The 72,089-nt window shown below is 38.8% G+C and overlaps 1 long non-coding RNA gene across 1 annotated transcript; it reads left to right on the plus strand.

Annotated features, from left to right (window-relative positions):
• The first annotated feature begins 21,810 nt into the window (after window positions 1-21,810).
• Window positions 21,811-23,322, plus strand: LOC116421469. Its single transcript, XR_004231830.1, has 2 exons — window positions 21,811-22,097; window positions 23,137-23,322. It is a non-coding gene; the product is annotated as an uncharacterized LOC116421469 (long non-coding RNA).
• Window positions 23,323-72,089: the final 48,767 nt, after the last annotated feature.

Below are 72,089 nucleotides of genomic sequence, written 5' to 3' on the forward strand. Positions count from 1 at the left end.
ATCACCCAGCCATGAGTTGAAAGGTACTTGGCAAAAGAATTATATAAGCCCATCAATACTAAAAGCGGCAGGGCCAAGAGACTCCTCCTCTTCCTCCTACACACAGAAGAAGGCTTTTAAATTTTGAGATTCCACAATATTAGCAGTCATAAGCAGGGGAAATACAAATCCATTCTCTTTCTGATTAACTTTTTAAAAAATAGATTTTAAATGAATGTATTTTATCATGACATTGCTCAGATTTCCTTCTGCAATTCCTTTTCCTCACACATATCCATGCTTTATGATAAATTATTTAAATTAAATTTATTTCAATTAATAGAAATCTATTTTTTCCCTTTCCTCCTTCTCCCTCATTTAAAAAGAAGAAGACATATTCTTGTAACAAACATGCATAATCAAGCAAAGAAGTATGCTTTTGGCCATATCCAAATATATGTATATGTATGTATGTATATATATATACATACATACATGTATATGCATATATATAATATATATGGGTGTTATATACATCTATATTTATATCTAAATATCTATACCCTGAATTTACCACCTTTCTGTTAGGAAGTGGTTAGCATGCTTCACCTTAAGATCTCTGATATCATGGCTGGTCATTGCCTTGATCAAATTTCTTAAGTAAAACAAAATTAAAAGAAAAAAGAGAAAGAGGAGAAGAAGAACGTGAAAATTCAATAGAAACAATCAATACACTAAAAATATCACGCCCATGGAACTTCTCCTCAATTTGAGCCATCCAAAACAGAATGGACTCTCATAACAAACAAGCTACATCATTGGAACTCTTCAAGTAAAACCTAGATGACTACTTAGACATATGCTCAAAATGATTTTAGATATAATTCTGTTACATATATAACATAGGCATAGACTAGAAAAGACTATCTAGTTATTAAAAGGATTGCTGGGAATTATTTTTTATCATTCTAGCATGGAGCAGTGATATTTTTAACACCTTTTGTCCATATCAATGTAATTGTGTTCATATACATTTAGGTAAATGTTGTCTATCCCAAGGGAATATAAATTCTTTTTTTTATATTAAAAATGTTAAAATATATGCTAAATTCAATATATGCATAGATATTTATATAATTATCTTGCTGCACAAGAAAATATCAGATCAAAAAGAAAAAAATAAGAAAGAAAATAAAATGCAAGGAAACAACAAAAAGAGTGAAAATGCTATGTTGTAATCCACTCTCAGTACCCAGCAGTCCTCTCTTGGGGTGCAGATGGCTCTCTTCATCACAAAATCATTGGAACTGGACTGAATCATCTCATTGTTGGAAAGAGCCACATCCATCAGAGTTGATCATTGTATAATCTTGTTGTTGCTATGTACAATGATCTCCTGGTTCTGCTCATTTTACTTAGCTTCATGTAATTCTTTCAAGGCTTCTCTAAAATCATCCTGCTGATTGTTTCTTATGGAATAATAATATGCCCTAACATTCATATATCACATAACTTATTCAGCCCTTCTCCAATTGATGAACATCCACTCAATTTCCAATTTCTTGCCACTACAAAGAGGGCTGCCACAAACGTTTTTGCACACCTGGGTCCCTTTCCCTTCCTTAGGTCTCTTTGGGATATGAACCCAGTAGAAACACTGCTGGGTCAAAGGGTATGCACAATTTTTTAACTTTTTGATCATAGTTCCAAATTGCTCTTCAGAATGGTTGGAATCATTCAAAATTCCACTAACAATGTATTAGTGTCCCAGTTGGGAATATAAATTCTTTGGAGGCAGAGACTCTTCACTTTTTAAAAAATTTCCCTTAATATATATAGTATATATCCCTACATATGGTAATAGCACATAGAAGAATAATTTATATCTGATTAATCGATGGGTAGATAAATGGATTCATTGTCCTGAGTATCATATTTTAAGAAGAAAGTTGATAAGCTGGCATCTAGGTATTGCAGGGGACAGAATACCAGATATAAAGTCAGAAAGACTCTTGGGCAAATCACTTAACATGTTTACCTCAGTTTCCTATCTGTAACATGAGCTAGAGAAGAAAATGGCAAACCACTCTGGCATCTTTGTCACGAAAAGCCCAAATGGGGTCATGGAGAATTGGACACAGCTGAAATAACTGAATAACAACAAACGATAAATTGGAGAATATCAAAGGAGGGCAAGTAAGGTGTCCAAGGGGATTAAAGTCATATTATATGTGGATTAATTGAAGGAGTTGGGGATGGTTAGCCTAGAGAAGGGAAGATTCATGGGGGATTTTATAATTAACTTCTGAAATTGTAGGTATTTGAACAATACATTGGAAAGAAGTATTATTAGATTTAGCTTTGGTAGAAAGCAGATTTTAGATGTCATGTGAGGAGAAATTTTCCATCAATAAAATCTATCTTAAGATGGTTTGCATTGTCCTGAAAGACAGCGAGTTCCCTACTCATTAAAGGTCTATGAACAAGATGACATTTTGTACAAGCGTTTTCTCTTCAGACATAAGTTGGACTAAAACACATATAAGATCTCATCCATCTCTGAAACTGATTTTGTAACTCTGATCATCTTTATTTACTTTTGGACATAGCTAGCCTACTCATCTGTAACATCCTCAAAGGCCTGGTCCATCTTGCTGACTTGTTTTTGTCTCTCACAGTATATAGCAAAATATCTTGTATATCATAGATGCTCAAACAATTTGTTCCTTTAATTTAATTCTTATTTTCCCCAGTTACATGGAAAATAATTCAAACATGCTTTTTTTTTTCAGATTTTAAGTTATAAATTCTCTCTCTTCTTCCTTTGCCTCATTGAGAAGGCATTTTGTAAGAAGTGATTTTTGTGAGAAGTAATTTGTTGTACATGTACGTGTAGTCATACAAAACCACATTTCCATGTAAGTCAAGTTAAATTTTTTTTAAAAATGAAATTGTTATTGAATCTATTCCAGATGATAGAGACTGAGAAATAGATAAACTTTCCTCCAGGTGTGCTATATCTCACTACCCATTTTCATGTATATTTGATATTGTCTAACTTGGGCAGACACCAAAAAAATTATTTCCAAACTGCTATTTTATGAAGGATGGGTAGTGAAAGATTATCCCATTAGATTGTTGTCAAGTGAGATTTTTTAAAGCAATTAACAAATGTTATGTGATTAGTAAATGCTTGCTCCCTTTCCTTAGAGTCATAGGTTCATCATAAGTCATAGATGTATAGGGCATCTAGTACAATTCCCCCTCTCATTTTACAGATCAAGAAACTGAGTCCTGTGGAAGTTAAATGATTTACTCACAATCATGCAGGCAAAATTTGAATTGAGATCCTCCAATTCCATTCTATTGGAAAAATCTGAGAGAGACCAGAATTAGGAAGATCTGAGTTCAAATCTGCCCCCAGACACCCTAATTACCTTCAAAAACTCAAAATAAAACAAACAAAAAAGAATGGCACCATACATAGAACACCAGTCCTGCAGAGAAGAGTACTCAAGTTCAAATCAAACCTCAGATGCTTAATAACTATTTGATTGTGGGCAAGTAACTCAGATTGCTTCCAAAAAATGTAATTGAGAAATATTTAAGAAAATAAATTTTAAAGGTAATAATAATAATAAAAAAAGAATCCAACTTCTTCATTTGACATGAGACTAAGTAATATAGTAAACAAGAAGTGGACTGGGAGTTGAAAAGACTAGAATTCAAATCCTATTTAATACGCTTATTTTAGGCAAATTAGTTAATGTCTCTGAAACCTCAGTTTCCTCCTGTGTCAAATGAGGAAGATTATGGTACTTACTTCACTGGATTGTTATGAGCTGATATTGGTAAAGTTGGTAAATTATTATTGTTGGAACACTCTAGAAATGTCAGCTACTATTATGATAATTTTCAGATAATAAAGAAATGTTATCCATAAATGAAAAAAATGCACAATCTATAATGTATAATCTATAAATGAAAAATAACACTTTATAGGAGAAATAATAATGGATTTAGAGTTAAATAACCAGGGACAAGATCCAACCCTCTGTCTTTTAGTAACCCTGTGATCTTGGCCAAGTAACTTAATTATTCTGGGCCTCAGTTTGCTGGTGAGTTTGGATTAAACTGATTCCCAATGTCCCTTTCATCTCAAAACCTATGATTCTTTGATAAACCAAGCCTTAGGTAAGTTTACCACCATGCCCAAGGTCACCTATGTAGTAAGTGACAAAATCATGATTCAAAGTCAAGTTGAACAGTCTTTTCCCCCAATCTTGGAGAAGCAATATGAGATAGTAGGCAGAGGTCTGGGACTAGGAATCAAGAACTGCCCACAATACTTGGTTCTGTGACCCTAGAAAAAGTTCCCATCAGCTCTGAGAGGCCCACATGACTTTTTGAAATTCTAAGTCATAGAGCAAGAGTCCATTTGCAATGGTGAATACACACTGGGATGGCCATCCACCGACTTGTGAAATCCCAAGTCCAAGCCAGGGAGACAGGAAATAGCAAAAACCTGGAAGGGGCAGAAATAGACCCAGGCAGCGAATCCGTAATGTCATTGGTATGTAGGAAATTCCCTTATGGGGAAATTCCCTTTCCCAAAGCAGATTGGTACACTCTGTTAATGAAACCAAGGGGGAATTAATCTCAAATGCTGACAACATCAAGACAGCGACGCTTTCATTTCTGTTCCAATATGAGGAACTAGGTTCCTTTAACCCTTATTTTTCTCTCTATTTTTCCTTCCTCATTTCCTGGAAGAAGGAAATCAAGCAGCTGACTATGAAGGGTTAAATGCTGCCATGGGAGAAGGGGAATATTTTCTCCTCCTCCCTTTTTATTGTTTTAATTGGCTATCCTGGTGAGCGAGCTGAAGTCTCTTTGATACACATCAAACGTCCGCTCCTGAAGTATGGGGTATGTCAGTCTGTCGAACAAGGGTCAACCAGATTGTCAATAAGGTCACCCGTCCATCCTTTTAGATGCAGGGATCCAATCCAGGTGGAGGGTGGCCAGGAAACGAGATGACTGACCCACCCCCACCGGCCCGCACGAGCACGGCACGTGGTGCAAGGCCAGCAGGCTTCTGCTGCCTCTGTTTGTTTGGAGGCCACAGGGGCCGATTTCAAATTCAGTAACAGGGTAGGCAAACAGCACAGAGGGAAAACAGACTTCAAGGCAAACATGCAGAGTGAGCATTGCCTGGGAGGTGGGAGATCAGGTTCCAGGTATCTCTTTCCCCATACCTCACAACTAAAAAGGCTAAGAGCTAAAAAAGACTCTTCATAACTCTTAAATCCTCTGGACTCTGCTTTGCTATGCTGGAAAATGTAGAGTTTGGCTTAGGTGAATTTGCAAGTAAATTCTAGCTTTGAAATCCTGTGAATGTGGGTCTCAGGTTCTTCCCTCATTAAAAAAAAAGATGATAGGTCTAGATAATCTCTAAGATTTCACTTGGGTCTGTACTTATGGACTGTGTGACACTACCTTTCTGGGCCTCAGTTTCCTGATCTGTAATATCTGAGATACCTTTTGGCTCTGAGTCCAAAGAGTTTACGATTGATTGTCTGATTGTGACTCTAGATCCCTCTCCATCCCAATGTTCTAGGATTTTTGTGCTATGGTCTGTGTGGTCCTTCTCACTTTTGACATGCTACACACTAGCATTCTTTGTTCTAAGAACCCTCCTAATTCCTACATTTTGTGTTTTAAGAACCTTCTTTAGGCAGTTAGATGGCAACATAGTGGATAGGAATCTAGCTCTGGGATCAGGAAGACCAGAGGTCAAATTCATCTCAAAAACTTGGTGATTGTGTAACTCTGGGCAAGTCAGCTTTAATCAGCCTCAGTTTCTTTAACTATAAAATAGGAATAATAATAATAATAACAATAATAGTACCTCCATTTTGGGGTTGCTGTAATGATCAAATGAAACATTTGAAAAGCACTTTGCAAATCATGCAGTGCTATTTAATGTTGGTTACTATTACTACTTCCCAACTTAGATATCTTCTATTGTTAAGTTCCCTTCCAGGTCTGTCCTTCCAAGTCCCTTCCCATTCTAGAATGGGACTTCTTAATTTTTTTTTTCCACTCACAACTCCTTTTCACCCAAGGAATGTTTACATGATCTAAGATGTGTAGGTATATAAAATAGATATGCAAATAAAGCATTTATTAATAAATCATAATTTCATAACCTCCACATTCAGATACAAGTCTGAGTCACAGACCACAGTTTAAGAAGTTGAGTTCTAGAGTAACTCCCATTAAGAAAAGTATGAATTCTACATTCAAATATTGCACATTCTAATGTTTAAGAAACTGGGTTCTAGAGTACCTGCCATTAATGAAACTATGAACTCTACATTCAATGTCCTAATGCATGCTCTAATGTTTCTCCTTATATTCTATGTTCTAAGATCCTTCTAGCTCTGACATTCCTTGTTCTAATGTCTCTCCTAGTTCTGATATTGCATGTTCAAAGACCCTTCCCAGCTCTGATCTTCCTTGTTCTAAGCCCACTCCTAGATTTGTAATTCTATGTTTCTATGAGTTTGAAGCAAAATGAGAAGAAAAGCTAGATCCACAAGTCAGGGCCAGTAGAATACCAATTAGCAATCATCCATAGGTGCTCAGACTAGGAGCTAAGACTGTGTCAGGTACCATCTTGACTTGGAGGTACATGTTCACAGGTGGTAGATGAGAATCCCACAGAAGTTACTCTGCAGAAGATTATCTTTACTCTGCTTAATTCTGGACAGTGGGACAAGAAGAAGGGGGTGGAAATGGCCAAATGGTAAATGGCAAAATCCAGCTTAATTCCAAAAAAACTTAATAATAAGAGCTTTCTATTAAGTGAAATGAGTTATCTAGTTGGTTCCCTCTCACTGGAGATCTTTAAGGAAAAGTTGGACTCCTACTAGTCAGATATATTATAGAGAGGATGCCATTTGGACATGGATTATCTACAAAATTTCTTCCAACTCTAAGATGCTATGATTCTGTAATATTAGTTGAGAAATATTATTTGATCCCAGAAGGCAGAATTAAGAGCAAAGAGTGGAAAGTGAAGAGAAGCTAATCTCATCTTAACCATTGGAAATAGAATAGGAAGAATTAAGATTCCCTTCACTGGATACCCTCAAGCAAAAGATGCATGAGAAGGGTAGAAAAGGGAAAGAGAATAGGTATTTATATATAGGTGTTCCAGGCACTTTACAAATACTATCTCATTGATCCTGAGGACAACACTGAGAGATTGAGGCTGTTGACTTGCCCAGGATCATCTAGCAAGTAGATGTCTGAGTACATATTCAAACTTTGATTTTTGTTTCTAGGCCAAGTGCTCTATCCGCCATGCCACCTGGCTTCCCAGGCAATGCATAAACCAGATACACTGCTACAGAGTAGATCCTTTCTCAGGTACATATGGGCCAGAAAGATCTCCAATGGCTCCATCAACCCTAATATTCTTGGCTTCTGTGAGAATCCAGAGTTTATGGAAGAGCTATTTGCAATGAAAGCAGCTACAGGGGCAATCATTTCTTTTCTGGTCCTGGGGAAAATGTCCCATAAGGGAAGTGAAGCCAAGGAACATATCTATCCCCAAATAGGAAGGATTCTGTAAAGTTGACTTCTAAGCAGGTCCGTTCAGGTAGAGGATAAGCTCCAGGGAGGGAAGGGGGATAGATAGTGTTTCTATTTTTATTTATCTTTATTCCTGGAGTAGTGCCTGGCACACAGTAGATGCTTACTAAGTGCTTGTTGGCCTTGATCTTGACCTTTATCTTGGATTGGACTCCAAAGTCTAAATTATCTAACAACCTCTTAAGATATTCCAGAAGAGAGAGGAATGGTTGAGAGATGAGTGTGTTTCTATATTTTTCTTCAGTGGATTTTTTTTTTGTTTGCATTTAGCTGATTGTATTTTTTAATCAACTACTTTCCTTTTCTAAGCTGTTGACTCTCTCTTGCATACTTCTAATTTCTTTTCATTTTTCTTCTACCTCTCTTATTTGCCTTCTAAAGTCTTTTATGAGCATTTCCAAGAAGCTTTTTTGGTCTTGAGACCAATTCATATCCTTTTTTGAGATTTCCTCTATGAGTTTGATTCTTTTTGTACAGCAAAATAACGGTTTGGTCATGTATACTTATTGTGTATCTAATTTATATTTTATTATATTTAACATCTACTGGTCATCCTGCCATCTGGGGTAGGGGGTGGGGGGTAAGAGGGGAAAAATTGGAACAAGAGGTTTGGCAATTGTCAATGCTGTAAAGTTACCCATACATATAACCTGTAAATAAAAGGCTATTAAATAAAAAAATAAAATATATATATAAAAAAGAGAGATTCCCCCTGTGGACATTTTGTTCTCTTCTGAATTGATGTTTTGGTTTTCCCTGTGACCATACTAGCTTTCTATGGTCAAGGTTCTTTTCTGTTTCTTGCTCATTTTCTTTCTTTTTCTTTTTTCTTTTTTTTACTTTTATAATTTTGGTTTTATTTTTCTCTTTTATAAAATGAGAAAGTGAATAGATTAATCATCTCATTAGAATATCAAGTTTTTCACCTGAAAAATGGGGATCACAAAGGCAACATGGTATTAGAAAGCCAGCTTCAGAATCTAAAAAACATAAATTCAAATCTTGCTCCTACTGACTTTATCGTTCAGTCATTTTATAAATTTATAAAGATTATAACTTTGGCACATTTCTCACTAACACTGCTTATCTGCAAGTTCTGCTCTTGGGGTAAAGAGGGCACTGTCCCAAGCATCCTGTGCAGCTCTGAGCCTTGGTTTTGAGCACAGGGACCCTTTGTATTTGGAGGGGGTAGCTTTGCCTGCTCTTTACAGGAAATAGTTTGGTTTCCCAGAGTTTGCCTTCTAGCTGGAACTGGAGGCTATCCTACTGATCTGCTCCTCTACTGAGCCAGGCCAGAGGGTCTTAGTTGCTCATTTGCTGTGATCAAGACCCTATTAATCCATCTTTCCCAGACTCCATTTGAGCTGAGCTGAACACCCTTTTCACCCCAGTAAGACTGACCTTTCTTGAAGTTTTCCAGTCTGTTTTGAACTGGAGAGCCTCTGTTCAGAGGCTTGATTCCATGTGTTTTTTGAGGAAATGGGGAGAGCTCAAGTAGTTTCCTGGCTTTACTCTGCCCCCAGAACTCCTGTTTCTATAATTGAAGGCTAGATTGCCTAGACTGAATAGAATTCTCCCTGAACTGGATTTGAGGTGGACTAGGATGTAGAGTGCTTCAGTTCAAGAAAGAAAGAGCTTTTCCATGAAGAAACAGACAAGCACCTTTTACTCTGCCCATCTGGGTAGCAGATGTGTGTTCTCTGGCCCAGTGCAGGATGGAAGTGCATCAAGGAAGCTGGACAAAAGTGTGGATGACTCAGCATAACTCATCCCCACTACTGGAAAATAACAGTTCAAAGTAAATGTCCCCCTGGTGATTCAGACAATCATAGACCTGCAGCTGGAAAGCATCCAGAGCCCACTGGACCCAACCCACTCATTTTATAGATGAGGAACCTCAGCTCTAAAGAGGCAAAGGAAGTTGCACATAAGTGCAAGTGGGAGAGAAGCATCATCTCTGAGTTCATGGGAAGTTAAAGAGGGGTGTGTTTTTAAGGTTCTCTTCTGCTGAAAATGCCTCTAAGGATTATCAGTATAGACTTTAGATCAGTGGTTCTCAAATTTTTGTTGTCAGTATCTTTATCCTATTAAAATTATTGAGGATCTCTCCAAAGCATTTTTGTTTATCTGGGTTATATTTATAGACATTTACCATATTGGAAATGAAAACTATTTTTGAATTTGTAGCCCCTCTAAAAGGGTTTCAGAGAACCCCAGGAATCTCAAGACTATACTTTGAGAACCACTGCTTTCTTTAGATGAATAAATGGAAAAACATAGCTTCCATTATGTGCTAGTCACTGATAAGAGGGATGGCCAAAGACTAATTTAAAAAAACAAAACAAAACAACTTAGAAAACCTGCTGCTGTGTCTCATTTTTCTGTACACTTTTCTCCCCCAAGTTCTCCATTGCTGTTCTCCCAAACCAGGAGGTAATTTTTTTTCAATAATTCAATCCCTAGGAATGGCCTTAGTGGAAAGAGAATCCCTTCTAGAATCAGAGAACCTAGGCTCCAATATTGCTTCTGATGACTTGCTGTAGATTTATATCACCAAATCTGATGATTTATTATTTGTAAACTTGACTAGTCCTATTTTCCTCACAGGACAAATGAGGGGGTTGGAACAGGTGATCCCAAGATCATCTCAGCTTGAAATCTTGAATGCTTAATTGTTTTACCTTAACACTTCAAATATTGGTTTGTTCTATAAATAGAACAAAAACTCCCTGAAGGAAAGGACTCTCTTAAAATTTTATCTCCCCCTGTCCCAGCATTCAGTCCAGTATCCTGTCCCAGCATTCAGTCCAGTATCTGACACATAATAGATGCTTAATAAATACTTATTGTATTGAATCAAAGTTGCAATGAAACTACAATCACCAACACAGAAGGACAACTGGACCATGCCAAGGACACACTGAAGGGGAAATCCCAAGTAGAATCCATATAATCTTACAAATATTAAAGCATTATTTTTCAAGATCTTAGGGAAGAGGTTTAGGACAGAGAAATATATACTCAGCTATTTTGTGGAAGTGATTCTATGAAGAATCCAAAGAGAAAAGGAAATACTTTTATTTGTATAGAAATTAAAGTTTTCCAAAAAAACACGGGCGATAAACAAGATGAGTATTATTGTCAACATGTTTTTGGAGGGGGCAGGGGAAGTGAGTGACCTATGATTGGTGCAGGGACCTTCTAAGGAGGAACCTCTTTCCATCAGGGAAGATCAGCCTTGGTTCTGTAATTTTCAATTTGAGAGATGTTAGTGTGCAGTGAGAGTGTGCAGTGAGATGTTTAGGGATTCATAGTCCTTATATTATGGTTGGCGAGGTGGCACTGTGGATTGAATGCTGAATCTGGAGTCAGGATCTTCCTGACTCCAAATCTGGCCTCAGGCGTTCACTAGCTATGTGATCCTGGGCAAGCTGGTCCAACCTGTTTGCCTCAGTTTCCTCAGTTATAAAAATTAACTGGAGAAGAAAATGGCAGGCCACTTTGGTGTCTTTGCAAAGAAAACCTCAAACAGGGTCAAGAAAAGTCAGAAATGATTGAACAATAAACTCAGTAAGAGCAAGATTTGAACTTATGTTTTCTAGATTCTGAAACTGGCTTTCTAATACCATATTGCCTTTGTGATTCTCATTTTTCAGGTGAAAAACTTGATGTTCTAATATAAAAATGAATAAAAGGATAAAAAGAAACCTTAGAGATGATTAATTTATTTTCTTTCTCATTTTAAAAAAGAGAAAAATAAAACCAAAATTTTGGATGACATCAATCAATAAATTACTAAAAATTTATTAAGTGCCTATTCTAGGTCAAACAATGTGCTCAGTGCTGGCAGATAGCTTTAGGTTTTAGAACAGAGAATATTAGAGCTGGGAGGGACATTAAAAGAGAGAATGTCACAGCTGGGAGGGATCTTAACAGAGCCAAGAGAGACCTTAGAACAGGAAATATCAAGGCCTGGGAAGGCTTTAGAACAGGGAGGAATGAGAGTCAGAGTTGGGGGAGTTATTAGAACATGAAATATCAGCTCTGACTTGATAAAGAGCAAATCTGGCCACCCAAACACTCTGAATCCAGTACTCTTTTCAATATATTGAGACCTATATTAGAATTAGAAAGCTGGTAGGGACATTAGGAAGCGTCTGGACCCATTTCACAGATGAAGAAATTAAGGTTGAAAAAAAGATTAAATTATTTTCCCACAGTCCTATGGACTTTGAGTGAAAGATCTAAGGTCATTTGAGTCTAATTCTTATGTTCTCTCCACTTTCTCTCTTACTATATGACAGGATAGCCCAGTGAACAGAATGCTGAGCCTGTAGTCAGGAAGACCTGACTTCAAATTTGAGCCTCAGCCATTTAAAGGCCGGGTGATTTTGGCCAAGTTTTTTGGCCTCAGTTTTCTTGTCTGTAAAATTGGGACAATAATATCATCTCCTTCCCAAAGTTATTATGAAGGTCAAATGAAATAATGATTGTAAAGTGCTTAGCACAGCTCCTGGAACATAGTAAGCACTTGATAAATGTTAGCTGTTATTCAAGACAGGGTTTAAACTCATGCCTTCAGATTATAACTTTGGCACATTTTTCACTAACACTGCTTATCTGCAAGGCAAAGTCCAACAGATACTTCTGTTCACAGATGTTATTTTGCTGATTTTATCAGCTCCCAGAATATTACAAAGCCTTCTCAATAACATGTTTGATTATTCCAGGGAGATTAGACTAAAAATCTAAAGGGAAAAGCTAATGAATACAAAATGCATATTGGTTACAGACCTAATACTTTTCCCACATAACGTGCTGCTCTGGGTTCAAATACTAACTGCTATTCTAAATTAAATACTTACCTCTCTGGGTCTCAATTTATTTTTCTATAAAATGAGAAGTTCATAGAGATGAACTTTAGGGTCTCTTTCAGTGTTGACTTTTATGATTCTATTCTTCTTGCTGGCTTAATTTCTTGTTTACTGCTCTCCTCGACATTCATAAGTCATTAGAGGTAGGAGGAACCTTGGAATATGAAAGCACAGTACACATCAGATCTGGGAAGGGTTTAGAACAGAAAATATCAGAGCTGGGAGGGACATTCAAACAGGGAATATCAGAGCTGGGAGGGAGCTTAACTGAGAGAATATCAGAGTCAAGAGAGACTTTAGAACAGGAAATATCAGGGCCTGGGAAGGCTTTAGAACAGGGAGGAATGAGAGTCAGAGCTGGGGGAGATATTAGAACATGAAAGATCAGATGCAGGAGGAACCTTAGAAAAGACAATGTCAGAGCTGGGAGATCTTTAGAACAGGGAATGCCAGAGCTGGGAAAGGCCTTAGAATAGATAATATTAGAACTGGGGAAGATCTTAGAACATGGAATATGAGAGCCAGGAGGGATCTGAGAACAGAGAGTGATAGATCTGGGAGAGATCTTAACTGAGAGCCTATCAGAGCCAAGAGAGACCTGAGAACAGGAAATATCAGGGCCTGGGAAGGCTTTAGAACAGGGAATGCCAGAGCAGGGAAAGGCCTTAGAACAGATAATATGAGACCTGGGGAAGATCTTGGAACATGGAATATCAGAGCCAGAAGGGATCTTAGAACAGAGAGTGGCAGAGCTGAGAGGAGTCTTAGGAAAGGGAAAGTCAGAGCTGGGAGAAATGGAAGAGCTTGATGGGGTCTTAAATCATAGAATTATGGAACCTGAAACTTCTTTACAAATCATTTATTTTCTTGATTCAAAAGCAATGCAAGAAACACTTACTATGCTTATTTTCTGTAGGCACCATGTTAAGCTGCTAGGAAGGCAAATGCAAATAAAAAGATAGTCCTTGACTTTAAGGAGCTTCCAATCTAGTGAGAGATGGCAACACACAAAAGACAGTTGAAAAGAACCGAGACATGACAGATAAGCTTGGTGAGATGCAGTGAGAAGGTTAGCTTGAACTGCCTCCTTAAATAGAAGTTTGGGGCGACCTACACTCTCAGAGGGAGGGATCACTGAGGCACAGCATACTTATGGATTATGAATTCCAGGGCTCCAGCCATCTATCAGGATAAAGCTTTTTTGGGGCCATAATGGAGAACGCCACATTCCAACCTGGTGAGAAATAATCCCCAACCTTTCCTAATATAAAAATCCCTTTTTAAACACTAAGATATTATGAAAATCCCATACAGATACTTGTGTCTGAGACATGGTGAGAATCTCACTCCATGATCAGGCCATTATCCACTATGTCCTGTTGCCTGTAGGTTATATTTAATAATAATAGGTTAACATTTATATAGAGGTTACTCTTTGCCAGGTACTTCACAATTATTATCTTATTTAACTCTTGGTACAACTGTGGAAGGTGCTGGATAGTCTCTCCATTTTACAGATGAGAAAATTGAGATTAAAAGCCTTGTTCAAAGTTACACAGTAAGAAGTACCTGAAGCTGGATTTGAACTTAGGCCCACTGCTCTATCTGCTGACCATTTAGTTGGATTATAGAAAGTTTGCTTCTTTATTAATGTTAATGACTCAATGAGATGAACTCCTTGCAATAAATCACACTATGACTCGTTCCTCAGTAGACCACACTGTCCACACATCAAGAACTACTGATCCAGCCTCCAACCCATTTCTTCATAGAGGAAGAAACTGAGGATTTTACCCAGAACATTGAGGAAGAAAATCATTCTCCTGTGTCACCCTCATTCTCCAAAATGCAGGAAAGCAGCTCAAGCATCCTGGGTTCCCATAAATTTCCAGGTGACAGATTCTTACAGGAAGTTGGAAGCTAAACTCTCCTTGAACTTCCATCTATTTTGAGTTTGTACCACCTCGGGTCACTAGTCCCCTAAGATTACTCCTTCCTGTGTGGAACAAAACTTGCTCTCAGTCCTTGTCCAGAAGTCCCCTCCCTCAGATTTCGAGGGGTGTTCCAGGAATAGGCTGCAAGCTTCTTTTCTCTATATCTTATTCCTTGAGGTTATAGATATAGGAAAAATCAGATTTTAGTTGGGTACTATCATGGGGATTGGCTAGGGGAGGAGGAACAAGGATTTTTCTCAATCCTAAGAGAAATCCTGGCTAACCCACTGACCAGAAGATCTGAGGAAGTAAAAGGTTCTCTCTTGTCATTCTGATTTCATAGATAGAGGTTGATTCCAAGAGGCTCACACAGAGCCCCAACTTCTGACTTCAACCATGCTCTAGACCTACCCCGCTAGCCACCTCCCATCCTTGTGGGGGATGCCCTTCCTTGTGCCCCCAAATCCATTCACATCCACAGATTATTTTGATTTATTTTATTACTTATTTTCCTTCCTTTAAGAAACGTTTCCTATGTGTCTTGGACTGTGTTAGACCCTGGTGTTACAAAAAGACTTCTAAATCTGAAGGAACTTAGATTCCCTTGAGAAGAAATAACATGTATAAAACTAAGTAAATATAAAATAAAAGCAATGTAATTTTTGGAACAGGGGAGGAACTGTATTAATTGGGGAAATCAAGAAAAATCTCTTAGCAATCAATTTATTGATCAACCAATAAGCATTAAGTGTTTACAATGTGTCAAGCTGGGCACTGGGGTTTCAAAAAATAAAATCAAAATACTTTTTGCCTTTAAGGAGCCTTCATCTGACCACACTGACATTATATTGCTATATGCAAAACACATATAAAACTGATTCCAGGTTACAAGGCACTTATATCTTGCTTAGTGACTTTGTATGCAGTAGGTGCTCACTAAATGCTCCACAGACAAAATTGACATAATTTACTTTTGTTGGAATTCACCACTTTAAGAAGAAATAAACAATTTCTGCCCTCGATGTACTTAGCTCTCTCAGTGGTCATGGTCAAAGGTATGGAATTAGCTGGTCAAATCAAGGTAGTCAGGAGAAATAAAAAGGATGAGGGAGTATTAGTGTCCTTCCACCAGCACTTTACTCTGAGATTACCTCCTACTTACACTATAGCATAAATAAAGTTGTTTATCTATTGTCTCTTTTTTCCTTGATGTATGGACCATATTTTTGCCTTACTTTGTATCTTCAGCCTTCAGTAAAATGTCTGGTACATAGTAAGAGCTTAACAAATGCCTGTTGACTGACTGACTAGCAACTGGCAGGAAATCAAGGAAGGCTTCATGGGGGTGGTACAGAGTGAGCCAAGCAAGATATGGGGTACATTCCAGGCATGGGAGACAGAAGCAGGAGGCAGAATATAAAGTTCAGGGAACTTCTTTCACGGACTCTGAAGAAGACTCTTTGGTCAAGCTGAATTGTACTTTCTAGTGGTATTCAGGGAAGATTAATCTTTCTGGTGTCAAGGTTCATCAACCCTTTTCAGAACTGTCCATCCATCTGTTAGCTAACTCTAACCCATGGCTCCAAGAAGTGCAGTGTCCACACGTAAGTAAAATCATCTTGGCAGACAGGCCAAACCAGGTTCAGGCTAACCAACAGGCCTGAAACCCATTGGTGAGTTAGGGGAGCATCTGCCCTAAGCACTTGAAGACTTCCTCTGGCCAAATAGGCAGAGGAGAATGGTTTGTTCCAATGGCCATGAAGGAGGCTGAAACAAGTTCTATGGAGTGCTTTGAGCTTGGTCAGCCATCAAAGATGTCAAGGTCATCCGCTGTATCCTAGGCCATTGTCAGTTGTCTTGACATTTGTCCTGCCATTGGGCTTTGATGACCCTGGAGGAGAGAATAAGGCTGATGACTCTGCATAATTCCACCTCATTTAAATCCAATTCACATGCAAGTCAAGATCTCCTCTGGGATGTTAATACTTCTCTTCCAAAAGGAAAGGTGAACACCAATTGGGATTCATGAGGTTGTTTCTTCTCAGGCTCAGACCCATTGATTCAGAAGTTGGTAAATTTGGTGACATTCAGATTATCTCTGGGGTTACGGAATGAACTATCCTGTAAGATTTAATTTTAAATAATGTCCTTTAGAATCTACATTTATCCTGAAATAGCAAATAAGACAGAAAGCAAAGTTAGGGGAAAGATAAAGATTACAAGGAGAAATAACCCTTACTGGGTCCAGTGTTATACAACCTACTAAGAGAAGATGTCCCTAAAATGATTCAGAAATGTTGTTTGGACAAAATCTATATTTAAAAGACTAGAGAAAAAGGCTATTGAAGTTTTGAAACAATATTTGGACAATGGACAATTTTGAAGGAAAACTAATCATTAAGATCCTCTGGGTTTCTATTGGATCAAGTATTGCGACTGGAGTCAGGGAGATGTAGGTTAGAAGCCTGACTGCCACTTGTTAGGTGTTTGATATAGGGATGAGTCATTTCTGAATCTTGATTTACTCATCTGTAAAATGGGGGAAATAATCAAATCTGCCTCACAGTGTGGTTGTGAGGATCTAAGGAAGTAATTTAGAATTTTTATGTGTTTTTTATTTTTATTTATTTATTTTAAAACATTTTATTTTCTTTAGTTACAGGTAAAAAGAACTTTTTGGGGGGATTATATATGTGCTTTTTTTTTTTTTTTTACATATGTCCTTATGAATAATGTTGGGAGAGAAAAATCAGAACAAAAGGGGAAAACCACAAGGGAAAAAAATACATAAAATGAGGGGGAAACAAGTGTACATAGCATGTGTCAATTTATATTCAGTCTCCATAATTCTCTCTCTGGATGTGGATGGCATTTTCCATCCAATATTTATTGGGATTACTTTGGATCACTGAACTGCTGAGAAGAAGCAAATTTGTTATAGTTGATCACTGCACAATCTTGCTGTTACTGTGTAAAATGTTTTTTTCTGGTTCTGCTTGTTTTGCTCAGCATCAGTTCATGTAGAGAAGTTTTTAGGATTTACAAAGTTCCGGCTAAAATCCAAGCACTAAACAATAGCTTTGTATGGGAAGTTCTTTGGAAACTTTGAAACTCAGAAGATGATCAATAGCTGCATTTAAGTAACTGGGATTTCATTGGTATAGGGAATAACTATACCAATCTTTCTCTATCAATACAAACTGACAACTGCCCCAAAATGTATTCAATGGGGTTGTTTTGATATCCAAAAGGGATAAAAGATATGAGAGACAGCTAGAGTGCTTGGTGATGATTCATGAGTGTTAACCTTGTTGCTGGGACAGCTGGGCAAAATGCTGACTCTGAAGTCAGAAGCGCCCGAGTCCCAATCACCTCAGGCACTCTATATTTGGGTGACTATGGGCAAGTCACTTCATGTCTATTTACCTCAGTTTCTTCATCTGTAAAATGAGCTGAAGAAGGAAATGACAAAATACTCCAGTATCTCTGCTAAGAAGATGGGTGACCTCAAATGGGGTCACCAAGAGTAAGACTTGACTGAAAACAGATAGACAACAATGAAACAAATGGTTTCTGTCCATTATTGTGAGCCTCAGCTCCTTATCCTGTGATTGGTACATGTCTAAAAGGTTCCAACCACCTTAGATCCAGTCCTTAAAATCCCACCATGGAGGTCTCCAACAGGAGTCTGGACACCTACTTGTCAGCCACATTATAGTAGGCATTCCTTCCCTAACAAGATTGAACTAGATGGTCTTTGATGCTTAAATTCTGTGCTTTGTAACTTCAGGGTACCCTCCATCCTGCCCCCTCTGTTTTGGAACAGCTTTCATTATTAGGAAGATACTCCAGACACCAAACCTGTATTGACTTTTTTGTAGCTCACTCTTAGCCCCTTTGCATCTATCCTCTGGGTTTTATAGAACAAACTCTTCCACATGTAGCCCTTTGAATGTCTGAACCCAACTCTCACATCCTTTCTGGGACTTTTTGTCTCCATGCTAACCAGGCCAAATTTCTTCTAACCCATCCTCTGATGGCATGAACTTGAGGACCTTCACCTTAAATCAGACTCTGCTAGTATCATCCAGCTTCTCAGCATCCTTCTTAAATTGACTCCAGACCCAGAATTCTCCCACTGAATTATATTTACTTCATTCTCCAGATCCCTGCACCACCAACACACTGGTTAAGTATTTGTTGGTTGACTCACTGAATTTCAAGCAGTAAGGTTGGATAGAAAGAATATTTTTTTCTTGGGAAGGAGAGTCCCTCCAATCTGCCTGCCAGGATCATCTTTGGAGCACATGGTTTAGGAGAGAATATTTCAAAGAACCATAGCTTCAGAACTAGAGGGGGACTTCCAAAATCATTTAGTTCTACCCCTTCAATTTTTAGGTGAGAAAACCAAGACCTAGGGAAGATAAATGGCTTATCCACAGACATAAAACCAGCAAATTGTAATCAGGATTTGAATCCAGATCCTCTGATTCCAAATCTGCCATTCTAGGGCTTCTCCGATGGCTGAAGTCACTGTAAAATAAACAAATGAATGAATAAGGAAGCAAGTGAATGAATGATAAATGAATGAATGAACAAATAAAATAAATCTAAGCAAACTATGGGAGAGAGTTGATCCCTCACAGAGAGGAATGCTAGGAAATGACCACTTAGTTCTGAGAACAGTGTGAAAGCAAAGAGAAGTAAATTATTGAGTGTTCAGGGGAGAGAGGTTGCCAAAGACCTCTTCCCACCCAGACCACCCACCAGATCTGCTGCCCCAAGTTAAGGACCCCAGCTCCCAGGAGAGAGCATTAACTCTGGGATTCGGGTCTGTCCTTTCAAATGACCCAAATGTCAGCAGACTTCCTGTACATGGCCTTTAAAAACTTCCCAAGCAGCTCTGGGCTGTGAAACCCTTGCTTTCTTTCCCTCCCTTCAATGACCATCCCCTTTGCCTCACCACCAGCCCCTCCCCCTCAGCCTGCTCCCCTGCATCTCTGACCCTGGCAACATCCTGTTCTACCCCAGAAATCAACTCCCACTCCAAATTCCAGGTCTGATAGAAATCTAAAACAAATGCTTCCCCGGGCCCAGCTCCCATCTTGGGGACACCTTATCTCCCTTTTTTCCAGGATGGCTGCAGTTCAAGGAATCCATACAGTCTCTCACACGCCTTTCTAATTTTAAGCCTGCTCTCTGCTCCCCTTTTTTTTCTTCCTTTTTCTTGGGCCTGAGAACAGCTGGTAAAAGGGAGTGTGCCTGTCACAGAGTAGGCAATCGGGAACCTTCATTGAGGGCGTCCTTGTGAATTCAGGGGCAGCTGTAGTTCTAGAGCATCCCTACTCCAGTGGGCTAAGAGATAGGGGAGCACTTAGAAGTACTCAGGGAGAAAACGACACATTTTGGAGTCAAAATGTCCCAAGTTCCAATCCTATTTTAGAAATTCTTAGTTATGTGGTCCTGGATAAGCCACATGACTCTTCTAACCCTCAGTTTCCAAGATCAGATCTCAATCCACTATGCTATCCTATCTCTTCCTTCATCTTCTACTCTTCTTCCACCTTCTGCTTTTTTTTCTTCTTGTTCTCTTCTCCTCCCTCTCCTTCTCCCCTTCACTTTCTCCTTTTCTTTCTCTCTGCTCCTCTTCTTCCTTCTCTTTTTCTTTTTCTTTCTTCACCTCCTCATTTTCATTTTTCCTCTTCTTTCTTCCTCTTCTCTCTTTTTTACCTTCTCTTTGTTTTTTCTTCTGCTCATCTTTCTCCTTCTCCTTTGCTTTTCCTCTTATCCTCCTTTCCTTTTCTCTTTTTTCTCTTCTTCCCTCTTTTTCTTCTTGCCTTTTTCTTCTCCTCCTTCTTCATCTTTTCATCTTCTTTCTATCTCCTCCTTCTGCTTCTTCTTCTCCCCTCCCTTTCTTCTTCCTCTTTCACATCTTCTTTCTTTTTTCTTCCCCTCCTCCTTCTCTTCCTCCTCTTTTTTTCTCTTCCTCTTGTTTCTTCTTCTCCTACTCTTTCTCCTTCCTCTCTTCCTCTTTGTTTTCCTTTCCTCCCTCTTCTTTTCTTCCTTTTTCTTTCCTCTTCTTCCTTTTCTCCTCCTTTTCCTTTTCCTCTTTCATCATCCCTCCTTTTTCTTCTTCTTTACCTCTTCTTCCTGCTCCTTGTCTTCCTCCTCTTCTCCTTTTCCTACTTTTCCTTCTCCTCTGTTTCTTTCTCCTTTTCTTTTTTTTCCTCTTCATAATTCATAATTGATTTATCTTCATATTTTGCATTTTTAAACAGATATGAATTACAAAGTACGTTTCCTCTTATAATTCTGTGAAATGAGTAATGTAAGCAATATTATCCCTCTTCTACACCCAAAAAGCCTTACAGTCTCATAAGTCATCAAGCCCAGATCTCTGCTGACTCAAAGACCATAGAACAGCAGGGCTGGGGGGACCCTTACAGATCATCTAGTCTGGGGCTTCTTCACCCCTTTTATCCTAGGTGTTTTGGGTGGATGATGGAGCACTTGTAAGTTTTTAAATCTATACAATAAAGCATGGAAAATTTCAAAATAAATCAATCTTATTGAATTACATAAACACATAAGTTTATGGGTCCCAGAAGAAGAATCCCTGGCTTTAGCTGACAATTTCCATTTTACAGATAAAGAAACTGAAGCAAGTTCAGAGTGATCAATAATGTGACTGAGGGCTTGGAGACTCCAGTAATGACCAGAACTAGAATTTTAACTTCTCTGATTTCCTGGCAGATGTCATTTCTAAAACAACTTTAAAAGAGCGTATCTACCCTTAACAACCCTAGAAAATCTGAAAAAAAAAATTATCCACGTATGAACTTCTTCAACATTGAAAGGGGGTCTTTTTTATCTACCTTAAATCTGTTGTCTCCCCTTATTAAAACAAGCTCTTTGAGGGTAGGAATTGTCATTTTTGCTTGTATTTGGATCCCTAGTGCTTCACATTGGGCCTGGAACAAAGTAAAACACTTAGTAAATGACCTTTCTATCTGTCTTGTCTATCTGTCCTGTCTATTTATCTATGTATCTGTCTTGTCTATCTATCTATCCTCTCTCCCTCCTTCCTTTCTCTCCTATGTATATATTTATATTGTCTATCTATCCTGTCAATCTGTCAGTGTATCTATCTATCTATTTATAGATAGATAGTCAGAGCTGGAGAAGTCTTAGAACAGGGAGTGTCAGAGTTGGAAGGGGACTTAGAACAGGGGATGTCAGAGCTGGAGAAGTCTTAGAACAGGGAGTGTCAACATTGGAAGGGGACTTAGAACAAGGGAAGTCAGGGTTGGCTGAGACCCTTGACAAAATCCAATTCCTTTGCTTTAGAGATAAGGAAACAGTTTTTAAAGAATAGAATGGACTTTCCTGAAACCCAGTGAGTCATTATTTTCCAGAATCCCTTTTTTGTCATCATCTCTCTGAGCACTTCAGGTCGAGCTGTGGTGGTGAGGAACTCTGAAAAGTGTGACTCTATTTCAATGCCTTTCTCTGTGTTTTGTCCTGAGCAATGTTCTCGTCTCACTGCTCCCTTTCTCCTTCTCTGCCCATCATTCTGCTTTGCCAGGGATGGTGTTTCTTCTCACTCAAGCATGGTGAGCCATAGGATTTGACTTAAAGGGGGACTGTGGTGAGTTTGTTAGGATAAGCACAAATTCTGGGCTGATTTGGGTTGTGGGGTGTGTGTGTGTGTGTGTGTGTGTGTGTGTGGTGTATATGTGTAGGCATTCAGGTTAGCAACCTGATCTCAATACCTTTGTGCCCTTGATATTTGTGGAGTAATTTTGGCTCTTTGTGACCTTGTTTGGTGTTTTCTTGTCAAGGATAACAGTTTATTTTACAGATAAGGAAACTGAGGCACACAGGAAGAAATAACTTGCCCAGGTGAGGTGTTCTTGACAAGGATACTGGAATGATTTGCCATTTCCTTTTCCAGTTTATTTTACAATGAGGAAACTGAAGCATACAGGGTGAAATAACTTGCCCAGGTGGGGTGTTCTTGGCAAACACACTGGACTGATTTGCCATTTCCTTTTCTGGTTTATTTTACAGATGAGGAAACTGAGGCACATAGGGAGAAGTAGCTTGCCAAGGGTCACACAGCTAGTAAGTGTCTGAAGCCAGACTTGAACTCAGGAGAATGTGCACCTAGATGTCCTTGTGATAAGATTTCAAAGGCTTGGCATTGGAAAGGCCTGAATTTAAATTTTCTCTCCAAGGCCCACTAGCAGTGTGATTGTGGGTAAAGTGCTCTCTGAGCCAAGGTTCCTTCAATTGCTAAAGTAGGGTTCAAATTATCAGCAGAGCTCCCCAGGGTGCTGAGAGCACTAAGCAAGATGCTTTGCAAATTTGAGCATCTCAGAGAAATGTCTGCTGTTAGTTGTGTTGGCGGTTGTTGGGGCCGTCCATGGGCAGACAGGCAGATTCTGCTTCCAGATTCAGTTGGTTATTTTTTAGTGCTGCGGAAATGCAGAAACATTAATCTCCTTGGGACCACTGACTCCAAGGTCTATTAAAGGCAAACAAATGCTCCCTTCACCAGATCTTCTTTCCAAAAGTCTATTATTTTATGAAGCATGTGAATGTGTCTGTGTGTGTATGGGTGTGTTGCTTACACACCCACACTCATTCATCTCATCCCTCTGAACAATGGCATCTGTCTCTTGCAGTCTGACTCCTGCTCTGCCTCCAGCTTCCCGTCTCCAATCCATCCTCTCAACTCAACAGTCAAGACGATCTTCCTAATATACATCGGAGCTCTGCTCAACAACCTTCAATGGTTCCCTATTGCCTTTTGGATAAAATCCTACTTTTTCTATTCAACAATTAAATCCCTGCATGATGTGGTTCCTGTACTTTTCCAGAATTATGTAATATTACACTTCTCTATGCACTTACTATTGCAGCCAAATTGGCTTATTAGCTCTTTCTTAAATCAGTTTTCCATGTCACTGCTCAGGCTATTATCCTCCTCGTCTGGCATGGATTTCACCCCCACCTCTTAGACTCCCAAGACTCCTTCAAGATCTGGTTCAGGTGCCAGCTTCAATAGTGTCTCCCATTAGTATTCACTCCCACCTCAAACTAGATTGCACTCATTCAATTACTTAAATTTTGTCTCTCTTTGGTGGTCCTGGAGTAGAATGTGATCTTCATGAAGGCAGGCACTCACTCGTTTTTGTCTTGTATTTTCAGTGCCTGAAACAATGCTTGGAAAGACTTTGGTACTAGGAGTATAGATTTAGGGCAAGAAAGTAGCCTTAGAAGACATTAATTCCAATACTTTTTCTTTCTTTCCCTCTTTCTTTCTTTCTGCCTCTTCCTCTCTCTCTTCCTCTTCCTTCCTTCCTTCCTTTCTTTCTCTTTCTTTCTTTCTTTCTTTCTTCCTTCCTTCCTTCCTTCCTTCCTTCCTTCCTTCCTTTCTTTCTTTCTTTCTTTCTTTCTTTCTTTCTTTCTTTCTTTCTTTCTTTCTTTCTTTCTTTCTTTCTTCCTTCCTTTCTTTTGCAATTGGGATTAAATGACTTGCCCACAGTGTGGCATCTGTTTTATCTAAAGTTGGATTTGAACTCAGGCTCTGACTCCAAACTGGAGCTCTATCCATTTTACTTTCTAGTTGCCATAGACCTTTTTTTTTTTTTTTAAACAGATGAGGAAACTGAGGCTAGAAAGGTTATTGGCTTGCTTAGTGTCAATATAGTGTGTCTAATGTCAGATTTCAACCAATGTCAGTTCTAAAGAGTTATCTTGCATTTTTTCCCTGTTCCTCTTCCTCCTCCTTTTTCTTCTCTTCTTCCTCCTCCTTTTCTTTTTATTCATTTTCTTCCTCCTTTTCTGCCTCCTCTTCCTGCTTTTATTCTTCTTTCTCCTCTTTCTTCTCCTCTTCTTTTTATTCCTTCTTTTCCTCCTCCTGCTTTTTTCTGCCTCCTCTTCTTCCTCTTTTTCTTCTTTCTCCTCCTCCTCCTTCTTTCTTCTACTCTTCCTTCTCCTTCTTTTCTTTTTATTCTTCCTTCTCCTTCATTCCTGCTTCCTATTCTTCTTCTTTTCTCTCCTCCTTCTCCTTCTTCTCTTCCTCCTTTTCCTCCTTCTATTCTTCTTCTTGTCCCTCTTCCCTCTTCTTTCTTCTCTTACACCTGCTCTTTTTCTTTTTATTCCTCCTTCCCCTCCTCTTCCTCCTTTTTTTCTGTCTTCTTTTCCCTCCTCCTTCTCTTTTTTCTCTTCTTCCTCTTCTTTTTCTTTTTCTTCTTCCTTTTCTTCCTCCTCTTTTTCGGCCTACTTCTTTTTCTTTTCTTCTTCTTCCTCCTTCTCTTCTTCTTTCCCCTCCTTAGATTTATAATTTCACTAGTACAGGAAAACTATACTGTCAAGTGTTAATTAGTACCTTGTCACTGCCTGGCAACCCTGAGATATATAGGGACTCATCCAGAGTCACACAGCCAATAGATATCTAACTTGAACCCAGTAATTCCGACTCAGAGATCTGGGATCACAGTATATTGCACTTACTAAATGCTTTTTTGAATCGGATTGAAAGTAAAGGCTAAAACTAGTTTTGAAAAAGTTTTCCCTAATGTGTTTGGGAAAGGGATAATGCTTCCTTATCCTCTACCTCTCCATTGAAGGATGAGATTGTTTTTTTTTTTTTCCTTTCACATACTGCTTTCTATATAGTATAGTTAAGATAGACAGGCCATCTTACAATCCAGAGACAAGATCAGTTTCTTAATTGCCAGCAATCTGAAAGTCTTCCTTATCACTGTTTATATTAACAGCTTTCATTAATAGCCCACTGGATAATAGAAAAAAAATTATTTTCCCATCACATTTCTTTCTTTTTTTTTTAATTTTAATGCTCTGAATTAATTGCATGTGAATAGATGATCATTGTACTTGAAGGGGATAGGAGGAGAAACAATTCAACAAGAAAATGGTTTAAAAACTTGGGCTCTGGATCTTCTCCAGAGCTGGCCACTGAGGCTCATGGGAAGTTTCCAAACCTCCTTGTGCACGTGCAGAAAGCTAGGATGGGGTGCCAAACCCCTGGTTTCCCAGCAGGGTTGTCCTGGCAGGCAGCCTGCCCAGGAAGGGTAGATTCCCCTCCCTCCAAAGCACTTGGGAATCCCATTAGCTTCCCCTAACAGGCTGGCAGTCTCAGGGCAGGTGGGTGGGCAGCCGAGCTCTTCTGAGCTATCCTGAGACTGGGTCATATGCCATGGAAAAACAATGCACATCCTGGCATTTGTCTATAACACCACAGGCTACATTATCAGCACCGTTCATGTGGCCAGTCCGCTGCCCCTCCCTTTATTGTCCACTTCCCTGGACACTCGGGGAACAATAAGGACCATCACACAATAGGTCTCTAGAGCTGAATTTTCCCTCCCCTGTGAGCCACTAGCAAAGAGAGCTAGAAGGTTAATTGAGTCCACAAGAGTCCCCAAAGGCTTGAATGTATTTGAAAACCAGGTCACGTCCACCTGAATCTTCAATAGCTTGCAAAAGATCACCAAGTGTTAGACCTTGCTAAGCCTGGGGGCTTCAGAATTAGTCACTGGGTGGGTGGGTGGGGAGGCTGGAAGTCTGATGTCCTCACGGCCATAAAGAATGTTCTGGATATACGGCCTAAGTACCAAACTGGGCATCTTTGCCCATCTACACCAACGGACAATGAGAAAACATACAACTGAAGGTTGGTGACTGGCAGGGAGGGGCAGGGCCGGGTTCTGGCTCTCTCTGATGGCTTTCTAATCACTTTTGGAAAAATGTCCTTTGTTACTTTGTTCCCTCCTGGGGAATGTGCCTGTGGAGCAGATCCAAGGAACTGAATAGCCTTTGTGTACGTGAAATCCAAGGGGAATGCACAATAGCCTCCCAGAGCTCCCACCAGCAACTATGAATAATCCTCGGTCCCATTTCACAGACTCACAGATTTGAAGAGCTGCGAGGGTCCTTTGAAGGCATCCAGGCCAACTTGTCTACACATAAACATTCCCCTACAACATCCCAGACAAGTGATCTGTCATCCAGTTTTTTCTTGAAGACTTCCAGAGTCCAAAAGCTCATTACCCCTTAAGACAGCCCACAATGCTTTTTCACAGATCCCAAGAAGCATCCTTTGGGGCTTAGACATACCATTTTATAGCAGATAAAGGCAGCAAAGTCAGAGAGGTCACGATTTGTCCAAGCTCATACAGGCAGCAATTGGTTGATACAGAATTTGTTGACAGGATTTGATGCCCAGTTTGTTTGTTTGTTTGTTTTCTGTTACACTCTACTGCCTCAAGCCAAAGATTGAGATCTAGGAGGGGTCTTAGAGACCACTCACTCAAGCTTCTCATTTGACAGATGAGGAAACTGACATCAAACGGGATGGACTGGCTCCTTCAAGATTATAAGACAATAAGCAAAAAGGCCAGAGTGGATTTGAATCGGGTCCTCTCACTCCAAAGTCAGTATTGCCATTAAGTCACATCTTTTCCTCTTGCAAATCATAGGAGCAAAGCTTTTAAGCTGGAAAGGACCTTAGAGAGTTTATAGACTCTCCTCATTATATACCTCTCCCCACCCCATTTTACAGATTAGGAACCTGAGGCTCAGAAAGTGGAAAAATGATTTCCCAAAGGCATAGTCTAGGAGGTGGCAAGTCCAGGATTAGAACTCAAATCTTCTGGCCTCCATTGTGTGATCTTTACATTTTAAACATCAAAATAAAAAATGTTCTTACAGCCATTTCTTTTAAGACCACAATTAATCCAAGAATTGTGCATTCTTTTGTGCATCCACTAGTCATATAGAGATCAGAAAATATAAAATACAACTGTGTCTACATGAGTGGAATGATGGAAAAATAGATAAGGTAGATAAAGAAATGAATAGAATTTATAGAGATGGGTGAATGAATAGATGAATGGAAGAGTGGAACAATAGATGGATGGATAAATAGATTATCAGAAATAGATTACAAATTAATATTATTAGCTACCTACTATGTGCACTAAGCTAGATGATAGATAGATAGATTAGTTAGATATATGGATAGAATTTGTAGAGACAAATAAATAGATGAATGGAAGAGTAGGGTGATAGATAGATAGGTGGATGAATAGATAATCAAAAATAGATTACAAATGAAGAAATATTTATTAACCACCTACTATGTGCCAGTCACTAAGATAGATGATTGATACATAGACAGATAGATGAGATAGATAAATAAATGAATAGAATTTATAGAGATGGATTAATGGATAGATAGATGGATGAAAGAGTAGGAAAGTAGATGGATAGATAGACGAATGGACGAATAGGTAATCAGAAATAGATTTCAAATTAAGAAATATTTCTTAGCTACCTACTATGTGCCAGGCATTAAGATAGATGATAGATAGACAGATAGATTAGACAGATAGATGGATAGATAGAATTTATAGAGATGGATAAATGGATAGATGGGAGGAAGAGTGGGATGATGGATAGATAGATGGATGGATGAACAGATAATCAAAAATAGATTACAAATCGATAAATATTTATTAATTACTTATGTGTCAGCCACTAAGATAGATGATTGATAAATAGATATGAATAGATAAATGAATGGATGGATAGATAATCAGAGATAGTGAATCAATAAATATTAAGTACCTATTATGTTCCAGGCACTATGATAGATGGATAGGTAGGTAGGTAGATAGAGTTTTATTGAAGCTAAGCACTGAGATTCCACATATAAGCAAGTAAGAGAGCTCCTGTCCTTAAAGAGCTTAAATTATAATGGCGAAAGATAATCCATAAAGCAGAATTGGAAAGGAGATGGGGAGGGTTACCAGCAATGGAGCAAGACAGCTGGCAATGAGGTGGAAGAGCCCCAAAGAGTGGGTCAACCCAGGAATGAAGTGAATATAGCGGGATTCCTTAAGAAGGGTTGATGCTGGTAACTAGAAAATACCTATAATTCTTGCTACTAGGGAGTCTGAGGCTGCTGAATCTCTTGACCTGGGAAGTTCTAACCTACAGTGGGCTAACCCCATATGTCATTCACAGGAATGTGGTAAGTCTCTAGGATTGGAGAAGGCAATGAATTGAGCAAGAACTGATAAATCAGCCCAAGACAGACAATAAAGCAGGTGAAAGCTCCCATGCTAATCATTGTGGGATTAGACTTGTGAGTCTTTTAGCTTTTAGCTTAGATGTGAGAGGGAGACCCAGATTTAAAAAAAAATAGAAATAGTGCTTGAAACTAGAGAGTCACAAGTCAAGAAAGTCAGAACTTGTTACCCTGTAATCATGATCCAAGTGTCAGTCACTGGTCAGTTCCCATTTCTCCCCAAAAGTCAGTTTAACAAATATTTGTTAAGTGCCTACTGTGTGTAAGTATGAAATGGCCCAGCATTTAAAGACACCATAAGAATGAATACAGGTCTGCATAGGATTGGATGCTGATGCATGTGTGACCTAGAATCCCTCTCATTTCATCTTCCCTGTATAATTATGAATTCTTGATGGGAAGGAGAAAACAATTAAAAGTTTCTAAATTGCTACTGTGATGATGTTTCCAGCAGGGCTTCCATGAGAAAAGCTTCAGGCATGAAAAGTAAAACCAAAAACTTGGGCCTCCCTAATTCCCAATTACGTCTTATTAGCATCCATTTCTTTATCTTCGAGATCCAGAGTTCTTGGAGAAAGGCTGATGGTCTCCTGGACCTCCTGTTTCATGAACTTGGAGAGGAAAGGCAAAAAAGAGACAGAGTTCAGATTCTTAGAGATCACTGGAGTGGCCAGATTCTGACACTATTAAGAAGGACGGTGGTTAAAAACAAACAAACAAACGAACAAACAACAACAACAAAAACATGGCTTCAAGATGCTGGATTTGTCCATTTCTAAAACTGGTTTGTGATCTCATATGGAGTCTAAAGACTTTGAGAATAATAGTTTTAGGGAGGAAGTATATCAGGGCAAGATGGTAGAAAAGCTTGAAACTCTACACTCCAAAATTGTTTTTTGGCCAAGTTTAGGCTTAAAAACAAGAAAAACATTCTAACAATTTAAGATATTCCAGAATGGAATGGACTTCCCCATAGAGCAGTGAGCCTCTCATCAGTAGATCTTTTCTAGAGCAGCCTAGATTGGTGTTGAGGGAATTTTTTTCAGGTTTGGGTTAAACACTGAGATCTTTTTCAACTCTAAAATTTTATGATTTTCATTGGTTTGGAAAGTTAAGGTATAGATTCAATCAATTATTAAGCACCTACTGTATTCCAGCATTGTTCTAGATGTTGGGGATGCAAAAATAAAAGTGAGATAGTCCTTGACCTTGATGTTACAAAATAGTGAGAGGAGATGGTGTACCCATCTGAAGGTATTAGCAGCTGGGAGGATCAGCAAATTTGAGCTATATGCTAAGAAAAACTTCTTAACAGAAAAAGGATAGATTGTTTATGAAAGTAGTGAGTTCTGCTTCATTGGAGGAAAGGGAAACTTTGTCCTTCAAATATTAGATGATTACTTTGAGAGTATCTTACAAAGAAGTTTTGAATGCAGCAAGGGGCTTTTGAGATTTGTTTCAACAGAAAAGTCCTGGTCTGAATTTCATAACTAAAAGAAATTCAGCAGCAATTGTCGTCAGAGGCCTAAGTTTCAGGACACATACTTAGGTGCCAGAATGGGAAAATCAAAAAGGTGACTAAAAAGAGAAATCAGAGTTGTTTTCCCTGGAAGCCCAGAAAATACAATGAATTTAAAAATCAAAGGACCCAGATTTGAATTCAAGTGTGCTTTGTACTAGCTGTGTGATCTTGGAGAAATCACTAACAATTCTGGGATTTATTTTCCTCATCCATAGGATAAGGGAGGTCTAAGTTTTTTTTTTTTTAATTCTAAATCAATGATCCTAGGAAATAGATGGGTGAATTTCCTCTGGGGAAAAAAAAAAAGAATAAACCTACTATCTCAGATACTTCTTAACTATGTGATCCAAGGCAGGTCACTTAGCCACTGTCTCAGTTTCCTCCTCTGTAAAATGGAGATAATATTATCTATGTCACTGAGTTAATTGTGAGGAACAAATGAGATAATGCATGTGACGTGTTTTGTAAATCTTAAAGTTTTATGTAAATATTATTATTATTAATTATTCTCACAATTATCTAGTTGAGCCTATAGGGATAGGGGATAGACACATGTCTCCTGCAAACAATTTTAAAAAGCTGTCTGTATCTCTAAGAAGTTACTCACACAGCCAACTCATGTCAGAAGCAAGATTTGAATTCAGATCTTTGGATGCTGAAGCTCTGCTACCTCTTACCTACCCTGGCTCCCTGCCACCCTCTGTTTTAAGTTCTGCAGTTGAGAGGAACTCCACATCCAAGCCACATTTAGGAGATGCTAATTCAGAAAAGGTTCCCCTGACAACCAAAAGCAAACCTTCCTTTCTGCAACATTTCCTCTTTCTGCCCTTTGAAGTCAGGTTCTCTCTCTCTCTTCCCCCTGGCTGCAAAACTCCAGTATTTCTGTGATCTCTGGGCCTTGGAGGTAACTAGAGGGAGAAGTGGTATCCCTGCTCTGGGAAGGCGTGGGCCTGTCAATCAGGGCTTTTCATTACTCAGAGCTTCTAATTAGTTAGCATCCTATCCTTGCCAAGCTGACTAAATCTTCACTGAAGCACCTGGGAGGGGTAGGAGTGGGCTGGGGCTCCCCAATTAACCACCTTTGCATGTGAGAGCTTCCCGGAGACAAAAGGAGGGTGAGAACAGAGACAGCATGGGACACTTTCCCATCAAAGATGTTTGGAAAACGTGTGATGGACAAGCCCAGCTCTCTATGAAAGGCTAAAAGCCCGGGTGGTTAAGGGGAAAACTTAGAAGCTAACCTCTGAGTTGGGGAAATGGAGGGAGCTGGGTAGGGAGGGATGAGAAATAGAATTAAAATAACTCAGTCTGGAGAACTGTGTTTAATGCTAAGAGATGCATTTTAGGAAGGATATTGGTAAATTGGAGAAAACTGGAAGGTGAAGGATCAGGGTGGGAGAGGGCCTTAGATTTTGCCATCTAAGAATTGGTTGATGGAATTGGGGATGATTCATTTCCAAAAGAGAATACTAAGGGGGGATTGAGAGGAATATTCAAGTATTTGAGTAGCTGTCCAATGAAGAGGAGTTGGTGATGTTCTGTTTGGCTCCCAATGCTTAGAAGTAAGTAGGAGGATGGTGGGTGGGGAGGTGGAATAGCAAAAAGGGAAATGGAGGCTTAATGTCAATCAAATCTTCCTCACAAATGAGGGATCCCCCATTGTGGAGTGGGCTGCCTCTGAAGGTAGTGAAGGGCTGCCTCCTCCATCCCCCCCTCCTACCATCACTGGAGGCCTTCAGAGAGAGGCTGCATGACCATTTGTCCTACAGTGGGCATTTCTTGAATGGGTCTATGTTGGGCTATATAGCTCTGGAACCTTTAACTTTCTGGGGTTTTAAGTAAAACAAAGTTAAGGAAGAAGAGAAAAGTCACCCTGTGAAGGAACTGAAAGGGGTCAATGATATAAATGCAAAGGCTGAAGTGATCTTCCCTGTACACGTTTCTGGGTTCCATTGTCCCTTTCACTTTTAAGTCACATGAAGGTTTCAAATCCCCATGAGAAAACAAAGCTTTCAGGACTAGAACACCAGCCCTGAAGTCAGGAGGACACGAATTCAAATCTGACCTCAGACACTTAACACCTCCTAGCTGTGTTACTCTGGGCAAGTCACTTAATCCCAATTGCCTCAGAAAAAGAAAAAAAAAAGCCTTCAGGATGAATATTTCTTTCTTTGTATCCCCAGCATGTAGCATACAGCAAGCACTTTATAAGTGAATATTGATTAATTGACATCTCTTGAAAAACAATGAACAAATGGCTTGGTGCAGGGCCTGAGGTTAGGTTTCTAAGCTTAGTTCTGCCATTGACCCATCAGACAATCATTTCATCTTGGTTTTCTATGGCTCAGCCAGTGGATAGAGTGAGAGGCTAGAACTCCAGGAGACCTAAGTTCAATTTTTACCTCAGACACTTTCTAGATTTGTGATTTGGGGCAGGTCATGTAAGCTTTGTTACAATTGCTTCATCTGTAAAAATGAGTATAATAATAGCACCTAAGTTCTCAGGCTATTGTAAGGATCAAATGGATTATTAATTTCAAAGTGCTTAGCACAGTGCCAGCACATAGTAGGTGCTATAGAAGTGTTAACTATTATTATTAATTATTTTTTTATTATTCCTGATCCCCCAGTTGTTAGTGACCATCTCCCACTACTTTGTATATTTCCTTCAGCTCATCACTAAAAAAGACCTGTGGAAAGTTCAGTCGATGAAAGGCTAGTCTCACTGAAATCTGTATGTGTCTAATGGTGATCAGTAAGCAGAGAAGAAATCCCTGAGATAATGATGGGCTGACTGGAGGAAGGAGATGGGGTCAGAGACAGGACACAATGGAGAAGACAGAAGGACAAAGGGAGAAGGAACCTTGGATCACAGAACACAAGGAGTGCAGATACTAAAATTTCAGGGATACAAGGAGGTTTAGAACAGACAATTTAAGAGCTAGAAAGGGCCTTAGAAAAGGGAATATCAGGTCTGGGAAGATCCTTAGAACAGTCAATGTCAGAGCTGGGAGTAGTCTTAAGACAGGGAGTGTCAGAACTGGGAGGGGTGTTTAGAACTAAGGATGTCAGAGCTGGAAGGGGTTTCAGAACAGGGAATATCAGAGCTGAAAGGGACCTTAGAACAGAGACTGTCAGAGCTAGGAGGGACCTTAGAATAGGGATTGTCAGAGCCAGAAGAAATCCTTGCATAATGTCAGAGCTAAGAGAACACTCTAAATCTGAGTCAGTCAGAATGGAGAGGTCCTTAGGGATCACCCAGTCCACATCCTTTCAGCCCTCCCTGCTCTCCTCAGTTTTACAACCCAGTCCTGTGTCCATCAAAAGAATGTGTGCTAAATAGCAAAGGAGTGGACCGACTATTCAAACCACAGCTGAAATGGCTCCAGCTCAATCCTAAGCAGACCAGTTGTAGCCAAGAGCCCCAGTCTGGCTAGCCTTTCCTGCAGTTTTCCTTCTCGTGCCCAGACAAACAACCATCCTGAGTTTGTGGTGGGTGGGTGAATCACCAGAAAGTGTTGCCTTTGCCTCCAAGAAAAACACGCCTCTCCCCCCCTTCTGGATGACTGTTCTGTTTTCAGGTAAGGCGGGTCTCTGAGCCTCCCTCACGAATAGTCTCTCTTTGGTTGTTGGAATAAAGGCAGAACCATTCTAAGGGAAGATTAAGGAAATTTCTCTTATTTTTAAGGAAAGCCCAATAGCTCTGCTGCTGGATATACTGGCTGCATGACCCAAGCAAGACTCTTCCCTTTGTGGACCTCAATTTTCTGCTCTGTGAAATGAGATTGTTGGACTAGATGGCCTCGAAGGCTGTTTCCAGCTCAAATCCCATGATCCTGTGATTGTTGGGACTAATGTTTCCTCAGTGTTTAAACTGGAAAGGAATAAGAGGCCAGCTAGTCCAACCTCTTCATTTTATTGATAAGGAAATTGAAGCCCAGAAAGGGAGGATGGATTGGTTCTTTCATCCATCAAATATTTAGGAAAAGTTCACTGTATTCCAGATCTTTTGCAAGGTCCTGGTCATCCAAAGAAAAAGTAGCAAGCAGGCGCCAGCCTCAGGAAACTTATAATCAATGAGGGAAGAAAGGGAGAATGTATTAAAAATAACTGCGGAAGATACAAAGGAGAGGTTCAAGCAGTGTTATATGGGAAGGAAGGAAGGGAAAAGGGAGGGAAGAAAGTAGGGGAGGAAGGAAAGAAAAGAGTAGGGGAGGAAGGGAAGGAAGAAAGCAAAAAGGATGAAGAAAGGAAAGGAAAGAAGGAGGGAAGGGAAGATGCAAGGAGAGGGAGGAAGGAAACAGAAATGAGGGATGGAAGAAGAAAAGAATAGAAGTGAGGGGGGAAGAAAGAAGGAAGGGAAAAAAGAAGGAAGATAAGAAGAAAGGAAGGAAATAAGAAAGAAAAGAATGAAGGAAGGAAAGAAGAAAGGAAGGAAAGAAAGAAGGAGGGAATTGAGGAAGGAGAGAAGGAAGGAAGGAAGAAGGGAAGGAGGGGAAAAGGAAAGAAGGATGTAAATGAAGGAGAGGAGAAAAGGTAGCATGGAAGCAAGGGAGGAAGGAAGGACAAAGGAAGAAGAAAGGGAAGGAAGGAAGGAATGAGGGAAAGGATGGAAGGGGAGACAGGAAGGGAACAGACATGAAGGAAGGAAGAAGGAAAAAGTAGAAGGAAGGATAAGCGGGAGGGAGGAAGAAAGAGGAAAAAAGGAAGAAAAGAAGGATGGAAAGAAGAAAAGAAGGAAGGAAGAAAGAAGGGAAGGAGAAGAAAAGTTAAGAAGAATGGAAATGAGGGAGAGAAAGAGAAAAGGTAGTATGCAAGTGAAGGAGGAAAGAAGGAAACAGGAAGAAGAAAAGGAAGGAAGGAAGGAAGGAGTGAGGGAAAAGGATGGAAGGGGAGACAGGAAGGAAACAGAAATGAAGGAAGGAAGAAGGAAAGAATAAAAGGAAGGATAGAAGTGAGGGAGGGAAGAAAGAAGGAAGGAAAGAAGGAGGGAGGGAAGGAGGGAACTCTTGAAAAGTCACTTAAACTCTCTGAGCCTCAGTTTCCCTACCTATAAAAATGAAGGCTCTGGATCTGGTGACCTTGAAGGTCCCTTCTGGTTCTAAGTCTATGATCCTATTAGAAATCCTTTTTTACCTGGGAAGGTCATGGTGATCACAGTGGTTCCTGAGTTGAAAGCCTAAAGGAAAGGCAATTAGATCAACAAAGAGAGAAACAGGAAGGATATACTCTCATCTTCTCATTGTTTCCTCTTTGGCATTCACGGCTCTGCCTGTGTTATCCCGTGCCTTCTCATCTTGTATGACCCTTGTCTGCATCTTCCCATATTTCTGCCACAAAGTCCATGCAAACTTTGGGGATCTTTCTCTAGATCTCTTCACATTCTGTTGGTAGCAGAGTCGTTCATGAACTACCCATCCATGATTATCTGTTCACTTCCTCTTCCTCTCATGTACATACACACATGGAATATAGCTGTTGTTTCTATGCCTTTTTTTTTGGGGGGGGTCTCTTTTGTGCTGCTTTGTTTATGCATCCATAATAGAGTACATAAACACAATAAAGTATCTACATATTAGAGTTTACATGCATATATGTATTACTTATATATGTATACACACATGAGTGTGTACATGCATATACACTTTGGGGTGTTTAAAAACTGTGTAATTTCCCAAAAGAAATCCAGTCCATTTTATTTCTCTTATTTAATTAGAGAACCAGTTTATATCCATTTGCAGCACCCATTCAACATCCATGTCGTGGTGGACCAGTTCAATGGGTCATCCTTCCAATCACTTTTCTTAACAAGAACCCTCATTTATTCTTTTTTTTTTTCCTCTTTGAATTGTTAAGTTGAATCCTAGGGTGGTACAGAGATTCATTTTAGAAGCTCCAAGGTAGTCAGGACTCAGTGCAGTGAAAACTATTATACATAAATGGAAGCATCAAGAGAACTGGAGCATCTTTAGTCTCTTCTGTTTGCATTCTGACATCTTAAATGACTATGACAAATATCCTTGGCAAACAGTAAATGCTTAAGATTTTTTTTGCTTGTTCTTATCATTGATTTCTTTGCTAAGAATACATCTGTATATTTTCTGACTTCCTTGATATTAATAATCTGAAGATCATTGAACAAAATTACCTCTGGAATTATCTCCATCAAGGAATCTTGCCTCATTTTTACATAGCCATAGAAACCACTTTGTTGGAGAAAAACCTGTAAGATACCATTTTTCTCTAAGGAATCAAATACTTTAAGAAAAATAGCAAACCATAAATGCGGTGGGATTTGTACCCTCTTCACCTTTCAGTCAATTCTGTGAAAGTCTAACTGTGGAATATATATATATATATATATATATATATATATATATATATAGTGAGTGTGTGTGTGTATGGAAACCTGACTGTTCCTTTCTCACAACTTTCTCATGTAAATCCTTGATTTGTGTGTAAAAGATTCTCATAATTCCATAACAGGGATGAGAAAATATAAACAGAGATTAGTCGTTATTGAAACCTTCCTGCTTTTCTTTTCCTAGGAGTATTACCATTTACAATTCCTTCCCTCCTCAATTATTCAGTATCTTTCCCCCTTTCTAACATCTTTAAAATTCATTCCTCAGAGCTATTAAAATTTTGTTTCTTCCTGAATGCACTTCCTTTGTCTATATTTGGTTTGGTCTAGTTTGAGATAAACTAGCTAGAATTTCTATTAAGGTTTTAAAGCATTTTACATGTATTCATACATCTAATTTTCACAAGAATCCTTTGGAGAAGGGCTATTATGTGTTTAAAAATGAGGAAACAGTCTGAGCAAAGTTAAGTGATTTGCTCAAGATCATAGAGCTAGTATGTTTCAGAGGCAGAATCTGAACTCAGATCTTCCCCAGATGAAACCTTCCATATGAGTTATTTCCTTGAGAGAATGAATTGATTTACTTTTCTATGTGTATCCTCAATAGGAGGAGAAGGAAGAGGAGGAGAAGAGGAGGAAGAGGAGGAGAGAAGGAGGAGGAATGGGAAGAGAAAGAATAGGAGAGAAGAAAAGAAAGATGAAAATATATAAAAAATCAAATAAATAAAAATCACTGTTATGATAGAATTCAAACACCAATAATACCAGGAAGTATGTTAGAATCTGAATGTAACTGCTATACAGTCATTGGAAATTTGTTTTTTAAAAAAGGCATAGAAACAACAACTATATTCTCTGTGTGTGTGTGTAATTTGTTTGTTTTCCTTCTTGTAGATTCATCTTTCAATGCTCTTGAAAAGATCTGGTCATTTTCATGTAAAACTTTTTTTTTTCCTTCTCCAGTGTTTCCCACAATTTTAGAAGCCAGAGCTACTCATGATATTCTACCACCCTTCTCTCTAAGGTTTTGGAAATGAGTTTACATTTTAAATTTCCATTGATTTTGGCAGTCATTTCTCTTCCCTTGGCAAGTGGATCAAGAACTTGGAAACAGTTTCTGGGTTCTTACATTCTCCTCACTGGTGATACCTTGATATTAGCTAAACTTTCAGAAATAATGATGGTCTGTGTTGATTTTTTTGTTCCTCTATCCAGTTTCCATTTGCGGGGAATGTATACATACCATATCTAAACAGGTCATGTTGGAACTCTTCCAACAATTGCTTTATCTCTTCAGCTTGAACTTTTCTTCTAATAGGTGTTGATTTTGAGCTTTGCTTCAACAAGCTGAAGGTGTAACAACCAACAGTTGATTTGGAAATGATTCTCACAACAATAGCCAATCATTTCCTATTGGTTAAGATAGTCAATGTAATAATTCATGGTATCATATTCGGTGCTCCTCATGGCTAGTGCCATCTGATGTTCCTCTTGAAGAATACTAATTATTTCTTGGCTTGGGATTTCTAAATATTGTACAAGCCTTTGGATTCTTTCCATTTCTTAATCCTGAGCCATATTCTCCTACATATTTTTCATTGCCTTCTCTGCCTGCTATTCCATTAGAGTAATCAACTGTTAAAGTATGTATTGATATAATTTGGATCATATCCTTGAGTTCTTCAGATAACTCCCCCCACACACACCCCTTGTTCTCTGGACCAGATGTTGGAACGTAAGTCGCAAATAGCTTCAGGGTGGTCTTTCCATTTTTACTCCTCACAAGTACTTCAAGGTGAGAGTCAATGAATTCACATAAGCAAATACTAAAACTCAGTGCTATTAGGGGAAGAGATATAGGGAGAAATCAACATCATGTAAAAAACATGATATTTTCATATAGATTTTTAAAAATTACTGACTTTTATTTTATTTTAATTTAAAACTATGTTCAAAATTAATTTTAAAAAATTTAATTTAGTTAAAATTTTAACATTTTAAAAAAATGCTGAGTTCTTCAACTACACACATATAAACATACAAAATGTGTCTGCAGTGTTTCAACACCATCTCTCTCCTTAAGGATACACCATTCTCTTTGGGAAATAATTCAAAATCATCACAAATCACTATAAACTTTCTACAAAGTTATTTCAAGAGGAAGAGAATGCTAAAAACTGAAGTGGAAAGGTGGGAAGAGAGAATCTTTGGAGAGTTTCATGTAGGAGATGGCTCCTAAGATATGCTTTGAGGAAGTTATGGATTCTTTGAGACAGAGATGAAAATGGAGTGCATCCCAGACATGGAGGACCTGCCTTCTAAAGCATGGATGTAAGGAATGGTATATCAGTCTGTAGCCTACCCAGAAGACCTAGTGAACTTGAATGGAGAATGTGTGAAGATGACTTAAGAATGGAAGGCTAGGTGGGAGACACATCATGAAAGCCTTTGAATTCCAGGTTAAGGATTTTTCATCTCCCCTTCCCTTGCCCTGAAACAGAAAGGAGCAATTAATGATTGTGGAGGAAAGGGTTGATGTGGTCAGAGATCTATTTTCAGAATATTAATTTAATGGCTGCTTGTAAGATTTGTGGAGAGGGTGGAGGCTGAATATGGGGCCACTAATTAAAAGGAAATTATAGAAGTTTAAGTGAAAGGTGACGATAAGGATAGACGTACTTGGAGAGAAAGGATTGGATGCAACTGTTAGTGAGAATAGAACTGGAAAAAAATTCCAAGTTTTTGGAAGTGAAGGGGGTGAGGGAAAATGAGGCAACCAAGAATGAGTTCAAGGTTGTATCTCTGAGGGACTGGAAGATTGGTAGTACCAATAAAGATATTAAGGAGAAAAGAAATAGAGCGGAAAATAAAATGAATTAACCACGTTGGGTTTGAGATGCCTAGGGGACATATATATGGAGATGTCTATCAGGCAGTTGGTAATAAGGGACTAGAATTCAGGAAAGAGATTATGACTGGACATACAAATGTGGAAGTTATCTGCCTATAGAGGATCATTGAACCCATGAGAAGCAATGAGATCACCAAGTAGAGAGAGAATGTGTATACATAGAATAAACAAGTGGAGTGAGCCCAGAAAAAAGCCTTGGCAGATGCCCACACTTAGTATAAAAGAAGAATAAATGATCCAGCAAAAGGAACCAAGAAGGGGTGTGCAGAGAAGTGGGAGAAAACCAAGAGAAAACAAAGAAACTAAGAGAGGAGAGAGGGTCAGGAGAAAATAGCTAAATAACTCAGGAAATGATGCTTCTTACTACCTTCCAAATAACTCTTCTGACTCCCTTATTTCCTTCTGCTGGGAGAACCTGGGGGCCATTTCTGAATTCAGCAGCAACTTCCTTCTAGCTTCTGGTTTCATTTATAGTGAGAAGGTCAACATGGCTATGATTTAGTCTTTCCATTAGAATGTGACTTGGTCATTGGACAAGTACATTATATTTAGAGCATCAACCAGTGAATTAATCTTTATGAATATATGATCCTTTTGAAAGATAATTGTATATGTATTTATTGTTATCTGTTATTTTTATATCTATATCCCTCTTTCTACACTTTCCAAGGGCAATCCATTATGAGAAAGATTTTTAAAAGGGAAAAAAAAAACAGTTCAACATAATTAACTAAAATATTTCAGGGGTGAGGTGGGGTCAGAGATGAAATTATATGCAAGGTTCTGCATCTCTAGTTTAACACTTTTGCAAAAAAGAAGGTGCCTTCTTATGCTTCTTCTTTGACACTTTTTGGTTATTATCATTTCATAACCTTCAGCTTTGGCAATATGTGTGGGGAGAGGGGTAGGGAGAAGGCCTACTTTTATATGAAAGAGTTCATATGACAAGTACTCTAGCCTCACTTATGTAAGCTACAACAGGTTACTTTGGAGTTCTGGGTGTACCATGAGGAAGTTGAGGGTGTCTTTTTTCTATTGAAATCAGCCTAAATCCCATATTATTAAGTATGCCCCTTCTTACCAATTAGACACCAGTGACTAGAGTCCTGATTCCATATAATCAGTTAAGTTCGGTTAACTTTTACAGAAAATTATTTACTAAAAAGATATAGCAAGAACCAAAGAACGGACATTTCTCTCCTCTAACAAATGGAAGGAAAGTTTCTCCTTGACACTACACTCTCTGGGAAAATTGGCTCTGACATGAGGTTTTTTATATAGTGATGATTCCACCAGGTTCAGGTGAAAATGCAACATTTTGTTCTTGTCTCATCTACTAATAGGTTGGACCCCAAAGGCTGTTCCTTTTTCCTGTGGATATCAGTGCTGGATGGCAAAATCCAATCTGGGCACCTCTCCTAAATCTCCACTTCTAATTTTACCTATAAAGAAGGAACACCGAGGAAAGAAATTGAGGTCTATATCCATGGATCTTTTGTTTCCCTCTCCCCTGACCATATAGCTTCTCTTCTCTCATTAGAATGCCACCAGGCAGTAAGAAGTCAAACAAAAAGAAGGAAGAGGCATTTATTAGCTGACACTTTTGAAAATCTCTAGTTTCAACTATATTATCCATCAAAGAAGATCCTCCTCACCCTTGGTTAGCTGACAGGACCCAGTTATTGAATCTCCATATATGCTCATCAGCTGAGTACTTTTCCTAACCTCATAAACAACTGTGTTTATGAGTCAGCCCCCCATTATGCTCATTTTCTTTTGTCTTTATTAAGTTCAAATTAAGAAAAAAATTAGAACTAACATAATTTTACTTGTTTCTTTTCTCCCTTATAACATCATTGTAACAATTTTCTTGTTTCGGCTTACTTTATTTTTCATTCATTCATATAAGTCTGCCCATGCTTCTTTGAATTCATAACTTTCATTCATATAATAATCCATTTGACTTCAGTGATGTTCTTTAACTTTCTCATACTACAAATCTAACTACCATCTATTTTGTTGTAACTTCTTTATCACTACAAAACATACTGCCATAAATATTTTATCTCCATATATATATATATACACATATATCTATAATCTATATATATTTATATTTATGCATACATCTATATCTGTTTTTCACATCTATAACTATATAGCTACATAGTCATATCTATGTCTATACCTATATTTTTACAGATTTAGATCTGTATCTAAGTCTATATCTACATTTATATCTGTGTATCTACGTATCTACCTATCCTCTCTTCAGACAGGTAGTCTCTCACCAGGATTATGCTTGAAGACTTTAAAAATTGTCCAGTTCTAGAAATTAAAGAATAGAAATATAGGCACATGCTGCTGAAATCTAACTCTACTGGGATTGTTGATAACTGTTAGACCAGTGATGATATACACCAAAAGGCTACAAGGATACATGCAAGAGTTAGTTTTACCAGTAAGTTAATTTCTCATGTGTCTCTTATGGTCTCTGAAGGTCAAAGCAGTACATGGGGTAAGTTCAGGGGTGGGGGAAGAAGGGAAGGGTAGCCCTCTCCAAACTAGGGCTCGGTCTAAGCAATATTGGGGCCAATAGCATTTTCTACCCAGGAGGGCAAAGATAGCTGGCGTCTTTTTCAAATGCACTAGCAAATACTAGAATTTTTGAATCCACCAACCATGAGTATGCTCAATAATGAACATTGTTAGAGTGTGGGTGGATGTCTGTCAAAGTGAGGTTTAGGGTAGCTAGATGACTCAGTTAGTGGATAGAGCTCTGGGTTTGGAAGTAGGATGACCTGATTTCAAGTTCAGATTGACACTCACTAGCTGTGTGATCTTGATCAAGTCATTTAATTTCTGTTTGCCAAATCCACTGGAAAAAAAAATGGCAGACCTTGCCAAGAAACTCCATGCAGGATCATGACTAAAATGACTGAATGATAACACCTGCTAAGAGCTTGGAAACAGTTTCATTTCTTCATTGGGTGAATAAATCCCCCGTAATCATTGGCAATATCAGTTTGCTTATTTGGTTCTTTTCCTATAGATGATATAATATTAATGTCAGTCCAAACAGCCCAATCCTCATGAATTCTAAACAAACCAAAGGAGTCCCTGAAAGTGACAGAGGTTTGGGGACACACCTAATCCACAAAATTTCCATCTGGACATTTCTTCCTCTCTATGCAGAGGCAGTGTGGCAAAGGGAATAAAATCCACCATTTATTAATTTATTAACCATGTGACTTGGGGCACTCAGGGATTATGGGAACTGTGTGACTCAATGTCCAGTTCCTCATCTGTAAAATGAAAACAATAATAGTATACTTTATACCTGAATGAAAAAAAAAAGTATTAAGTGCTTACTGTGTCCCAAGCACTATTTACAAATCTCACAGTATTATTGGGGGGGGGGGAGTAAAATGAGATAATGCATGCAAGTGACTTGCCCCTTTAAAACACCATATGAACATCAGATATTATTAACTGGTAAGCAGCATGATACAGTTATCCTTGGAGTGAGCAAGACCCAAGTTTTAGTGTGCCTCTGATACATGCTGACTGGTCTCTCTTGGATGTTTAATGAATATTCTCTTGAAAATGACCCTCAAAAAATTAAAAAGAAAAGAAAGAAAACAAGTCTGTGAGGCTAGAAGTAACTGACTAATCACTGACCTTTATTGTCATGGCAAAGTTCTTCTTCATTGCCACCTCCCCAACCTGAAAGTTTCCTATGGCAATGAAATCACAGGTCTGATCTAAAAATAAAAATTATTACTCATATTACAATTATAATTCTGAATCTATGCCATTCATTTTCTGACCCTTTCCCACTTACAACAGAATTTAAAGATCATCCTTTCCTTCTTCCTGTCTCAGGCTTTCTTTCCTTTCCTTTCTGCAGCCAAATTGCTACAATCCCCCACGGGATGATCCATCCATGCCACTCCAAGTCTTGTAAAATTGCAGAACAGAGAGGCTCCGCAGTTTAACCAAGGTCACGCAGTGAGTCAGGGGCAAGGAGGGACGAAAATAGACACAGGTCCCTTGGCACAGCACGCGTAAATCCTCTCAACCTCATTCGTTCTTTAGGCAGGCTTCTGGATGACACACCCTCTTACATTTCAGCAGCAAGCCACAGCAGGTCAGGAATCACAGGGCATTAATTAATTCCGCGTGCAGCTCGGCACTAATGCACTCTGGCATCGATGGGCTGCCCAGTTGCCCCATCAGTTAGCCACTGACTCGGTGTCTGTGGCACCGGAGAGCAGGTTTCTGACCTCGTCCAGAAAGCACAAACCCCCTCACTTTGTCAGCAGAAGTGGGGGCCGCTTTTAGCAAGCAGCCCCGGCCAGGACAGATGGAGATCACCATGCGGTGTTTCCTATGACAAGCCAGATTTAGCATCAGGCAACCATATACTCTGATAGGGTCCAGGGGAGCCCTGTTCTGGTATAGGCTGAACTAAAAATCCAACTCAGGGATTCTGGGATTCTCCACTGGAAATGCTCATTGATCCCAGAGTGGACACATGAGGAAATGGAAACTGAGTCAAGAAAGGAAACAGCTTATCCAGGATGCCATAGGGAATGGGCAGCAGAGGTGAGTCTGGGACACCGGTCTCCCTCCCGTCTCTCCATGTCATGTCTCATCTTTTAAATGGAGTGACCAGATTCAGGAGACATGGGTTTGAGTCCCATCCAGAACATTTCCTAGCCACATAACTTTGCCTCTCTTAATAAATCATTAATAAATCAACAAGCATATATTAAGCAACGACTATATGGTAAACTCTGAGGATTTAAAAAAAATAAAACTGACAAACAGACAACAAAACCAGACTCTACCCTCAAAAAGTTTATATTGTGATCCAGGAAGATCACATCCATGTAAATGCTTATCTAGAGAATAAACACTAGGTAATTTTGGAGGGTGGGAAGCATCCTAGCAGCTAGGGAAAGGAGATTTGGAAAATTTCAGGAAGAACATGGTCTTCCACTGAGCTCAGAAGGAGATTAAGATTCTATAAAATGAGGATAATATTTTCACTCTGTCCCTTCCAGTGTGATTCTAAGTATTAAACCGTTATAAGTGGTTCTAAGACATGCTAATTATTGCTATCACACAATTGTTATTAGTTTGTTTTCTCCATTCCTGCTGCTCATATTAGAGAAATTGGCTTTAACCATTTTGGCTGTTAGGATAATATGCTGGATTTGGGGATTATGGGTGTGGAAGGACTGTTGCCACCTTTTATAAAAGGCCTTTCTTTCTCTCTTGTGCTCCCTAACCCACTAAGTGGATAGCATACCTTCCTACTTGAAATTTCATTACCATGCTTTGTGCTAACTCATCTCATATGTCTCACCAGCAGAATGTAAACCCCTGGAGGACAGGAACAGTTTTCATTTTTCTTTTATCATCTCAAAGTACCTAGAGGCAGTGAGTTATAGTGGTTAGAGAGTAGGTCTCAAAATCAGAAAAACTTAGATTTAAGTAAAGCCTGACTCGGATATTGGCCATGTAGCCCTGGGCAAATCACTGAAATCCTCAATTGTTTTAGACAATGTTTGGAGACTGTTAGAGGCAGAGGAGATGACTTTTATTTATAGACGGAATTGCTTCACCAGGAAGTTCTCTCTGTCTATGAAATCACATGTCCATTTGACCCCACCCAACTATTAGTTCTTCCCCAAATCTAGCATTTTTTTTTTCCCTGAGGCAATTGAGGTTAAATGACTTGCTCAGGATATCTAGCATAATTCTTGAAATGCATAATCAGTGTAACAAATGCCTGTTCAACTGAATTTCTTTTAATTGAAAGCATTAAACAGCTTCTTATGATTTGATTCCACTTCTCATTAAAGAGTAGCTTTAATGCACTGTTTGGAGAATGACTTAGTGGATAGAGGACTACTCTTAGGACCAGGAAAGTCTCAGTTCATCTATGACCTCTGAACATTCTGACTATATGACCTTGGATTACTTACTTACCCACTTAGTATTTCTGTTGTCCAACTCTTTATGAACCTATGGGGTAATATTATCTATAATATTATCCATATACAATAGGCTAATATTATCCACAGACAAATGGGCTTTTTTAGATAAGGATACTGGGCTGATTTGCCATTTCTTTCTCCAAGAAATAAGGCGACTGGATCATTCCTTAAGGCTACATAAATTTCAAAAAAGGTGCAGACCTACATTGGTGGTGGGAATTTTCTTATCTGAAAGTTCCAGTACAGTGAACTCCCATCTACTCTGTCCTTATTCCCTGTAAAGGTCAAGGCGTGAAGGTTGAGTTGATCAGGCTTGTCCAAGCCACTACCTTTACTGATGGAAAGACAGGAATAGACCAGAAAATGAGGTCAGGAAATACCTGTAAGTGGCCTGGGGGGAAGGAAGGAAGGAACCAAAGGCACAGGGTACTGAAAGGAAGCGACTTTGGACCCAAGGAATCAGGCCCAATTGAATTTCTGCCGTCTGCCTTCAGTTTGGCTGAAAAGTCTTCCAAGTAGAAGGTGAATGACTGGCTTAAGAAGCCAGCTCTGGTTTCTTTCTGCATTTCTAAAACTTCCATGCCAGTAAAAGAAAAATGTTTACCGCAACCTAGTGAACTGATGAGCTCAAATCCCTCGCTCCTTTCCAAAGGTTGTATTCCCCTCCTTAGCTCCAAATTCCTTCTAGCCAGATGACTCATTTCTTCCACAACATAGATTGAATAGCAAATCACACACAGGGATGTGACTCACACCAGTGTGCAGGCAAACACCAAGGCAAGAAGGCAGGTCAACTGAATGAATGGAGGGAGAGTTTCTTGGCTTCTTCTACCTTCTTCTAGCTGTTAATTTCTTTTTATTCCCAACCTCCCCACTACCCCAAGGCATAATTCCCTTTCAGAGTCTGTTTCTTGCTTCCACCCAGCCTGGGTGTCACCCATCGACCCTGCTGCCTTCTAACATCTGGGACAGGATCCTACAGCCTGGACTTCTAGAGAGCATGTCTCCTTCCTCACCACTACCACCACCTTCCTCAGGAGAGCTGATCCACTTTGTAATTCCACCATGGACTGAGTTGTTCTGATTTGGGAAAGGAGCATATATAAACTTAACCAACCCGTTATATTCAGCTAGCCTCAACCAGACTATATTTCATATTCATTCTTGGTCAACACCTTGTCATTTGTCCTGCCCCCGAAAATATCCTAGCCCTTTGCTCTTTTCTACATCTTCCTTTGTGAACATTAATCAAATGAATATTGTGAAACTCCAAATTCCCTCCTTTCCTCTGTGTATTGTTGTCCCTTCTTAGAACAAAAGCTCCTAGAAGGAATTTTGCTTTTATATTTATACCTAAAGCTTTTAGTTCTTAGTCAGCACTTACTAAACACTTTTTCACTCTTTCCATCACTCACTCACCATTCCAGTGACTTCCTCAGGACAAAATTCTCTTCCCCAGCTGCCACCTGACTTGTTGTATCCTCTCCCTTTATTAGGACAGAATTTCCTCTATCAATACAAATTTACACCTGTTATGTAGTTTGCTGTTTTAGAAGGTTGCTCAGGATACTGGTCCTTGATGTATTCGAAACCCAAATGTGTTTGACTCAGAGGATGGCTCACTACCTACTAGGTAATACTACCTCTCAAAGAGAATTAAATGAAAAAATACCTATACCATAATTCTCAGACACTTATTAGCTCTGTGACCCTGAATAAGTCACTTCACTCTATTTATCTCACTTTCCTCATTTGTAAAATGAGCCAAAGAAAGAAATAGCAAATCCTTTCAGTATCTTTCCCAAGAAAACCCCAGATGGGATCGTGAAGATTCGGCCATGACTGAAATGACTGTACAATAAAAAACAGGAAGGTATTAGTTGATCAAGATGGATTTCTTGCAGGAGGTAGAACTTGAGCAGAGCTTCGAGAAAACCATGGATTCCAGAAGATGGGAATGAGGCGCATTTCTGGCAGGAGACATGGCCTGTGCAAAAGCATGGGAGATGGAATGTCCTGCATGGGATTAGCAAGGAAACCGATCTAGCTGGAATACACAGTACATGTGGCAGGACAAAAAGCAACAAGTCTAGAAAGACAGACTGAAGATGAACTCTGAATGGCTTCCAAAACCAGAGTTCTTTGAGTGCTATCTGAGGGGCAGGAGGGAGTTACTGGAAGTCTTTGAGCAGGAGTGTGGCTTGGTCATATATGAGTTCTAGGAACATCAATTTGGTAGTTCTGGGGAGAATGGATCAGAGAAGGAAGAGACTGAGTCAGGGAGACCTTGGACTGATGGGGAGGGAGGTAAAGGAAAACTTGCTAGAGGAGTGATATTTGAATTAGGTCTCAAGGATGAGCATTAATTCATCAGGAAAAGAGTTGGTAGTGGGGGTGGGATGGTAGGGGAAGAATATATTCTAGAAGAATGGATCAGAGAGAGAAGATACTAGAGTTAGGGATACCTTAGATGGTTGAGGAGGGGGGTGAAGGAAAACTTGCTGGAGAAATAATATTTGAGTCTGATTCTTAAGGATGAGCATTAATTCACCAGGAAAAGAGTTTGGGAGGGGATGGGGAGTATATTCCTATAATAAGGAACTGTGTGAGAAACAGCAAGGAAGTGGGAGGGGACAATCAATCAATTAATTGATAAGCATTTATTAAGCACCTATTGTGTGCCTGGCACTGCTCTAAGTACTGAGGATGTAAACAAAAGGTAAAAAGGGATCCTGTTCTCTCAGTCTAATGGGAAGGCAATATGTAGACAGCTGTGTACAAATAAGCTATGGCAGGAAAAACTGAAAATAATGAGCTGAGGATACAAAAAGGGGCAAAAGATAGTCCTTGTCCAGAAGGAGCTTACGATCTAATGTGGTCAGAGAGATTTTGTTCATGTTCACATAGAGCAGGGAGAGAAGTAGCTCAAGAGAAGGCTGGAAAAGGAGGGTACCGCCAGATTATAGATGGGCTTAAATGGTAGCCAAAGAATTTGGATGTAAATCCAAAGGCAATAGAGAGCTAGTAAAGGTTATGGAGCAGATCAATAGCACTATTAGATCTATATGTGTGCACGTGCACACACACACAGTTTTGGAATCATTATAAGAATATATTGGAAGGAAAGATAATGAAAGTAGAAAGGTCTGCTAGGATTCTAGTTCCATAGTCCAAGTGAATAATACTGAGGGTCTATTTCAAAAAAAAAAAAAAAAAAAAAAAGAAAAAGAAAGAAAGAAAGAAAAAGAAAAAGAAAAAAGAAAGAAAAAAAGAAAAGAAAAAGAAACATATTCTTTGTAACAAGAATACTGATAGGATAATGTAACAATGCAGCAAAAAATGTAACAAGGATAATGAAACAGTTCTTCATATCTGATCTCACTTATAGACATATTACTACATACAGGGTGTCCCCAAAAACTCAGTGTAACATTAAGTCATTAATAGCTTAATTAAGTCATTAACTAAGCCATTAATGACTTACAAGTACATGAGGACTTTGAGAATAACCTGTATATATGACAAATAAATCCAAGGTTATTGAGTGATGAGGCAGCAACATTTAGGGGAAGGAGAACCAGGAAGGCTTCATATGGGAGGTGATGCTAGGGCTGAATTTTGAAGGAAACTAGGGATTCTAAATGATGGAAATGGATGTGGTATGGGTCCAGGCATGGAGGTGAGTAGTTGGAGCAGAGGACTAGTGTGAAGATGGGGAAAATAACCCCTGCCCTCGAGGAGATTATATGCCCATTATAATTATTATAATTATAAGCATACATTTACATATATTATATTTATAGAAATAGACACAGGGAGATGAGAAGGGAGTATATATTCCAATCTCCATTCTCCAGAGAGAAACAACTTGCACGTTTGCAAAGAGATGGGAACTGGATTCTCATGTGTAATGAGCAGAAAGGTGTCTATTTTGGCTAGACTGTATGTATGAGGTTAGAAAAACAACTTGGAGTCAGGTGGGGAAATTGAAACTTCCTATTGAAGGAAAATGACTCACTCAAGATCATGCAGTCTATCAGTGTCACTCAAAATGGTTCTAAGGAAAAGGTGCCCTGGTTTGTGGTCCATTGTCTTTCTATAGCACCAAGCTGTCTTCAAGTGCTTCTTTCATCCAAATTATCTGCAAGGGGACTTTTTTTTTTTTTTAATGAGAAACTTTTTCCTCATTAACTTAAAAAAGTCAAATGATAGGTAATGGCCACAGAGGCCAAGGGCTTTTGCTTTTCAAATAACATTAATGAGAGCTGATGGTGTGCCTGAGTAACCCTCACTCTATACCCAGAGGTATTTTCCTCCAGTCTTAGACAAGAGAGTCAGGGCAAGGAGAGAGAAACCATCAAAGGAAGGCCAAGAGGCAAGGCAAGCTACATGTCTCAAGAGGGCATGAACCCACAGAAAGGCTGCAGGGGGAAGACAAAGGGCTTGGTTTTCTCAGTGCCAGTCCTGGGAAGAGCCAGAAGGTTCTCCTTGGCATGACAGAGGCATGGAAGCAGACAGCTCTGATTCCTACCCTCTGGCCACAACCCTTAATGGTCAGGACGTCAGCTTGGGAGAACGTCAAGGAGGCCATTGGGGTGTGTTGTCACAAAAAATACAGATAGAAGAGAGAAGAGAAAGTGATAGGGACAGAAGATGGAGACACTCCTAAGTCAACTAGAAAGTCTAAGAGGTGGAAATGAGGAAGCAGAATGTTCCAAGCATAGTGAAGGGACAATGAAAAGCCATAGAGACAGGAGCACCATGTAAGAAAGTCAGTTTGACTAGATTGCAGAATGGGCCAAGTACTCCATTTTCACAAAAGGCAGCTCTTAGATCTGTCTCATTGGATTGGGAATCTGGAGCTGCCCAAGTACTATCCTAACCAGAACCAGAACAAATCAACTGGGCCTTTCCCCCAGAGTGCCAAATTTAGAAATGGCTGAACTTCAAAACCAAAGTTAGAGGGGCTTAAATGTAAAAACCAACAGCTCTTAGAGTCCTTCATATGGACTTAAGAAATTAGAATTTAGTTATAAAAATAATTAATTAAAATTGAAAATCAGCAGATGTTAATCTGCAGGAGATTCCCCCCCTGTGTATGGACATACTCATATATTTGTGTTAAATGATACTAAGTATAGCATTTTATCAATCAAAAAACATGTATTTCTACCAGGCACCATGATTAATCAAGGGTAGAAATGGAGATTTCTTAAGAACATGGGATCGAAAGGAAAGGATGAAATTATTTGAACTGAATAGGAGGGAAAACTCCAAAATAAGTCTTAGGAGCACGAAATCTATCTTTAAAAAAATTAAATAGTATTTTATTTTTCCAAATACATGGAAAGACAATTTTCAGCATTCACCTCTGTAAAACCTTGTATTCCAAATATTTCTCCCTCTCTCCCTTCTTCCCCCTTCCCAAGACAGCAAGCAATTCAACACAGGTTAAACATGTTCAATTCTTCTAACATATTTCCATATTTATAATGCTGCACAAGAAAAATCAGATCAAAAGGGGAAAAAAAAAACACAAGAAAGTAACTCTACCTTTTTAACCCACTGACTTTCTTCTCCGTTTCTACTTTCTCTTGGTGACCTAACATCAACAATGGACTATCAAAGTAGACCATCGATTGAGATACTCCTGATAAGAGTATTGTTGGAGAGGCTTAATAAATTGTTAATTTATTAATAATAATGCCTTTTATTCTCCTTAATGCTAGTCCCTTCCTTCTGTTGATAACTTCCAGACTATCCTGAATATGTTTTGTTTGTATATAGTTGTTCACATATTGACTCCCCGTTAGGATGAGCTTCTTGAGGAAAGGGATTGACTTTTGCCTTTCTTTGTATCCACAACACTTAATATGATGCCTAACACATACTTAACAAATGCTTAATTATTTGACATCTCATAGAACTAGCACTCCATCCGTTTAATTCAGAGAGTACTTTTAGCTTCTGTTATGTGCCAGGAGCTGCTCTAGATATAAGCAAAGCAAACAAACAAAAAATCCAAAATCAGTTTCTGCTCTCAAGGAATATACATCCTGTCATATGAATGATAAGACATAAATTCAAAGTTATGTGTCATAAGTACAAAGGAGAGAGAACTAACAACTGGGGACATCAATAAGATAATATTTGTAAGACACATTGCAAACATGAAAGTGTTATGTGAATTCAAGTTATCATTATCATCACCACCACCACCACCACCATCATCATCATCATCATCACTATTACACCTAAATATGCTTTGAAAAGAGGTAGGGTTTCTATGAATACCCATAGTGGATTTCTACAGATATTTACTTAGGAAAGTGGATCCTCTAACTATTGAGAGTTGCAGTAGATAGAGGGATACCCTTGGGAGTTGTACAACCTGAAAACTTCAAATATTAGCCATGCAAGTATTTAACTGAACATCATTTAACTTCCCCATGCCTCCATTTTTCCATCTATAAAGTAAAAAAGATTGGTTCTTATGATCTTAAAGTTCTTTCTAACTCTGTACCTAGAATCCTATTGCCACTCCCCTCTTGGAGTTTACATTCTACTGGAGAGATTGGCGAAATGTATATTACCCACGAATCTTGCAGGAACCCTGTGAGTTAGAAAGAGTGAGCTTTATTATGCCTCTTTTACACTGGAGGAATCTGAGATTCATCAAAATCAAATGACTGGCCAAAATTCAGCCAGCAATCATTCAACAGGCATTTATTGTCACCTACTGTGTGCCAAATACTGTGGTAAGTCTTGGATATACAAAAAAGGCAAAAATATAGTTCCTGTCCCCAGGGAACTCATATTCTCCTAAGGGATACAGCTTGTGAATACTGGTACATGTACACACAGTAGACTTAGAACTAAGGCCCAGGTTTTCTTGGTCTCCCAGTACCAGACTATTTCTACTCTATCACAATACTTCTCCAGTGACTCCCATGGGGCTGACCTCTTAAAACTGGAAAGCTCAGTGAGGTGAGGGTTGTGACTAAAGCAGGCTGGGCCAGACCCAGAAAAACACTGGAGAGGAACCAAAGAGGGAGAGACTTCCCAAAATGAGTGCATTTATTATTTAAACATTGATCGTGCTGTTTAAATCTCGCAGCTGGAAAAGGTCTCCCATTTGTAAAAGCAGTTTTTAATGGAAGATCAAAGCCTGTCGACATCCCATGTGATGCTGGCCTCTCGAAGTGGCCATGGAGGGCTGATAAGGCTGGCACGCCAGATGAGGGATGAAGAAAACAGGCTCCAGGCTCCTGTCTGCACTGGGACAAATGTGTGACTCAGCTCCCAGAATCCCCCAGAATTCCCCCATCACAGATCAGAGAGGTACTCTAAGGACTATGTATATAGTCCAGAAGTTCTTAACCCTTTTTTTGGTGTCCTTAATCTCTTCGGAAGTCTGGTGAAGTCTCTGGAGCTTTTCTTAGAGTGTTTTTAAATGCATAATATTTAAAAATATATTTATATAAACTAGCACACATTTATATAAATACCTAAATGCAATCTGTAAGTGTATAATATATATAATTTGTATATATGTGTAACATATACAAAGGAAACTAATGATATTGCAGTAAAGACATGCTTTAGTTCTTCCTATCCATTCATGGATCCACTGAAATCTAACCATTGATTTCTTTGTCACCTATGGATCCCAGATTAAGAATTCCTGATTTAATATGACTGAGACTTCCTCTACAATGTCCTAGATATGTTGTCATCAAGCTTCATTTTGAAGACCATCACTGAGTGGGAACCCAGAAGCTCCTGAGATAGCCATTTCCCTTTGGCATCAGCTCTACCAGTTAGGAAGCTTTTTCCCAATGTAAAGTCTAAATTTGCTTCTTTGCAATGTAGAAAATGCTCCCTTGCTTCTGTTTCCTGTTGTCTGAGATCAATGAATCATTCCACATTTATTAAAAGTTCCTACTATGTGCAGGCAATGTAATAGACACAAGGGACATGAGGGGAAATAATTAATCCCTGATCTCAGTATCTCCCACCAAAGCAGACAAAATGTTTGTATATGTATGTGTGTGGGAAAGTGTGTATACCAGAAACCACATTTAATTACATCATTTGTAAAATATCACATATCTCCCAGGATTGCTATAAATATCAACTAGGATAATAATTGTAGAGTTCTTTGCAAAGCTTAAAACATAGTACAAGTGTTGCTATTGTTGTTATTATTATTATTAAGAAAATTAGTTCAAATCCTCTTGCCCCGTTCGTTAAATTTCAAGCATACATGATTTGGAGCTCCAGAGAGGGGAAAATATACCTTCTGTCTTTCTTTAAAGTGGTCCCAGTCCACCATGGCCAGATAACAAAGGTGGATGCCATCTTGCCTCTGTCACTACCTGCATAACCTTGAGCAAGTTTTTTTTTTTTTTTTTTTTTTTTTTGTTGTTGTTGTTGTTGTTTTTCCCCTTTCCTGGATCTCGGTTTGCTTCTCTGTGAAATGAGATTTGGACTGGGCAACCTCTAGGGACTTTTCAAATTATAGAATTAAATCTATTATGCTGTGATCCATTTCTAGGGGGAAATGCCCTGATTGTCACAACAAATACATACATGGAATCAAATCCATTTGGGTCAACAAGTGAGCCTTGCATTATGAAAAGTTTCACCAAGAACCTCCAATAGAGGTATTGCATTGTACAAAGTGGGAAACCAAAGTTTAGTTAAAGCATGTTTTTCTATCCCTCATCTTGTTTCTAATAATTTCAAGGTATGAGTATAAAGTAATGATGCAGACTTTCTCATTTAGCTTATGAAAACCAAATTCATTCATTACTTTGTAATCATTCTTCTTAGTGGTAGGGGGTTGTGGGGAAAGAGTTGTGAAAGGGAGTAAGTAGTAGGTGGAATTTTGTATAAACCCCAGATTCTAAATCTATCTCTGACACCTATATAAGAAAACTATTGAGTCTTAATTTCATCTTCCATTAAATAAGCATAGTTCCTAAAGTACCTCTCTTTACAGAATTGTCAAGAGACTCGAATGAAATAATATATGTAAAATACTAGATATAAGTTGTCACAAAAAGTCTTAGTATGAGTACAAGTTATAAAATTATATTGTTAATAAGCATTGGTCAAAAAAGACACATGATCAAAAAAAGCTGGTCATATGTCACAAATGAAAGATAGAAGGTAGACAACTTATGAGCTCCATCCGTGTCCTTCTGAATTAAGGGAAAAAAAAATAAGAAGATCGTCAACTCATTGAATAGACTCTCAGAATGAATTTATGGGATGACATTGTCTAGAACATAGGTTGGACTGAGTTATAATCTGATTATCCAGGAAGGATAATCCAGGTGGAGCCATTTGGCTGTTTGAGTTGCAGTTGAGTCTGCATATATACCTGAAAGGCATTTTGCTAGGATCAAATAAGATCATCAAGAGTGTTTTGTGAAGTTTACAGCACTTGTAAACTCTACAGTACCAATAGCCATGTCAGTTTTAATATCATTCTGTTTCTAAATCCATCAATAATCAATTAATAAACAAGCATTAAGCAAGCATCTGCTATATGTCAAGCATCAGGAGTACTTTTAGACAAAAAAGGATATAATCTTTGCCCTCAAGGAGTTTTCATTCTATTATTAAATAATTTACCAGTAATTTGTTAAGTTTCTGTTACATGCCTGGCACTTAGCTGGGGGCTGAGAATATAAAGACAAAAAACCCAGTCCCTGTCCTCAAGGAGTATACTTTTCATGATCAATCAATCAATAAGTATTTTTGAGCACCTATTATGTGCCTGCCAATACGCTGGGCAGTAGACATACAAGTACAAAGAACAGGTGCTACTTGTTTATGGTTCAGGATTACCCAGCACGGCCATCAAAGAGAAAGCCGTGCTCTATAAACAACGCTAACACGAGATACTTAAATATTGAGACATATCCAACTCCAGTGTTCAAGTAGACTATTTGTGTCCTGTGGTAGAACCTTCTGAGCTTGTATGGGACTGATCAGCCAGAATCAAACACATTTTGCTTTCTTTGACTCCAACATCATAATGTCATTGGTCCTACTATACTATGAAGTGTGAACAACAAAAATTAAAAATACCCTCTGTTTCTACTAACAGGGGACTTACATTGTAAGATAAAATCTCAAAAAAAGTCATCTAAATAACTATATAGGATGAGGGTGAGAGAAGGATCTCAAGAGAACGCCAAGAATAGGAACCTGAGTGACTGGAAGGGCTGTAGTGCCCTTGATAGAAATTAAGAAGTTTAGAGGAAAGGAGGGTTGAGTGGTGAAAGACATAGGGACATTCCTCTGCACTCACTTGGCATTTCTCAGTGTAAAGGTGCACCAAGAAAGCTCTTTTGTGCATTGGCTGACTGTATCTGCAAATACTAAGAATATGGGAAATGGTGGAATTGATGATGACCTTGCCTTCTGAGCTCAACTTTTTTTTTCTGAATCTTTTCCCTTGATCATTCTTTTACACAAATTGCAAGAAGCTTTGTGTTGGGAAACTAGGGTCCCCTGAACCCCAGGGCTATTTGGTAGTTATTATGGAAAATAACCATTAACTAAAATACTTTGACCTTCAGAGATCTTGAATCAGAGATAAATGAAATATACCCCACAAAGCTACAGTGGGGTCACCTACTGAGACTTAAGCTCAGTGACCAGGAAGTATATTCCAAAAGAAAAGATTAAGCATGAAAGTGTCAACAAAAGAGAACAATCATGTGCTTAGTTTCTTCTTTTTTTAAATATTTTTATTTTTTGTTATAGCTTTTTATTTACAAGATATATGTATGGGTAATTTTTCAGCATTGATCCTTGCAAAACCTTCTGTTCTACCTTTTCCCCTCCTTCCACCCCCTTCCCTAGATAGCAGATAGACGAATACATGTTAAATATGTTAAAGTATATGTTAAATACAATATATGTATACATATCTATACAGTTATTTTGCTGCACAAGAAAAACCAGACTTAGAAATTAGGTAAAAGTAACTTGAGAAGGAAATCTAAAATGCAAGCTGACAAAAACAGAGGGATTGGAAATGCTATGTTGTGGTTCATACTCATTTCCCAGAGTTCTTTCACTGGGTGTAATTGGTTTTCTTCATTATTGAACAAATGGAACTGATTTGGTTTTCATCTCATTGTTGAAGAGGGCCACATCCATCAGAATTGATCCTCATATAGTATTGTTGTTGAAGTATATAATGATCTCCTGGTTCTGCTCATTTCACTCAGCATCAGTTCATATCAATCTCTCCAAGCCTCTCTGTGTTCATCCTGCTAGTCATTTCTTACAGAACAATAATATTCCATAACATTTATATACCACAATTTATTCAGCCATTCTCCAACTGATGGACATCCATTTAGTTTCCAGTTTCTAGCCACCACAAAAAGGGCTGCCACAAACATTCTTATACATACAGGTCCCTTTCCCTTCTTTAAGATCTCTTTGGAATATAAGCCCAATAGTAACACTGCTGGATCAAAGGGTATGGTGTGCTCTTAGTTTCAAAGAGATCTGTTGTCTGACAATGAGAATCTCCTACTGCAGAGATGAGAAGCTTTGTAGCCAAAATACAGAGGGGAAAAAGACAAGGGAACTTGAGAGGAAGCTAGTCTCTGGGTCCAGGCAATCTGAATCACCAGAAGACACCGTTAATTCTGTATCTTGGTAGGCGTGAGTTTAATGTATCCTGGTCCCATGTGCTCCCTATATTAGTGTCCCTCCATATGTGTACCACAATCACATGTGTTACTTGTGTGAGACCCCTTCATGCATAATTTTTACACATGCCTACTCTTTCAAATATGTTGTTTGCATTTGTAAACAAGTCTCTCTTCCATCAACCCCAATTAATGTTACCAACAAATTGTGCTGTGCCCTGGTACTTTCAACAGTTAAGAAGGTCTCTTGAATGGAGCTACGGAAGCAACAACATATTACCTAGATACGGACAATCCCTAGACATCTCCACTGAATCACTCAATTTGTTGATCAAACATATATATTAAGTGCCAACTGAGTGAAAATAGATGAGCCACAAAGGGAATATCATGTGATTGGTTAAAGAGAATCAGTTATGTCTTTTGGGACTTGGGTAAAACAGCAAGCCATTTTGGAATATGGCATTCCCATCTCACCAACCTAGAAATGGAAAAATTCCAGTTAAGCCCTTGAAAGGGAAGCAGTTGAGGGAATGAAAAGGAAAGAAATGATGAGAGTATTCTATTTAACTAGATGCTGACCTTGTGAATGTCAAATGGTCAAACTATTTGGTCAAATTCCCATTAAGGCTGGCTTTAGCAGTGTCCCAGAACATGGTGGCCATAAATAGCATCTACATTGGGAACCAATACCAAACTGAACATTCTGAGAAAGAGAACAATTCACACCAAAAAGAAACTTCTTGTGAGTCTGAAAAGGAAAAGAGCTTCAACAGCTGTGTGCTACCCATTTATACTCTAAATTTGAGCCCAAGAAACTTGTGAATACGGAAAGGAGTTTGCCTCAGATTTTTGAGGGGGACATTTTTGTAGCAACTATTCTTACCATGTATCATATTTACAAATAGCCCTTTCTACAACTAATTAGCCTCGACTGCCCAACTGATATCAATTAGTTAAATTTTATAGGGGTGAGAGAGGGGTCCATAAGCAATAATATTAGAAATCATCAATTTAAGGTCAGAATGCTGCCAGAAAATTAAAAATAAAGAAATAAACATTAAAAAGAACACTATGATAGCCAAGTATCTTAAGACCTCTTTGTATCCCCAGAACTTAGCACAGTATCTGGTACATAGTAGGTGCTTAGTAAACATTTGTTGACTGACTGTATGAACAAGAATGGGAGGAAGTCAAGATACTTAGTTTTGTATGAAAGCCCTAGGGAGGCTTACTTAGATTTCAAGTCCAGAACTCTTTCTGCTGCTAGTTCTACAGAAGTAGAAGGCAAAAGAACAGGGAATGTCAGGGCTGGGAGAGGCCTTAGAAAGGGGATGTTAGAGCTGGGAGGGGGCTTAGAACAGGGGGTGTCAGGGCTGGGAGGGGCCTTAGAACAGGACAAAGTAATAAATAATGTGTGTGGGGGGGACGTTGAGGGTATGTGTATGTGGGTAGCTTAGAATAAAGAATGTCAAAGCTGGAGGTGGGGAGGTGGTTAGAGTGTCTAGTTTAACACTCATTTTACAGAGTAAGGAGGAGATTTCATGTGAACAACTGCCCATGGTCTTATACTAAGTTAGGGGCAGAGCTGGAACTACAACTCAAGTCCCTTTGCTCTGAATTGGGTAATCTTTCCACCATGCCAAAGTAATGAGGGTTTCTTTGAGCAGAGGTTTGAAAAACAAGCTGATTTCCCCCATCTTCCTTTGGGATCCCTGTCCGTCCATTTATCACCGGTCCAATCCAGAGCAAGCATCGCCCGGGTCACGGCTGCTGCCTTCCCAGCAATCACAAAAGCCCGATTGTCCAGGCTGCGGCATTTGGACAAAGGGAGCGGCGAGTCCCATCCCACTGCTGGCTTTGCCCCCCCACCCCCCTTCAGCTTCTGAAGCTCCAGAGTGAGGTTTCTGTCTGAAGAGCCTCTCCTGGCAGCTGGCGGCTGGCTGGTGACAGGCTGAGTGGTTTGGGTTGGACGCGCCAGGATGTAATGAAACCACTGAGCACCCAGGATCTGCCAACGGAGGGACTGCAAGGGCCTTGGAAACAGATGCCTTCCAAATTCCAGGAATCACATGGTGTTTATTCTGAGGCTGGGCCTCCCATCAGCCACTCAACTGGATCAGCTCCAGAGCTGAAGGGTTCACACTGGACCGGATCCAGATTAAATAGCAATGTCCTAAGGAACACCTCTCTGATTTAGTCTACGGCCTACGTCATATGAAAGGGACAAGGCCAAGTAGCATAGGGCCCCATCTTGAGGCCTAATGGACCATGAACTATTTACAGTCTGCCAGAGATCACACTAAAAAAAAAAAAAAAAAAGTTAGCATTTCCTCTATTATTTTTGCCTGCTCAAAATTCCTTTGTTAGAGGCCGTGTGGGATAATAAAAAGACAACTGGTCTCTGAGAGTAGGAAACCTTGGTTGGGTCTCACTTCTGACATCCTGATGATCTGAATGAATCACCAGTTTCTCAGGGGTTCTAGTCTAAAAAATCATAGAACATTGGCTGAGGCAGAATTTTCTCACTGAACCTGAAATCACAAGTCTGACATAAAATGAACAAACAAACAAACAAATAAAAACTCAAGGATTGAACTACTGGTTTTGTTTCTACCGGTCCTCAAAAAAATGCAAATTGAATTCTACACAGGGACTGATACATTCATTTGGGGACAGGGAGAAGGATGGTCTGAGATTCAATCACAGAAATAAGCAGAGACTTTAGAGATTTTCTGGATGAAGAAACTGAGACCCAGAGAAAGGAGATAGCTTGACCACATAATTATTTACAGTAGATCCAAAGCTGGAACTTTAAACCTGCTCTCCTCATCCCTGGTCCAATGCTACTTCTGTCTTTATACGGGCTTTGGAAATGGCCTGACAAATGCATGTTTTATTAATTTAAGACTGCTCCTCCATTCCTAAGACTTCTTTATTGCTATGCTCCTAGGAAATAGTCAGCACAAGGCACTATTTCCTAGGAAATTCCTCAGAATTTCATATTCTGAATTCTCAGAAAAAATGAATCAGCTGTGTGCACTCTGGTCAGATAAATCCTTTCCTCTATTAGAAAGATATATATGTGTGTTATAATTATATAGTTATAATTATAATTATGTATGTATACATACATATACATAGGTTTATACAATGTATATACATGGATATATTCGTGTATTTGTATGTATAAATATAGCTGTATATGTATGTATAGGTAGATACACACATGCACAGGCACACACATGTATATATATATGTGTACATATGTATTTATATTATATACATGCATTTCTTATATGTAGCTAATACATATACACATATATGCACATTTATCTTCAAAGGATAAAATATATAATTCCATATAAATATATATTTATATGTAAATATATGAAAAGCATATATTTATCCTTTCAAGATATATATATATATATATATATATATATGCTGATCATATGTATATATGTTGACTGAAAAGATAAAATTTATATAAATGTATTTATATATAATTTATATAAAATCCATACTTACATATAAGTTACTATATAAATATATTATCTATGTTTCTCATACATTTATTTGTTTATAGACATTAACACTGCTCGAAAATATCTGCAAAATCTCAGAATTATAAGGATTTTAGAAGCCACCCAGTTGAATATGTACCCAAGCACCTCCCCTCAGCTGAATAACCTTTGGCACCACTTTAGCTGAACTTCATCCTCATCACTTCTCATCTATACTACTGAAATAACCTCCTCCTCGTCTCTAGTCTCTCTTAACTCCAACCCATCCTCCAACTAGATGAAAAATTAATTTTCTGAAAGCACAAGTCTGACCAGGCCAATTCCCTGCTTAAGATCTTCAGTGGCTCCCTATTGTCTCTAGGAAAATTTGAAAACTCTTTTTGTTTCAGATCTAATCTATCATTATAGTCATCACATTATTGCTCCTAAGATAGCCTTTTTTTTAAAAAGTTCTTCAAAATTGGACACTTTCTACTTTTCTAGTCTTTTTTTCTGTGCACTCTGTAATCTATTCTTACCAGGGTACTTCTTGTTCTATACATACAATGCTCCATCTTCCATAACTCTCCCTTTATCTTGGCTGTTCCTCATCCCTCAAATCCCATGATCCCTTCTCACTTCTTCCTCTTGCAATCTCTGGTTTCTTTCAAGACTTTGTTCCAATGACATCTTTTTTCTGATACCCCCAGCTGCTAATCTTCCTCCACCCCTACTACCTTGAATTCATTTTCAATACATTTTAAATGTACTTACACAGGGATGCATCTCCCCTATTAGAATGTAAGCTCCATGAAAGCAAGAACTGTTTCACTTTTTCTTTTGTCTCCACAATACCCAGCTCAATGTCTACCATATACATGCATACATATGTGTGTGTGTGTGTGTGTGTGTGGCGCGCTCTTGGTGCTTGAATGAATAAGAATCAAAGTGCTCTATGTGCTGTTGCTGATCCATTTCCAGCTTCCATACCTTTGCATATACTATTTCCCTTCCTTCTGTGTCCTTGCCTCTTCTGTTTGGAAGCTCTAGCTCTATTCAAAGCTCATCTCAATTGCAACTCCTACCATGGACTTCACACACACACACACACACACACACACACACACACATACACCCCTTCATCAAACTTACTTTGCATTTATTCATATACGCTTACTTAGCTTTGTATATATTTTTTCAAGGAGTTGTAAGGCCTTTGAGGTCGGAGTTTTTTTTTTTTTCATGTTGATTTTTGTATTCCAAGAACTTAAACACAATGTCTGGCATATACTAGGTATCAAATAACATTTTGTTGGACAAAGCAAATTGAAACCTCCTCAAATAGGAGAACCTATGGCCTCTAAGTAGCCCAGTCCATTTCTGGCATTTAGCACAGGGCTTGGCACATAATAGGTGTTTAATAACTGCTCATTGATTTATTAATTTTTGAACAGAATTCTCTTCGGGGAAGGTTAAACAAGTAAAGGAAGGAACCTGGAATTCTGGTAATTTCTTTTTCAGTGACGTGTATTTAAGGTTATATTCCCTAGATCCATGAAGGATGAAAGTGGGCCCTGCTCTGGTCTGGGATGAATAGAGCTCCAAATGCTAATACATGTATTTCTACAGCCAACAGAAAATGATAGGTGTGTGAGAGAGTGGAGATGCTACTGAGAATCCCAATGCACAAGATGGCTGAAGAGCCCCTCTTCAGTGGAGTGGAAGGAACAGTGAGGGCTAGACTGATGCTAGAAGAGTACAAGGAGAAGGCAATAGTGAATGAGTGTAACAATTGTAATGTAAATATGTGCAAAAGACTGGCATTATTGAAAGGGATGTCAACCATCAGTTGGAGGCACTCAGCTAAACAGTGGCTTAAGAAAGTACTTGAAAATGTTTTGCCACATGTGTAAGAAATTAAAATTAGACTCCAACTCACCCAAAGAGGGACTGGGACATTGCCATGTGGTGGGACAAGGGTGGGGAGGAAAGTAGCAAAATTACTTTTTGGATTTAGCAAATAGTTAAAATTTGTGTGTGTGTGTGTGTGTGTGTGTGTGTGTGTGTGTGTGTGTTTCCTTTTCAAATGGCTTAGGTTCAGTCAGGACCCTCAATTTATTTATTTATTTATCTCAACTATCTTTCCCTCTTCCTTATAAACCCTGGGAGTATTTTAGATGTATATTGAATCCACATGTAACCCATTCATTTACACTTAACTAATCAACAGATTGTTTTGCAAGAACCATTTGATGTTTCAGGAGCCTTTTAAGCTTTCTTTATATATATAAGCATTCTAAAGTCTCTTCTGAGAAATGGGAAGCTCCATTTTGCTAAGCATTGGCTAAGTGTGAACATCAAAGAGCTCTAAAGAGATTCCAAATGGGCAAGACCACAAATTCTTATTTCAACACACTATGCTGTGCTCTTTGACCAAAGGTAGAAATGAGCAGTAGAGTGTTCATCCTCCTTTGAGAAGTATGGCACAATGAAAAGAGCAGTGAATCTCGGCTCAATGCATATGGGCTCAAATCCTTCTGGTGTTTACTACCTATGTAAACAAGTCAAGGGGACTTCCCAAGTCAGGAAAGGAATCTTCATTGGTCTTGATTTCCTCATCTATAAAATCATGGTGTGGGACATAGATAGCATTTCTTCTTCTTTCTTCTTTCTTTCTTCTTCTTCTTCTTCTTCTTCTTCTTCTTCTTTCTTCTTCTTCTTTCTTCTTCTTCTTCTTCTTCTTCTTTCTTCTTTCTTCTTTCTTCTTTCTTCTTCTTCTTCTTCTTCTTCTTCTTCTTCTTCTTCTTCTTCTTCTTCTTCTTCTTCTTTGCTGTGGCAATTGGGGTTAAGTGACTTGCCCAGGATCACACAGTTAGGAAATGTTAAGTGTCTGAGATCACATTTGAACTCAGGTTCTCCTGATTTAGAACTGATGCTCTATCCACTGTGACATCTAAGTGCCCCTGTATTTCCATTTCTTAATGAGGGGGAAGGAAGGAAGAGTCTACTAGGGTAGCTGGTAGCTTAGTAGATTCCTGTAATCAGGAAGACCTGAATTCAAAGTTGATCTCAGATACTCACTAATTGTGTAACCCTGGGCAAGTCACTTCACCCTATTTGTCTCAGTTTCCTCACCTGTAAAATGAAGGAAATAATACTACCTACCTTGAAGGGTTGCTGTCAGAATAAAATCAGATAATATTTGTCCCCCCCCCCAAAAAAAAAGAAAACTCTTAGTATGGTACCTGACACACAATATTTAAATGTTTTTTTCCCTTCCCTGAAGCAGCCATTGCTTCTGATTCTATGAACTATCTCAGAATGGAGTGGGCTACCCAGCGAACAGTCAAAATCTCTCTTTAAGGGCCACTGAAAGTCTCTGCTAGATCGAAGATTCTGATTCTGGGTGAGATCATCTCTAAGGTCTCTTCCAACTTTCGAGTCTGTGAACTTTCATATACAGACCTAGCTGTATTCCCTGCCCTTGCTGCAAAACAGCTTGTGAGTGTTCCAGTTGCCTCCTGCCTATGTCCTGGAATCCTCCTGGCAGCTCTCCCAAGATCTAACACGGATCCATTTCTGCAGAGCTGGTGAAATTCCCTTTCTCATCTGCCTTTTAGAGGCTGTCACTCATCTGATTTAATCAAATTTCCACCTTATTTGATGTTCTATAATCTTCCATGGGAAGCCCTCCTTAAGCTGGCTGCTCTACCTCTTCATACACCTTTACTGGTACCCTCCACTCCTGGGTGCATTTACATCGCCAAGGCATCAGTCTTCCCTCCGCCTTCCTACCACCAAGCCTCTGTCCTAGCAGTTTTTAATGTATGGAATGCTTAGGCTCCCAGGATTTGGAACTGGAAGAACCATTAAGAGGTGTCTCATCCAACCTCCTCATTTCATGGAGAAGGGAGATGAGACTCCAAGAAATGAGGTTACATAGAGAGTGACAGAGTTGGGATTTAACTCTCCATTCGTTGATTTCAAATCTAGGGCTTAGAGCTAGAGAGGATCTCAGAGGCCATCTTGTCCAAACCATTGGATATTCCCTTAGTAATCTCTCCAAGAAGGGATCATTCTTGAGTCAGGTCTTCCTTTTCCTATTTACTCTTCATAAACTCTAAGGTGTCCTCCTCTACTTGTGTCCCATATCCAAGCAGCAATAAGATTTCCTCCAATAGGGTCTCCTCCAAGTCCATTCAGGAGTAATAATAATAACAACACAAGACATGAAATAATAACAGGAGAATGTCAATTGCCCCAGGACCGTATCCAAGAATAATAGTGAAAATTATACCTGATGCTTCCAATGTGCTTCAAAATTTGCACAGCACATTACTTATGAGATCTCATGGGAAGGTCTTTACAACAACCCTTTGAGAAAGATATTATTATTATCCCTTTTTAAAAAAATACAGATGAAGTGATTGTCAAAGACTGGAGGGGGAAATAAGGCTCACTGGAAGCCTCTAAGTATGTTCAAAGTTTACATGCCCTTTTCTCTTGCCTTTTCTACTGAATTGTAAGCCCCCTGAGGGGACGGGCTGATGGCTCCTCTTCACCAGATACCCCAAAGCCCCATTATTCTGCTCTTTGGGTGTGTCACAAATCCCAGCCAGTCACCTGGCAAGGATCAGATATCCAGAACCTTTGGTGTCTGTTTTCTGCATCTCTTGCCACTCACACATCTGGCCAGTTTGTACTGGGTCTAATTCTTCCCAGGGGTTGCCTGGCCCACATCCAAACCCTTAGGTATCTCCACATGGAATTGTAACACTTTCTTTAATTCCCTCTTAGCTCCTTCTGGCTTTATCTTGGATTAGTGATATTTCTCTTCTGTTTCTTATCCTGACCTGTCTTTCTGCCTGTTGAAAATCCCTGGAGTTGATCTGGTAGCTCCCCCTCACCCCCACCTCCTATCCCCCCACCTCTTGCCCAGCCAGTTCACAATGCCTGCTGCAGGGAATGACTCAACAAGTCATCACTTCCTGAGCCTGGCAGAGCTTTACGAATGCTTGGGCTGACACGTTGTTTCCCAGAAGGCTTCGCTTTCTGCTCTATACCCACTATTTTTTTTTTAATCCTTAAACTAACCTCTGGAAGAAATAAAAAAGATTTTCCCCACCTAGGAAAGGAAAGGAGCACACTTAATGCTTGACGTTGACATGGAAGCCCACTTGCCAGTCTTGTCTAGCCTTCCTCACCATGGATTCCATACCTATCTGTCTGATGGACACACATTCTCCCAGAAGAAAATGTTTCCTTTGGATTCACATTCAACCAGGCCTCCCTTCCTTCTCCAAACCACTTCTCTGTTTCAGCTCCAGATTTACCACCTGTCCCTCCTGGCTGGCCACCCAAGATGCCTGGCAGGCCCTCCTCTGACTCAGAGCCCTTTCTCACACTGTCCTCTCCCTCCTGAGTCTAGCAGCCTGCCCACACTCACAACCAACTCTACCATCAGCTGCCTGCTTCAAGGTTCCTTTTGCCTGGCCCATTGCCTCCTTTCAAAAAGCCCTCCCCCCTGCCCACTATCTGGCCAAAGAAAAGCTCACTCCAAGACTTCATACCTCCCTTGCTTTCTCTTCAGTTGCTCCTCCCCATTTCCCTCCTCCCCTTCCTCTTCCTTTCCCACATTATGGCCTGAGTCTTCAATGTGAGACATTCTAACTAGGAAGAGAGAATAGCAGACCATCCATTGTACCTTATGCTTGGACTAATTCCAACGGTGGTAGTGATGGTGCTGCTGGTGGTTGAAGGGTGGGCCTGGAAATTTTTATAGCTATTAGTATCCTGGGAAGGCTCAGTCATAGAAGGTTCAGTTGTAATATTATGAAACCGGGGGGTCAGAAAATATCTGAGAAATTTAGAGATTTGAAATAGTCACAGTGAAATCTTGTTATTTATTATTAATAAGAAACAGATCTTCAAATGGCATCCTTCCTTTTCATCCTTTCTCTTCCTTTCTCTTCCCTCCTCTCCTTTCTTGATTCAGTCTCTCAGGGAATGGGCACAGTGGTCTCAGGTAATGTTGTTCCAGATGAGGAGAAGACAAGCATTGGTAAGATACTTGGATAGGTCCTAACTTCTTGGTGGCTTGCTGGACAGACACTGGATCATGTCAGAAGGTATCTTGGGCAAAGCAGTCACCTCTTGGAGTCCTGGACTCATCGATTTGCAGGTTTCTGTGTTTGTGTCTACATATAAATAATAAACGCTCCCTAATTTACAAAGTATTTATTATTGTTTTGTTTTAAGAATAATCGTTGGTTAAAAATGAAATAAAACCTAGTCTTATAGTGAAAAGGGTCCCAACTTAGAGATAGGAAGATATGGTTCAAGTCTCACATCTCACACCTGCCCGCTATGTGAGCCTGGCATGTCAAGGCCTTCTATGATTTTCCATTTACTCTTCTACAAAATAAAAGAATATCCAAAAATCCCTTTTAGTTTTAATTTTTTAATCTCTAAGGAGTCCATAAAAATGACCCTTTGACTTCAAGGAATATTCATTTTATTGTAAGAGATGGGTTGACCACCCCCATTATCACCTGTCTGTCTGTCTGTCTGTCTGTCTGTCTCTCTCTCTCTCATGTGTCTGCCTGCCTGCCTATCTCTGTCTGTCTATCTATCTATCTATGTGTTTATCTGTCTCTCTGTATATCTATCTATCTGTCTATTTATCTGTCTAATCTATGTATTTGTCTATTATATCTGTATATATATAAACATATAACTATACATTCATACTCACATATGCATTGATCTACCTGTATGTATATAAACACACATGCATATACACATGTAATTATATGTAGATATAAAGACATAAGCATGTATATATAAATATATTTATATGTGCATATATTTAATTATATGTGTGTATATGTGCACATATATACATATGCATAGATGTCCATCTAACTATATGAGTATATACAACTTATATATACACATAATGTGTATTTATCTGTATATATATATATATATATACACATACACATAAGTAAATAATACATATGCATCTATTTGTATATATACATGCACATACATGTCTATCTATCTGCATATATACAGTTCAATATTCATCATATATACACACATATATGTGTCTATTTTTCTATATGTATATATACACATATATGTGTGTATATATATCTTTGCACATACATATATACAATCCATATTTATCTATATGTATCAATATATATGCACACAAATAAATGTTTCTATCTGAAAAAGTATATATATATACATACATAGATAGAATACATGTATAACTATCCGTATGAATGTCTGTATATATCTACACATATATATTTACACACTTACATATCTATCTATACAGAAATACATATACACATACAGAAAAAAAAAGTCAGTATAAGAGAAGTACAAAATAATTTGGCGACAGAAAAATCTAAAAATTGTGTAGGATGTGGTGCCTGAGTCTAGTCTTTGAGAACTGGGAATAATTATGCCTTTAACCTTAAGATCCCAAGACTGTAGTGAGAAGGAAAAGTGACAACTTAAGTTAAGTGTTTAGCAAGCCTTAATGTGATATAAAAATGTTACTGGTATTATTTCCAGAAATGTGGGTTAGAATTACAAGTGGTCTTCTAGAGGAGGCTGCCTGATACCTTCCTGAGTATATATCTAAGGGATAATTCTTTAGGTGTTGATTACAGCTGAGGTCATTTCTAACTCTGAGACTCTGTGATTCTGTGCTTCAGATATAGTAGGTGCTTAAATGTGTAGTTATTGGTGATGATAATTGTGTTAATTCAGGGAGTATAAACAGCCAAACTGGATAGTCAAGCTGAAATGGATCATTTCCTGAAACTGGTCTACAGTTTTTAGCGAGATGAAAATTAAACCCTTAATGTTGGAAAGAGGGACACATAGTTGGAGCCATAATGCACAAGTTTGTAGTATAGAAGTCATGAGTTCCAACCCAACCTAATTCACTGTCAAGTCACCTAATTTCTATTTGCCTCAATTTCTCAATCTATAAAATAGGGGAAATGATGGCACCTTCTTTCTAAAGCTGCTGTGAGATTATATTTGTTAAGTGCCTTGCTGATTTAAAGCACTAAATAAAATTAACAGATAAATATCTGCAATCTCATGGGGTAACGTTGATCATTAAGAATTGCTACTTGCTAGAGTACCAGCCCTGAAGTCAGGAGGACCTGAGTTCAAATCTGACCTCAAACACTGAACACTTTCTAGTTGTGTAACACTGGGCAAGTCACTTAATGCCAATTGCCTCAGGAAAAAAATCGCCTCTTGGGAGCAGCTAGTTGGTGCCAACCCCGAAGTCAGGAGAATCTGAGTTCAAATCTGGCCTCAGACACTTAACACTTTCTGGCTGTGTGATCCTGGGCAAGTCACTTAACTCCAATTGCCTCAATAAAAAAAAGAAAAAGAAAGAAAGAAAGAGAAAGAAAGAAAGAAAGAAAGAAAGAAAGAAAGAAAGAAAGAAAGAAAGAAAGAAAGAAAGAAACAAAGAAAGAAAAATAAATTGTCACTTGTCGGGTATGTTTTCAAGTAGGGGCTTTTCATCTTTTTGATGTCATGGACCATCTGACAGTTAGTTGAAACCTAGAGATCCCTTTTTATTGTTGTTCAATTGTGTTTTATTTATGTCTGATGAGTCTATTCCACTGACCTGTTAGTGTTTGTTGGCCAGTATTTGATTCCTTTCATGATTACTAATTTATAATAAGTTTAAGAGGTTGCTAAGTCTCTTTCCTTCACATTTTTTTTATTGATTCTCTTGATAGTTTTGATCATTTGTTCTTTCAGATGATGTTTTTAACTATATTTTTCTAGCTCTAGAAAATAATTTGGGGGAGTATGGCACTGAATAAGCATATTAATTTTGGTAGAATCACCAGCAATGAAAATTTAAAGATAGAAATGAAACAGCCCCCACTCTTAAAGAGCTTCCATTCAATGGAGAAGAAATAATATGTATGCAGATAATGAAATTTATCAAAAAAAAAAGAAAAATTAAAATAATTTCAAGAGGGAAAAATCATTAATGACTGGGGATATAAATATAAGTATCATCTAAAGGGGATCACCCAGAGATTCTAAAAGATAAAGGTGATGAGAGAATGTATTGAAGGCATAGTCAATAGCCTCTACAAAAGCAGGTAATGGAATGACTGAATAGACCAATATGAATATAATAAGAAACTTAGAAAAGAGAATAATGTGAAATTAGACTGAAAAAGGAAGATAGATACCAGATTATGGAGGGTTTTCAATACCTGGCTAAGGTGTTTATATTTTTTTCAATAGGGAGTCACTGAGGTGGTGACATGGTCATATCTGTGTTTTTAGAATATGAATTTAGCATCTCTGTGGAAGGTGAATTGGAGAGGGGAGAATCTATAATTGCAATAGTAAAGTTAGAGATAATGTATTCCTAAATTAGAAAGAAAAGTCCCAGAGGAGTAGAAGCAATGTGAATGGAGAAGGGGACAAAGATAGGAGATTTAGTGGAGTCAAAAATAAATTGGTAATTGATTGCATATGAGGGAAGAAAGGAAGGGAAGAGTCAAAGGTAACTCCATGGTTTTGAATCTTAAAGACTAAAAAAATGGTGGCTTATAGATTTAGCCCACTAGCTGCTTCCTGTTCAAGACAGTTTTTTCCTGTCTCAAGCATTTGGACAGGCTGTTTACTATGCACTCTTACCTCCTTTTTAACCTCTTTGATGAGACAAAGAATACCCAGAGAAGGGTAACTAAACAAGGTGAAGGATTTTTCATTCATGTTATTTGAAAATCAGTTAAAGGAACCTCTGTATGATTGTCCTGGAAAAGACAAGACTTGAAGATAAGATATCTGTGTTTGAAGGGCTATCTTAAAGAGGAGAGTCCAGGCTTGTTTCTTTTTGGCCACAAAAGACAGAACCATGAGCAATGGAGGAAAATTGATAAGGGGCAGGTCTAAGCTTGATGTTGGGGTGGGGGGAGAAAGGGAAAAAAAGCCCAACAATGATGGCTGACCCAAAGAAAAATGAGAGCTAGTGAAGATCTTCAAGCAGAGGTCAGATTCACAATAGTTATAGTGGGTATTGTCCTTTTGTGTATGGATTGGACCAGTTGAAGGTCACTGAAGTCCTTATCAACTCTCAAATTCTGTGATTCTGAGAAATTATCATGTAACATTCTGATACTGCTGTCTTTGATATGTAGAGTCTTCTCTTTATCACTCCCATGTCTTTCTTTCCTTCCCATTCCCTCCCCCTGCTTTTATCCCTTCTGATTTCTCCCATCCTAATAGGAGATCTTCCCAAGGCAGCCTTCAAGCTTACGTAATTTTCTATCCCTGACTGCTCCTTTCACCCATTCCACTGGATGGGTCATCCATAGCTCACTTAGCTCATCTTTCTGCAAGAACTCCATTCTCTCATGTGACTTTTCATCACTTTCTAGCGACCCTTGGATCAGAGAGATGGCGGCAGCAGGTGCGACCGTCATCAGATTCCCCAGGCCTCTCGCCTTTCCTTGTGTCATATCTATTTGTCCTATGGGCCCTTGGAAAATAACAGGAGCAAATGGAGCAGTACTTGATTTGGGATTTTCCCGGAAATCCAGGGAGAACAGGCATGCCGATGTATTTTTGTCTCCTCAGTTCCAGAATTAACCAATATCATCACGGGTCACATTGAGACATGGGGAAAAGTTTAAAATGAAGGGCTTTGGATTTAGCCAGATGAATGAAGGACAGAAGGGATTTTTTTTTTCCTTTTCCTAGAAGCAGTGGGAGATATGGGGAAGCCCTCAGCACAGATATTTCAAGACATTCAAACCAAGCTTATACTCCTCCTTTGGATCTTATCCAGACTCTGGATTTGATAATCAGAGGATTTAAGTTAAAATTCCAAGGCTTGTCAGTTAGCAAGCACTTATTAAGGGCTTAATCTATTCCAGGCGCCACATTGCGTGCCAGAGAGTCAAAGAATTGGAATAATAGTCTTGGACCTCAAGGAACTTATCTTCTAGTGGGTGTGCTAGTGTGTACACAAACAGGTACTGGCAAGGTACCTGCAGAGTAAATGGAAGGTCAGTGAAGAGGAGGTTTCAGATCCCCATGGCCAGTATGGTAGGATTGGGCTTCATGCCCTCCAAAGTCCCTCTAAATTCTGACTCTATGGGAGTTTATTATCAAATATTATATTATACACAATATATTATTTGATAATAATTGTTGTTCAGTGATTTCGGTCATATTTAGTTTTTGTGACCCATTTGAGGTTTTCTTGGCAAAGATACTGGAATGATTCACCATTTTCTTCTCCGGCTCATTTTAAAAATAAGGAAACTGAGGCAAACACAGTTAAGTGAGTTATCAAGGGTTACACAGCTAGTAAACATATAAAATCATACTCAGAAAGAAGAGAGTTCCTGATTCAAGGTTCAGTACTTTATCTACTGTGCTACCTAGCTGCAATAATAATAATAATAATAATAATAATAATAATTTATTTCCATGGGACTTTGCAAA

The sequence above is a fragment of the Sarcophilus harrisii genome, chromosome 1 (genome assembly GCF_902635505.1).
Source record: "Sarcophilus harrisii chromosome 1, mSarHar1.11, whole genome shotgun sequence".
Classification (NCBI taxonomy): domain Eukaryota; kingdom Metazoa; phylum Chordata; class Mammalia; order Dasyuromorphia; family Dasyuridae; genus Sarcophilus; species Sarcophilus harrisii.